The sequence below is a fragment of the Acartia tonsa genome, chromosome 6 (genome assembly GCF_053477335.1).
Source record: "Acartia tonsa isolate MP-2025a chromosome 6, ASM5347733v1, whole genome shotgun sequence".
Taxonomy (NCBI): domain Eukaryota; kingdom Metazoa; phylum Arthropoda; class Copepoda; order Calanoida; family Acartiidae; genus Acartia; species Acartia tonsa.
In genome coordinates, this window is record NC_137265.1 from 43,725,519 (window position 1) to 43,797,607 (window position 72,089).

Genomic DNA, 72,089 nt, shown 5'->3' on the forward strand with positions numbered 1-72,089 from the left:
CGACTAGAAAACATAAATTCCGTGTAAATCTGCCCCAAAAATCTTTATTATAGAGATCTTATATGTATTCATATTAATAATATAGATAAAAAAATGTAATTTCCTCTTAATGATAAAATTTGACCTATATTCTTAAAATTCCCTTTTTCTTTCAAATTGAATTCCCCCCATCCTTTCAGGATAAAGCTTGAAAAAACCCTGCGGGTGGTGACAATTTAGCACATATTCTTTACTTACCTCCCCCTCACAGTTCAATTCAGTCTACTTTAAAGTCAAAAGATTCAAAATGCAAAGACCTATTTTTTTCTTTTCTTCTTTTTTGACATCTTATTTGGAACTGATCATCTATTAATTAGTGAAACAATTGTATAACGGGAATAAAATTAGAAAAAATTAGTTGTATTTCTATCTATAAATATGATTATAGAAATGCTTTGCTCAAATACTACATTGATTGAGTATTTATGTTGCAAAAAAGTGGCAAAAATTATAAAAAGTTAAGAAGATAAAAGAATGTAAAAACTAAAGCACTTGGTGTGTAATCACTTCCGCAGATGAACCTGATTTTTTTTCAAAAACGCGAATTATTTTTTTTTGCACTAGATTCTTATAAATTAGTGCTTGTTGATGCTATGTATGGCGCGTGACATCAATAGGCAGAGTAAAGTGAAAGCCTTTGCGTAAATTATTGCCATAAAATGACTTACAAGCAAAGGTTTTGAAATGGAAGAGTTGGTTTTCTGTTTCGCTTCTTACCCAATGCCCTATACAGAAAATGGGAAATACCTTTATTACCCTCGGTGTTATTTATTGCATCGTATTATTGACAGTTTTTTTTAGCCGACTGTAAAGTAAAACAATTGAATTATGAATATCTTTCCAATATCCTAAAACATTCCTTTCATTATTCCCAAGCTTCCCTGACAATTGTGAAATAATCGGTTACCAACCATTTATGGGATATTTTGGAACATACAACTACACCTACACACACTTACACAACTTATAAATTATGATAGTTTTATTTATTAGCGGATGTGATATGACACCTACCGCACATAGCGGTTAAGCCAATCATAAAATTTTCAATGTCTTAATTTGCTTTAAATTCTCCTTTGTTTAAATATTTATCTGTCACACAATAACTTTAATAAAAAGTAATTTGTACAATAAATTTTTGAAAATTTTGAATTAAATGAATAATAGTTTTTGCTTATGAAGGTACTCAATTTTTTTGATAACTAAAGTTTATAATCACGCTATCTCAATCGCTAGCTTAAAAATCTTAAAAATAATTATGATTTCAACCTTTACACTAAGTTTTAGGATTAAAAAGAAAAGAATATTTTTTGTGTAAAAGAGGGGAGGGGTGAGTATTTTTCTAGGGGCGATTTCTTTAGGGAGTTTGTATGTACCCTCATCTAAAATAGTTATAAACCATCTGTGGACCTATAGGAAACATCATTGTGAAGGAAAACTATATCATTTAAGTGGTTAGCGAATCAATTATCTCTACAGAATACATACATCCAGTTTCTTTTATATAAGAATTTATGAGTAAAGTTGATGTATATTAATCAAAATTTCATGTGGATAATGCATATTATATAATTATGTATTTGTACGCCTACTTTTTCCAGTTGTGGGATTTAGGGATTGTACAATGGATAATAAATAATATTCCCGAAAAATTCAAATTTGTAAAAAGATATAATAATAATAATATATATTTGGTAGAAAAAGACATTATTGACAGTTTAAATAATATGTTAGATGTAAGTTTGCCATGAGTTTCAATATAATTGTCGTTCCTACGTTTAAAATTCAGTTTGTCATAAATACATCAATACTTTTTAAAGGGCTCTGGCAAAAATACAGCTACTGTACTTTTGCTGAATGTGTAAATGGCAGCCCCCCTTTTTATCATCAAACTGTAAAAATATTCTATAAACAACTTAGGACCAATACAAAGCTTGTTTCCTATGTGAAAAAAGACAACAGACAACAAATTTAAATATAGAGTGATTTTAATTTCCAAAACTATACACTTCTGAACATTTTTGTTCAAAATTATTAGTGACGTAGCAACTCTTAAAGTTACTTAATCTGTCTGTCTATCTTTTATTCTCTTGAAGCAAATTCGTCTTAAAAAATGGAAGTTCCATAGGTAAATTTGTTTTTGAACGATTGCAATTTCATACTGATATATGTATATAGGTAGTGAAAAGAAGATATAAAGTTTGTTTACTGACGGTCAGACATACCCTACATATATATAGAGTAGCTGCAATATACATATGATAATTTTCTTTCAAGTACGGCGACAATTTTCCATGAATAATAAGATAACAAGGATTGACAACATCCATAAAAGCGAAGCATTGAAACGGTAGGACAAACGGACATTAACACTTGTATAGTGTCTAAACTGAATAATCAGAATAGAAAAGTATAAGAGTCGAAGCAAAATTGTTAGTAAAATTGTTGAAAAACTGCTTGATACAGGATAATGTTTATGGACATACTTACATTTTTAGGACTTGATTATAGAGTTGCTTAGCTTATAATATTGTTCTTTGTTGTCCAAGGAATCAATATACCAAAAATTAGATCAATCGGATGATTAGATCACATAAAAATTTGTTCTTAAAAAAGTAGAAAAATCAACATGTTTAAAATGGACGTACGGACATTCTAGTAACGATTATAGAGTTGCTACGCTTTCTAAATCGTACCTAACTACTACAGGAATCATCATGCAAAGTTTGAAATCGATAGGACAATTATAACATGCCTAAATTAACAAATAAAAGCTATCTATCTCGGACGGACGGACGGACCGACCCTAATTACAGAAAAGCTTCGCTTTTAAAAATGATAATATTTACAACAGTTTTATTAGCGTGGGCATTCGGTCCCTCAGGGCAAACAAAAACTGAGTAATCTTATAATTTTTCAATTTACTATCCGCGAAAAAGTGTCTATAATACGTTGCGATGTACAGCTTTGCCTATAATGTAAATAATCATTCTTTTTTATTTCAGACAAAAATGACATAATTATTATAAATGTATTTGAGTATGTTATTTTCATCATTATAGGACCTCCCGCATTTTAGGTAAATTATTTACATTTTTGATTAAATTTATACAAGGAATTACCATTAGAAAGAAAAACAATTTGCCTCTAAATGTTTAACCTATTAAAAGGAACAGTTAGACGATCTTTTAAAGATTCGAGTTGAGCTAAAAAATACTATTTCTCGAGTTAAATATCCCCCCCAGAATCTACATATTATAACTTTTTTTCACCTGCTCTAATAGAATGGCCCTTAAAATCATTTTAACCTATCCTCTCCCCTCCTACTGAACTTACTTACCAATAAATGAGGACTATTGTAGCAACTTAATTTAACGACAAAATTTGCCCTGTCATAATATCCACGTACGTTTATTATATCCAACCATTCCTCCAGAGCTGGATCTTTAAATCATTCCACCAATGAGAGCACAGAATTTTATAAAATGCCGCGCTGTGATTGGCTGAAATTCGGCTCACTCCGATCTGACTCACCACTAAAATGATTTAAAGATCCAGCTCAGATCTACCGTTGTTCTTCCGATATCTTTTAGCCGTTGCAGCTGTGTCCTAGTGAACTGCAGTAAAACAATTCGCAGCCGCTGCCGATTACAACTATTTCAGTTTAATCAGCCTGACGCCACAATTTTTAGTCGCAACAAACTTAAATTTTGTCATACAAAAAAATGTAAGACATAAAATTGTTGCAAATTTGCTGTGTATTTTATTTATAATGTATAATTTTAGAATTTTGTGTTGAAGTTATCTGTGATTATAATGGATACTGGGGGCAGTTATAATCAGGTAAACTAATTCAAATAAATATTACAAATGATCTCTTGGGGCTTTGTACTGGGAGGGAGTTATTTTTGATTGGGTTAGGTAAGTATTTTTTTTAGGGACCGTGTCTTGTAATAGCCGAATATTGAATAGCCAAAGCCATAACCTACCCTAAAATGTTAAATTTTACTAAAATTTGTAGAACGCACGTTAAGTCGTTTACAAGGTCCTACGACAAACGCAGGAGTCCCAAACGTCGGAGTGGACACTTCACCTAACCTATTTTAGACCTTCTTATAGGTTTTTTAAATGCCTAACCCATGCGGGGGCTTATTTGTTCATTCATATCTTAACCTAACCTAATCTGTATAGAAATACTTGATAAAATTAATATTTTAACACTCCTGCGTTTGTCGACTCCGACGTTTGGGACTCCTGCGTTTGTCCTGGAGCCGTTTACAAGAGCTTGGCGGACACACACTCACATTCAACATAATATTTATGATTAAAATTTGATCAATCACGCAACCTCGAATCTTAAAAATTTATACTTTTTGTGCTCAGATGACTGACAGAAAAAACGTCATGTTTGCTGCTAGAACGGTAAAACATAAACATACATTTAAAATTGTAGAGTAGAATCAGTACTCAGAAATAAGGAAAATCTTATAGTACATTGATTTATATTTATTATAAATATCTTATATTGGCTTCCAAGAAGATAAGTCTTTAATCTATTCATAATACCAGGTTGAACGATGTCTGTCCGTCCATCTCTTAAGATCTCGCTAACCGCACAAAATTCCTAATGCAACCCCCCCCCAAAAAAAAAAAAAATTAATTAGTGAAGCCCAACCCCCTCTTTTTGCCTAGAAGCAAGGGGTATGTAAAAATACTAGTAATTTTACTACATATATCTATTTACCTCGTTTGGGCGGGATTCTCCCACGATTTCAAGTACAGGGACGTCCAAGCTTTTTATATTAAGGGGGATAAAGAAAGAGGTTTTCAATGTTTTAGAGGGTAATCTAATGTATTTTAAAAAATTTAGGGGTGTAAAAAGAGGGGTTTTAAAGTTTTACCCCCACATTTGGACGTCTATGTTTATGTTGTCATATAAAGCATCATCCGCTTAAAAAAAATTGGACGTCATCAAAGATTTGCCTTTTAAAGGGTCAACGATTTTCTTTACTTTTACAGCTGATTTCTCGTGTCTGAAGGAAATTTTTCATTACTAGTATAACTAGGTATTGTAAATCTAAAAAGATGTAAGTTATCATGTTTAACTGAGAATATTGCATGTATGGATCAATTTTCTTTTAATATGAATTTTCCTTAGATACAATTTTAGATGCGAAGCTGCTCTATAAGTCGTGATGTAGATCTTTTAGTCTGTAACATTTAATTTTATAATAATTATGAAAAACTATAAATTATATTTTGTCTTTAACTTTTTCCATTAGTTAAAAATAGTAATATTTACTGACAACGTTTAGAAATTAAAACATTAAAACTTACTTTTTTTACTGGGAAAATAATATTTTCTAAAAAAATGATCATGCAACTCTGTATAACAATCGTCTTTGCTGTGCCCTTCTTATACTCATAATTTTGGTCAAAGCATTGCCCCTTTTCTTATTATACATCGATGACAAGTTGATCTAACATTTAATGTCCATATTTGTACAACTATTAAAATTTTGATCTCACGAAATTCACAAATATTTGTTGTCTACACTTGAATTTACACAACGAAGAGTTTTTTTTTATACTTTAACAAGGATGACAACATCCATAAAAGCGAAGCTCTGAAACGATAGGACACACGAACATTAACACTTGTATAGTGTCAGAACTGAATAATCAGAATTTAAATGAATAAGAGTCAAAGCAAAATTGTGAGTAAATTTGTTGAAAAACTTCTTGATACAGGATAATGTTTATGAACATACTTACATTTTTAGGACTTGATTTTAGAGTTGCTTTGCTTATAATATTGTACTTTGTTGTCCCAAAAATCAGAACATTCGGATAATTAGATCACATAAAAAATTTTGGTTAAAAAAGTAAAAAATCAACATGTTTAAAATGGACGTACGGACATTCTGGTAATGATTATAGAGTTGCTACGCTTTCTAAGTCATACCTAACTACTTCAGGAATCACCATGCAAAGTTTGAAATCGATAGGACAATTCTAACATGCCTAAATTAACAAAAAAAAGCTATCTGTCTCAGACGCACGGACAGACGGACGTACGGACCGACCCTCATAATAAAAAAGCTTCGCTTTTAAAAACTTGATTACATCTTCGGTCTAATGTTTGTCTGTAATCCAATCATCTACGATTAATGCCTGTTAATCACTGATTAATTAACAAATCTATAGTATAGATGTATATACAGACAACTACCTCCCTTTCTTTTTCAATGACATTTTCTGTCTGCTTCTAAAATATTTTCTGCTACAATTGGCTGTGTTAATATAAGCAACACTATTGGTTGATTTTCAATGACCCAATAGATAGGTTGCACAAGGTTGATGCGATGGGGAGATACAGTGTTAACCTATAGTGTTTTACTCTAATAATTAATTTACCACCTAAGTTTTATTTAAATTAAAAAAGGTTCTTGCTCCTATGAACAAACCCTGAGAGGGTCCCTAACCCTACAGGTCTACCCAGGTCTCTCTTCCTTTGGACGCAATAATCCTTGTTGAGATAACGAATTTTTAAAAAGTATTTTTACGTCTTTAATATTATCCATTGATCAAGAAAGATTTATAAAATTAATTTTTATGAAAACTGAAAAGGTAGAAATATAATTAAATTACACTGTAATTGAATACAAAACGGGTTCTATTTAAGTAAAATTATTTTTAAAGATCTAATTTAAATGTGAATTAGATTTTATTTTAGGATATCGTTAGAATAAAATTTTATTTCTATGAAAAAATATTATTATCAATCTTTGGTTTATAAATAATTCAAGACATCTTTATAAAGGCCAATAAAAAACGATTCAGTGTAAGGGTACCATTTTTTTTACATTTTGAGCAGTTTCTTACAAAGTGCCTAGTCGAGCAAGAACCCCCCCCCCTTTAAACAAAATATTTAAACATATTTCTTTTATTTTAGAGCAGAGAGATAACAGACCTTATAAACTTTCTCAAAGATGTCCAAAAGGTATATTTTTAAAAGTAATGAAGCTACTTTATAATCCACCTTGTCTATCTGTTAGTCCATCCGTAATTTAATGAATGAAATATGTGGTTTTCGGCTGCTGTTTAAGTTAGACTGCCGATTCATTGTGTTAAAAATGTCTGTTTTATAACCACTGAACATATGTTGTATTATCGACTTTGTTTGTTTGTCCATACATGTTTTTTTGTTTTCCTTGTTCCATTCTAAAGCTAAGCTTTTCTATAATGTTAGATTTGTCTGCTTTTCACTGAAGGTTTGTTAGTGTCGTCTTTCTGTTAATAGCACAGATTCTCTGTAACTAGTCCTCGAACTTTGTGTGCAATTCGTAAGTAAATTGAGAAAGTTGCTCAAAAAAATGCATGTGACGTCATAAAAAATGAGTGATTATCCATCTCTATTTTAGGGGGGTTTCTTTCAAATTTCTTCTCTCATCTCCCTCATTTTTATGACGTCACATTGAGCAACTTTCTCAATTTACAATTCGTAATGTGATTAATGAGTAAAATTAAAGACCATTTCTATTTAAATATAAACCATTGTGCTTGCAATTTTTCTGCATGTGTGAAAAATAACAGATGTTTCTAAAACAGCATTCTTATCTAATACTGAAAAGCAAAAAACATTTATTTCAATTATGATTATTTGTAATAAAATTAGGTTGAAGAAAATATAGTTTTACAACCCTTATTGCGTATTGTAAATTTTAGCATAAAAAAGATTAATATAAAATGAATAAAGTAAAAAAATCAATTAGTGAATATTTTAAGTCTTCAGTTCTGAGAAATTACAATATTAAGTAAAGTATCAAAAGCTGTTGATAAATCATAAATTATGAAATAATATTTGATATTTTTAGATTTTTCTTTAGTATGTTCTTATAAGATTACATTAAGATAACCTATGCAATGCTTCTAAAATATGGGAAACTCAATCGTTCAATTAACGTACAAACATAGGTTAAAAATAACCTAAGACTTAAAAAATAACTATCCTAGGACCTATATAAAGCTTCCCTAGGATAGAGAACTAAGTCGGTTCAGGAGTTAGACAGACAAACAAACAAAAAAACCCTAATTCTTTATTTCATAGGACCATTTGCCCATTCCCTGGAAGGTAAGTTCATGAAAATGGCTTAAAACCACAACAAGACAATTCTAAAGTTTCAGACCAGCACTTTTCGAGATCTTTAGCTGTAGACATAAAAACGTACTAATTTATATAATAGGATTACAATTCGTGAAACACTCAGAAAACAAAACTTATTTCCTATAATTACTTAGTTGTTTAAAAAGCTTCGCTATTCGTTCTTGTTTTTAAATTTGCATTTTCTCTTAGTTTTTGTTGGCCCTGGACGGGTCACACATACCTGAACACCTGGCAGACCACAAGCTCTCCATCACCCATAGGATACATTTCTATATCAGGACCTATAAAAACAGGTAACTTCTACAATTATCTATATCTATATCTACTATAATCGTTAATATGTTATAATTGTCCTTTCTATTATAATTGAAGTAGGCACAATGATTCCTGTTAAAGTTAGGTACAACTCTATAACTCTTCCCCGAAAGTGTGGGCGTTTACATCTAACATGATAAAGTTTTTCCTAAAAGATAAAGCAAATTGTTGCTTTGTTATTTGTCAGGAAAAAGGTATAGCCAACAAGCGAAATAAATCTAAGATAATATTTGGGGGGCAGACAAAAGTCAAAAGGGCGTCAATTCTACAATGTGTTGCCTCCCAACGACAGCTGAAATTCGCGTGTATGTTTCGTGATTTATGATTTGAATTAATTTTGTTGTTGGTATAAGCTGTTTATTTGTACGTACAAGGCAAGGGTTTAATTTTTAAACTTAATCATAAGGTACGTTTATTATTAAGTACTAGCGGCTTTGCCATTAGCCACTAGGGGCTTTGCCCCAAGAGGTTTGATCAAACCAATTTTTCGTATTTTAGATTTAAAGGAAAATTTAAAAAAAAAATTTTGGGGGGGGGAGAAATTTTTTGGGGGGGGGCTGGGGGTAGTAGACTCCACTATTTTAATTTTAGTTTTAAAAAGAAAAAAAAAATTTTGGGGGGGTATTTTTCTTGGGGGGGTTGGGGGTGTCCCACCCCCCCCAAGAAAATAGTTATAAACCTTCCCAGGACCTATGAGAAGCTACCCTGTAAAGGAGAACCCGATCGGTTCAGCGGTTAGCGAGATCCTTCGCTACAAACAAACAGACAGACAGACAAACAAACATCGTTCTACTTTGTATTATAGATTTGTTTTACGACTAAAAAAACATAAATCTATTTTGATCAAACCATTTTTGTAAAACTCAAAAATATCATGTCGACTATTTTTTAATGAATGCTTATTTGCTTCTAGTATATCTCGTGTATTTTGAAACATTAAGTTTTATGGTTTCTATTTTTTTTTTGGGGGGGGGGGCTGGGTGGAGGAGAGGGGCGATGTAGCACATCTTTAACCAGAGACTTTTGTCCGCAAGGCAGCTAGCTTTGGTTTCAAAAATTGCAATCCTTATTTAAAGTTTCAATTAGTATTTTAGAAATGTGTTTTATCTGTATTGTGATATTGCTTTAATTGCTGCGCTACTTTTGGACATAGTTAATCATATTCTAAACTTTTGAGATCAAAAATTTTTAACCTAACATAACCTTAATCAGCATACACGGTTATCTAAAGTTCTTTCTTGGTCCAGATGCAACATGAAAGATATCACCAACAAATGTGTAGTTTTTTTTGTAGTTCAGGAAAAATAGTTTTTTTACTTAAAAGATCCCAATCTAATTTCAAACGCAATTTGATTTTTTTTCTCACTTAATTTCAAAATTAATTAACACTTCATAGAACAGTTTTGAATCATAGCGTTCATTAAGAAAAAATAACCAAATCCATGAAAGCGAAACTCAAGCAATTATAGACAGTAGGGCAAATGAAAAAGCTAACAAAAAGGCAATTATAAAAAATGCTTTAAAAATTATACTTAATTTTGCTTATTATTGCAGAATTATTTTCGATAGGACAATTCCAAAAAGACTTAATTAAGGACCATATGTTATATGTTACTGACGGAGGGACCTATATTAAATGTAGAAATGCTTCGCTTGAAATAAAATGAAATATCCTATTCCCTTTAAAACTAAAATTATCATATTTTTCCTCTCAAAGATGCATATATTGTAAATATTTATTTAAAAAAAATACGTAGATTTCCGCTGAAGTTTGGGATTAATACAAAAAATAGCCTAAAACATGATCAGAATAAATGAAGGTTTTAATCGTTTTAAGATCCTTATGGATACAAAACAAGCACAGCTTATTACATGTGGAGAAAAACAATTTTACAGTATGTCTCTGAAACCGATTAATATTCTCTGTATTAGAACCGGATTCTCAGCCATACTGAAAAATCATGTACAGCAACGTATTATAGACTCTTTTCCACGAATTTTAAAATAAAAATCATGATATTAATATCAGTTTTGTTGACCCGGGCCATCGGCCCCTTTGGGTTAACAAAACTAGTTTAAATTTAATAATTCTTATTTTAATATCCACGAAAAGCTGTTTATAATACGATGCGATAAAAAAAAAACTATTATTTGCTTTTAAATTTAGAGGGAGGGGACATTGGACTGTAAATTATACTGTTACCAAATGTTTTATAACTACGTTGTTGACTCAAAAACTTTGGACATCTTATTAAATTTTGATTGGTTGATTCTGATTTTTATTTTAATCGTTTGAATAGTTTTGAGTCCCCGTTTGGACAAATTAAATTTTGTTAATCAATCACAAAATGTCGGGTCCAGTTTTGAATGACTTAATGATACACCAAAGTATGCGCGGTCGCCAAGGCATCAATTCTAGTGATTAGTTTATAATGTACAGTACTTAAAATAATGAGTACAAAACATAATTTTTTGGTTATATGTCTTGAAGTATTTTTCGGAGAGTAATGTGATTTCTATAAGTAACATAAGATATCTAAAACAGCTTACATTTTGGGTCCAACTTTTTCAGGATTACCAGCCCCCCCCCCCCTCTCCAAATCCGGAAATCCCCCCCCCCTTTTTATCAAAATATTAGGGTTGGGGGATCTGACTAAATCTTTAGATAACAGTTATTTAACAGTTATTTAACAGCTTTCTGCGGATATTAAAATGAAAAATTATAAATTAAAACCAGTATTATGATTTTTATTATTATATTTGTGTAAAATTGTCTGTATTACGATGCTATGCATGATTTTTCAGTATGGCTGAGAACCGGTTTTAATCTAGCGTACATTAATCGGCCAAACTGGAAAAGATATTTCAAAGTACATATTTATATCAGTTGTACAAACGCTGTAACATAAACTTGTAGTTGACAAATATTCAGACAGAAAAAATGATTATATATCCTAAGGGCAAATAAAATCAAGGACGTAAAAATTACAGTTTTCTGCAATCTTAAAATAACGCATTCGTACTTAATAAGATTTAATACTTTAAATAATATGACTACAATAGTTGCACATCCCCAATGATGATATACAAAATTACTACCACCTCTCTAGATTAGTGGTTGAAAAGTCTGGACACACTACCTAACTAACCAACCAATCAAAATTCAATATAAGTCCCCAACAAACATTTATAAAACTTCGGGAACTAGTGTAATAAACAGCCCGTTGTCGAGGGCCTTGTTATTCTAGAGATTCAAATAAAACGCTATTGTGACATTAAATGGAAAAAATTATGATTAAATCCAAGTTATTTCATTCAATTATACATTGTTAATATTTTCTTTAATAACTTCGCTTTTTTTGGAAGTATTTATTCTTGTTTTAGTCTAAGTCGTAGACCAATAAAGTGATTCCTAAAATGCATCTTTTAGGTTTATAACAATATATTTGATTGCTAGCTTATTCTGATATTTTTTGTAAAATTTTTTTTGACAAATTTGTTTGAACACTTTATAGACTAAGTAAGGCGTTTGAATTCATACGATTCTGCGGATTTTTTGAATTACAAAATTAATTTAATTTTTCATTCAATGAGTAAAATTTATAATGTAATGCTGTTTTTATGATTAGAAATTACAATTGCAAAACATGGATGACTATTTGGAATTCATAATTTGCCGCTAAATCTAATTAATAACGTGTTGCCTTGGACAATAAACATCTAATAACAAGTTGTCATTGGTTCATTGTGGCGGCAAATTTAGGAATGCGCCAATTTATAGTTCGGTCATCCAAAAGTTAATAATATCATAGAAATGGGGGGGGGGGTGATATTCAGCTGTTTTTTAAACCAGTCCCCAAAGTTTTATCATAACATTTTGTTATTTTATGGCTTAACCACTTTTGAGACTAATTTGAATTTTGTTTGATTTCAGAATGGGTAATTTTGTGTATCATGTTTGGGGATGTACATCAATTTATCGGCCATTGTCTTATCCCTCTAGAATCCTGTAATAAGATTCATATAATATCAACAAAGTTATAAAGTATCTGTGCTAATAATAAAAAGGTTCTTTTGCATGCCTTTCTAATCACCAAGGGCGTTGGTATCCATAGCTCAAAGATAAATTAATATGTGCAATGTGTATTATCTCTATTTCATACTCTCATTTACTACATTTGTACAGCTGCATTTCTGTACTTTCAATGGAAGTTGTTCATATTATTGCAAGGTATCTTGATGTATAAGATAATACTATTATATAACACTAGCGGCTACGCCCCTAGAGGCCTCAAGGGACACATAAAATTGTTTCAATCTATTTTAAAATCAGATATTTACCAAAGTATTTTTTTCGCCGCTAGATAATGTTAGTTATGGTTTTAGCTAATTGCAAAAATGTCCGCAGAGCAGCGTTTTTTATATTTTATTTACTTTTGTCGATTTCTCTAGGGAGGGTGGTGGTACCCTCCCAAAAAAGTTATAACTTTCACAAAAGTCCCTGGATGGTTTGAGGCAATTTTATATTAAGATTAAAGTCTTGGGATGGCTCTAGGCTTTTTTCTTCCCCTTCCTACCCCTTGGAAAATAAATCCTTAGATGCTAGAGAAGTAGCGCTAGTGGATAATAAATTGATATTCATCCCCTATGATACCAACAAAATTACCCTGTCTGTAGATTAAAAGTATTGGTAGAAAAGATTGGACACTTCTAGCTTGAACCACCAAATTAAGATTTTATAAAAGTACCCAAAAGTTAGTAAGATCAAGATGTTCATAAGATTTTAGGTTACTGTTTAATTTTCAGTCCAATGTCCCCTCTTTCATTATTTATATTTCTAATGTGCCACAAAAAGCTGTACAAATTTCTAAGTTTACTCATGGCGATCATAAGATTATTGGGTAATTTATGATACTTCTAAGAAATTGACCTTTCAACAAACAAGTACGTTTCTTTGCGAAGCAATTTTTAAAGTTTTTGAAATCCACATTATATCATAATATATATGTTTTTCCAATATAGTATCGTCTTACAGACAACTTAATGTTAAGTAAAACTAATACCAGTTTTGTTAACTCGGGCTTTACTTCTTTCGGGTCTAACAAAACTGGTTTTAATCTTATAATTTCATTTTCATAGCTGCGGAAAGCGGATAAAAATGAAAATTTTACAGGATTAACTTTAATTTTGATGGCTATGATCTGAATCTAAATTATTTGTTTATTTTTCTTTTACATCTAAAAGGATACTTTTTGTTCAGTAAAAAATATTTAGTTCTATTTTTGGTTATGTTAAAAAAATAATAATGAAATTTTAATTTTGGACTTACGAACAGAAATAATTGAAGAGTAGCGGCTCTACAAAAGGTCCATTATGTCCAAATTTTGTGCTTATAATATGTATGTATTCCAAAAAGCTGTGAAAAAGTACATTTCTACAGTTAGATTAATGAATATATTATTAATCTTACACCAGGTTTTCATTTTCTCTTATAAAGTTAAACAAGAAGCGGGCATAAATAGCTATTTCCCCCTTCTACCCCATTACTCCATCCCCTTCCTTAATCTGCCAAAAAAATACTTAAAATCTTTAAGTTTAAAACTAATGCATTTCAGGGAACTATCACTAGAAAAAATTTTAGTAGTACGTCACTCTAATCTGCAGACCTCGAATGACATACGTTTGGACACATCATAAAAATATAGTAGATGCACCCTTAAAAACAGGCTTTCAAGCCATAATATTTTGTTGAAAAATTTTTCTAATACATTTTATTATCGAATCTACCCTGCAAGTAGGTTCTGTTGGTCTATACTATTGAACAAACAAAGATGCTAACTTTACTAATCCCCCCCCCCCCTCTTTTAAATATTCTGAAAAAAGTTCCTAACACTACCTAGTACCCTTTATAACCTAACCTAAACGAAACCACCCCCGTCATATTTTTCAATGTTTTAAAATGAGGTGAAATGGGTTCTGTGCTCGAAACGAATTTTCGAGTAAAATTACCAACTCTTTCATTTTTAGGTCAATAGAAAATGATGACTGCGAAGAAGAGAGATTATATGACAGGTTAGTACTTTTTCAGGCCAACGAATAAGACAGCGTGTTTATAAAAATTTTGATATAAGTATCCTTTATATAAAGTAGTAAGGTTTTTTGTCTGAAGCTTGAGATTTTAAAAAGTGTTGAACCGATTAAGTTCTCCATTATAGGGAATCTACATTTAGTTCCAGGAAAGGTTTTAAACTATCTTTTTTTTTATTTATATCTGAGGATGGTTTCAGGCCATTTATCTAGCACCTTCCTGTCCTATAGAGCCCCAAGATGCTAGGGGCAATTCCACTAAGAATATGATAAAGTACAATATAAATTGTAAATTATTCCAGTACCCAAAATATCATATACATGTTCTCTCATTAGTAGACGAAAAACTTTAGTTGGTTACTTTGATTGAATCTTGATAGGTTGGTACAAAGAATTGCAATATATAAACTTTTCAAACTAAAATTTAATACATAGAAGAATTAATTTTGCTTATTATGATTAGGTATGCACTTTGATTTATCGTCCATTTACCTATTCAGATTTTACCAACAATAAAATTCATTCGGGATAAAACCTATATGTGATTTTCAGCTGTTGCGTGTGATCATAACTTGACAACATTTTCATATGCCCCCCAAATATTATTTTAGATTTATTTTTCTTGTTGGCTATACCTTATTCCTGTTACCTATTAATGTTTCTAACCAATTATTTACATTTGTTATTTAAAGGCCACCTGATTGTGCTACTATCAACAGAAGAAGTAAACGAATTTCTCAGCCCTTCCAACCAGATAAGTAAGTTAATCTCTGCCTTCTATCTTAAAAGCAGCAAAAAAAAATCACATTTCCCCTAAGCGTATCGGTGCTATCCTATAGAAGTCACAGGTTTTCTGTGTGTGTGTGTCTGTATGTCTGTTTGTACCAAAGGACCTTGCTAACCACTGACCGATAGTTATCCTTGAAATGCGGCTTCCCAAAGGTCCTGGGAATGTTTAATACTATTTAGGGGGAGGGTACAAACACTCTCCTAATATAAATTAATTGAAAAAAATGACCTCCCCCAAAAATTATTTTACTTTTTATTTAAAAACTAAAATTTAAAATTAGGGGGTGGGGCGAATTTCTCTCCCTCTTAAGTGCTCCTAGAGGCATAGATGAAATTCAAAAATGAAAGTACATTACGTTGGCTCAAAAACTTTATACTACTTTTTTTATTAAATTTGTATTGTTTGGTGTTCAAACGTTTCAATCAATAGAGGTTTTCTACAGAAGTGGTAATTTTTTCTATAAGCATTAGGGTCATATAACAATTATCGTCCATTTTCTTATCCCTTAAGATTCCTGATGTAAACTAAAACAATGAAATTTTAATTATTCTAAGGACCTCAACTCCAGTGAAATGCTCACCCCAAATTTCTACCTGGAACCGGGGAGAGACCTGTGAATCTCCGGGAGGCAGGAAATCTGGAAAATCCGGGAACGACAAATTGGAAAAGGATTCATCAATTAGGACCTTAAACAGTAAAGATTCATTGAACAGGGATAACCAGCGTCCATTTTCATTATTTTTAACACTAGTCCCCAAAGTTATATAATAACGTTTTCTTATCGTTGGCTAAACAACTTTTAGGACTTTTATTGAATTTTGATTGGTTGGTTCATTAAGTTGATTCCAAACGTTACAATCACTAATTGCAATTTAAAGAAGGGGTAATTTTATGTAACATCATTTGGGATGTACATCAATTTATCGGCCAATGTCTTGTCCCTTTGGATCCCTTTATTTTCAGCAATACAAATGCTGTGGCTGCTGAGCCTTGCTAATTATGCTGTGGCTGCCGAGCCTTGCCTATGATAATCAAATAGATATATTTTTAAAACTCAATAAAGAATTTTTTTCAGAAGATTCGGGTGACAGACATATGAAAATATTCTGATTATAGAGTAACTGCCTTACGATAATCATGATATCAATTACTTGCGGAACTGGGAAACTAACACCCACCTTTAAATTGAAGTTAGAGGGCTGCTTGAATTTACCATTTTTACCTCCGGCAAATCCCTGTGCACTCCACTGTAAGAAAATAAGGCTGGTTAACAAAAAAAAGGAATGAACTCACAAATGGAGAAACTAAGTCTAGAAACAAAACTGAAGACATAGGCGATGATAACTTAGAAACCCATGATGATAAAGATATCGAATCTATGGATGATGAGGATGAGGGTCACTATGCCACTGTACATTCTTTACGACAAGGTAATTTGATGCTGATGTTATATCAACATAAAACTCGATACGTCGATACATAAATTTTATTTTTTTTATAAAAGAAAAAAACGGTTTTTTTTTAAAGATTTCTTTGAAGCGAGGAGGTAACCCGCCAAAATAATAGCCCATAGAAAGCTTTACTCTAAAGGAGAAACATATCGGTTCATCGGTTTAAGATCATTAACTACAGACGGACAAACATTACATTTAAATAATGATTTCTTTGGTTATTAAAAGTTTCTTTCTACTTGATTTAGATTTGAGAAATGGTGAAGATTCTTTAGATTCCAGCTTTGCTTCTCAGGTTATTATCAAGTTAAATCTAGTAACAAGGACAATAATGTCATAGTACAGCAAAGCTTTTTAAAACTAATTCTTAATCTGCACATAGACATCCCGACAACAACAAATAATCTTATTTTCACATTTTTCTACAAATTTGCTTTTATTTAACATTTCCTTAACTTCTTCTAATAAATATTTAAATAATGATAGTTTTAATCAAATGCTTTGGTAATATCAGAAGTAAAAATGTTGGAAAAATCACTCATAGAGTTATTTAATAACAATTTTCTATATAAGCATAATTGTTTTAAAATAAAAATATGGACTTTATTTGTTATATTAATAATAAAGTTGAAAAGAATCAAAATATCTCTTAGCCAACATTTAATTATCATTTTTTTTTTGTCTGAAAAGAAATAATACAGAAAAAGGCACAGCGTGAACTCAGATATACCTGTTTAATTCAGCATTTGTTTTACAGGATTATGAATCTGATTCTGACACATCACCTGATCTTCAATCTTCAGAAACTAGTAAGTGCATACTACATATAAATAATGACGTCTTACAATACAAATGACCGATGAACGGCAAATACACAGACTGAATTACCAATGGCAGGCCAGTATACAATTTAATTGACCAATTGCAGGCCAGTATACATTTTAATTGACCAATGGTAGGCAATATAAAAAGCTTCAAGTTTTTTTATCTTCGTTGTATTTGAATAATACCCTTATTAGAATAATGAGTTATTTGCCTTTTCCTTACTTAAACAATACAATTTCATTTTTAGTGCTGTCCAGAACATTTAAGTGTGAGTTATTACCCCAAGCCCAATGTAAATTATACCATCCGGTTTACTAACACTAACCGTTCACTGAAAAGTTTTAGACTTTTCCTTTTCATAGTACCCTTTTTACTAAACAGCTTCGCTACTCTTGGCCGTTATTATCCTTGTTTTAATAAGTTTTTGTATTTTGACATTTAAAATAGATATTTTCACAAGTTTAATATTGATAAATGTCACGTGTTTCAGAAAAATGCAATTTTAACATTAAAATTAAAAAAAAAACATTTACGTGATTTTTAAGAATTTATCAATATTTTAATAAGGAATTTTTTCCTTATGTAAAAAAGATCAATCTACTGTTATACATACCATATTTAAAGGTTAGCGAAAATTTCGCATGGTACTTCAAAGAGTTAGACAGTTAGGCACAGAACCCCACTCCCCCAACTCTTATTTAAAAAAGAGGAATGGGAGGGTTTGTTTATTCGGGTTGGGTTAGGTTGGGTAGCCCTGTAGGGTTATTGCATCGCAGTTATAGGTCCCTCAGAGAGAGCCCCCCCCCCCCCCCCACAAGGAATAGGATAGGAATTTATTAAGAGGGGAAAGGGGCATGGGGGTGGGTGCTCGACACTTTTGAGGAAAGTACAATAAAAATTTGCTTCTTCTACTAATTCATTTAATATTTTTATCACGCGTCTAAATTACTAAATTGAAAACAGTAAAAGTGTCGAACTATGACGTCAGAAAAAATTAACAATTAACTAATGAGAGGCCGCTATTTATTTTACCACAGTGAATACTGGCTTCTTATTGGTTAATTGTTAATTTTTTCTGACGTCATAGTTCGACACTTTTACGGTTTTTACTAAATTTTATTTTTAGAAATCTCTGGATGGATCTACAGAAAAGAAACATTCTTTAAGAAGCCTCGCTACTGGGCAGTAATCAAATCAGGTGAATTATCATTATTGGGACAAATGTATTGTGCTTCACATGCAATTCAAAATTAACATTACCCATTGCCTTTTTCCAAGGGATAAAACAATGAACGATGAAATATTAAATATTCCCATTGATGATAGACAAAGTTGCCCCATCTGAAATTGGTTTAAAATTACTATTACTTTGGACCAACCAATTAAAATTTATTAAAAGTACCCAAAGTTTTTAGCCATTAATTAAGATATCTTGGTTACAAAACATTGGGTACCAGTATAATTTACAGCACCGTTTCCCTTAATTTTTTTTATATGAAAACTTAATGTTTAATATAATGTCGATAAAAAAAACAGGCAAATATCTTATACAAGCTTATATGATCAGCTTTATTAAGTGATCGCAGCTACTCTGCCGTTGGCTTTAACCGTCCTTGTTAGTTATTTTATTTTTCAGGTTGTCTTTTCCTGTACAACGAACCGGAGGACAAGAATGAAAAAGGTAGACTATACTAATAGACCAAAAATCCTTTTTTATATTTTTGTGGGGGGGGGGGGGGGGAATGCCAACGCCTAAAATTTTCTTTCTAATTCTTTGTTAGTCCGTCCGTAACGTCATGGTAGGAAATGTGATTTTCTCAGCCGCTATTTAAGATTGTCTGCTGATTTTTTGGTGAAGTTACTCATTAAAAGATCATCGAGTATAAAACTTACTAGGTCCGTTGATCTGTCATTAAACAAATTACAAAAGTAACACATGTTTATGAACCTACTTATAAAGGTTTTGTGAATTTAAATTGTTTATCATACTCTTCTCTCTTTTTCAATTTAATGGCCACTAAACATCTATTTATAGAAGGTTTTTTTCTTTCACTCATTTTACCCATAGAAACTAAAAATATACTTTATGTTCAGTGTTCATTTATGAAAGTCAAATCATTAAAATTATCCATTCAAGTAAAATATAAAAGGGATTACTTAGAAGGCTCTTATTCTATTCATTCCTTTTATTCAAGGGTTGACAGTCGTTTCTGCGATTTTTTAACTTTGCGTCTTCAGATTGTATTATTACAATGGATTTATTATTATTTGGAATTGGATCTTACACTAGATTATAATGTACTTTAATAAAGTGAAACTTGTATCAGGCTAAAATACCGATTCCCCTCATCCAACACCTTTACCCCATCCCCTCCCCTCCTACTGGATGAACCAACTAAACAATAGTTGATGTCCATATTAGCAACCTAAATTGACGACAATATCCGGGTACATGGCAGCTTTACCACTAGCAAAAATACAGTAATAATACTGTCATAAACACAGTGATTTGACTGTCATAAACACAGTTTTACTGTCAAATTCACACCTGCATTTTTAAGGGGTATGACAAAAAAACAGTTATTGCACTGTCATTTTCACAGTTTTGCTGTCAATTATACAGGTCTACATATTGACAAAAATACATCTAATATTCTATACTTTTTCATCCATAATATTTAATACATCTATAACATAATCTTTATGGAAGTTGGGACATGAGCTCCCAACTTGTTGATGACTTTAGCAGTCTATTTGTAGAATGATTACACGAGCAATGTCAAGATCATAGAATAAGGAGGAATAGAAGTGAAAACCCTAAAAATTTCTGGGAAATTAGAAGAAATCTTTGACTTGCGCAGTAATGACAATAGTGCTAAAGTACAAATCACAATGACTAGTTGGACAAAATTAGAAAACTTCAATTTGTATCAAAATCTAATATATATTGTTAAAATTTTATTTGATCTTCATAATTTAAATTATATGTAGTGTAACAAGTTTGACTATAGAACAATTTACAAACATTCTCTATATTCAAAGGGTAATACTTTACCCAGAGACATAAGTATCTGACTAAGGCTACCACCTCTGATACACACCTCTTATTGGAGTGAAGATAGCAATAATTGCTTGATCGTTTTAGACAAAGATGGAAAATCACTGAACATCATGTTGTTTTAATTTTGGTAAGTATGATTGACCACATTTGTAATTTTCAAGGGTCAGCTAATTGGGTACAACCCCTTCCTCCCCCCTCCCCCTCTACCACAAGTATGTATGGATGTAGTTGCTATCATGTATAAATCAGCTGTTTAAAAACATACACAAGAGCGCAACCTAGTTTTTTATAATATAAATACCGAGACCAACATTTTTGTAAATTTCTTACATGATTAAATTTTTTAAGGCTTAAAATGCACATCAAATTCATTTTTAATCTATTGTGAATAAGGAAGAGAAAGGTGGAAGCTTGGCTACAAGGCTTTTAGTAAATTATTGCAAAAGGAATTTATTTTGAATATTTTTTCAGAATAATTACTGAAATCATGTTATTTACTAACAGCCTTATAGCCGTTTTGGTCTTTCAAATGGTCCAATTTTACTTCAGGCTAGCCAGACAGAATCTTCTACCTGGATTCTATTCTATACTTTATCTTCTTTGGTCAAGATCTTCCCAAAATTAAAATCGATTTTCCACGTACATTCTAAATCTATTATTATTACAGTGCACATGCCTTGCGACTGAAGTTTTATTTAAAATTTTGAGGCTACAGATTTTCTTAAACTTTAATAATCGGTTATTTTGCGGCTTTCACATAAAAAGCTGATTCCGGGTGCGGCAGTCGAGTCCTGTTTTTTTACCGATATATTTTGATTAACCATTATTATATATTATGTTCCTTTCTATGGTATTATATTTCAGATAATGATTAGTTTTTAGTTGAAAAACATTCTTTTTTAACAACAGAAAAAAAGACAAAAAAAATATTATTTTTGTAGTTAGCAACACGAATATTACTGTCCTATAAATAAAAAAATTAAAAACAAGAGTATTTTTTTATTTAACCTTTGTTATTTTTTTCTTTAATCAACATAGCACTATCCAAACTTTTAAACCAATAAACAATTTTATTCTATAGAAGTAGTAATTGTATTCATCGTAATTGGGGATGTACATCAATCTACCGTCAATTGTCTTATCCTGTATAGATACATCTTAACAAGGATGACAACATCCATAAAAGCGAAGCTCTAAAAAGGTAGGACAGACGAACATTAACTCTTGTAAAGTGTCAGAATATGCAAAATATAAATATTAAAGCTTTGACAAAATTATACGTAAATTTGTTTCTAAAAACTTGATTATAGAGATGCTTCGCTTATAATATTGTTTCTTGTTGTAATAGGAATCAGTACTCTAAAAATCAGACCAATCGGATAATTATATCACATAGAAAATTAGATGTTAAAAAAGTTAAAATCCACATGTTTAAAATGGACGTACGGACATTCTCGTAATAGAATTGCTACGCTTTCTAAATCGTACCTAACTACTACAGAAATCATCACGTTAAGTTTAAAAGACAATTCTAACATGTCTAAATTAACCCAAAAAGCTAAATTTTACGGACAGACCGACCCTAATTATTGGAAAGCTTCGCTTTTATTAATGTTGGTGTACTCAACCTTGATTAAATCAGTGTACTGACCACACATTAAAGAAGATTTCTTTTTTAATAACAACAAATTTACTCTACATACCATCCTTGTTGGTTGATTTGTCAGTCATTAACGTCAACGTAGCCCACTATTTACTTATAACATGTAAAAATTTATCAGACAGGATTTATTTTATGTCTGCAAATCTCTAAAGATCACATGACCCACAATTTGAATTAAAGGGGGGTTGCAATCTTTTCGAGTGCGCTACGTGAATATTCGATTTATAGGAGTCTCAGACTTTGGGTACTGGCTTAAAGGGAATGTGCAAGAAATAAGCAGTTTCTGAATGAGTTTGGGTACTAGCGCATGAAATGCCGCTACTCGCTGTGCTAGTTTTGAATATACCAGAATAAGAGTAGTTTAAATATAAAAGTTAGGAATACACGGCCCCCTTCCATAATCTATTTCACTCTCCTCTCCCCCCCCCCCTCCCTTTATTAAAACAGACGATAGGGAAAAGGAGAAGGGAGGTGGGGGCAAGGGAAATAAACAGGATATTCTTGCCCAGCCAACTAGCAGTTGGCCGGGTCCAATAATCTTGTAATATAAAAATCACACCATATAACCTCAAAATATTACATCAAAAACAAGTTGTGATTTCGTCTGCCTGTCCCTTTTTTCCCTGTTTATATCCCTTGCCCCTACCTCTCTTTTCCCTTTCCCTGTCATCTGTAGAGTTTCAGGGAGAATTTCTAGTAATTAACTACAGAATGGTTACTTCAGTCTGATATAATGGTAATCTAATTTTCAAATGATTGCTTTTTTTCTTGGAATTTTTCCTTAGTTATATAGTTTATTAAATTTAACTAAAAATCCCTTTACAATTTCCTCCAAATTTTCTGGATTAATCTGGATTTCATAGCCTTTCTTTGAAAACTCTTAAATTGAATTAATTGCCCATTGTCCCCTCCATTACTCCCTGGCTAAGTGCACTAATCCCCCCTATCCCTGGAGAAACCCTGTGCACGCAACTTTGTATAATGCAAATACTCGTCCTTGTTAGAATATAAAAATGCTATAGTCAACAAATAAGAACTAAATACATTTCTAATTGTTTGAAGGATAAGAAGTTCTTTTACTTGTATCAATAAATGAACTACTGAGCCTCCCCCAGTCCTCCCATCTCTCTCATTTTTAGTTTTTAAAGCAAAATATTTCTAGTCATTTCTGGCCCTATCCCTACGGGTCCTACCCCAGTGCGGTTAACCCTTACTAAACCTAACCTAAATTAAACTAAGCATTAAAAATAAGCTTTTTATAAAATAAAAAAATGTTTAATTGTAGTCCATATTCGTTATGAGGGAAACCGCCGTAAAAAGATAATTGATATTAGAAAAAGTACGATTTTTATAAGTTATGTCCTCCGTATGTTCATATAAAGAGGGTTGTATACCTATACTGAGAGATAGGGATATCTACATTATTTCTCATTTGATTTATTTTTTGCAAATATTATAATTATTTATCGCATCGTATTATAGACAGCTTGTATAATAAAATAAAAAAATGTAAAAATAAAATCAGTTTTGTTAGACCCCAGGGGCCGAAGGCCCAGGCTAACAAAACTGGTATTAAATCTATGATTTTTATTTTTATATTCGTGGGAAAATGTCTATATATTCGATCCTATACAGTTGAGAACCTGTTCTAATCCATCGGATATTAATCGGTTAGGAAGCCATACTGGAAGTAATGTTATCATTTGTATTTTTAGATTGCTTTGGATTGCGAAAATTTTCTGTTAGACGAGAAAAAGCAAGGTATTTATTTATCCACTTTTATTATATCCGTCTGTCTGTCATTGTAGAATGTCTGGTTAAATATGAAATTTTCAGGTTTTAGGCTATTTTAGTTTAGGTTGAGTTAATCCATCCCCTTGTTTTGTCAATACTAATGAAAATAAACTTTTTTGGTTTAATTTTAGATTTTTAATTAGAAAATAGTTCAAATTTAGATGTCTCATAATAATTCTAATGTTATTTAAAGATATTTTCTTTAGATAAATTTCAAAACGCAGATTTAATTTTCTTATTCTTTTTATATAAATTTCTCAAGAATGGTTTTCATTCTTAATTAGAATGGAGTTCGGATTGGGATTTAAATTATAAAATATTAATAACTGAATGCTACTCCCATGGAGGTCTCTAGAAGCACCTGAGGTGGGTGGAGGGTCGAAACTCGCAAATTATCAATTTTAGTTTTAAAAAGAAAAAGTAAAAATCATTTTTATTTGTGGTGGGGGGGGGGGGGGTGGGATTTTTCAAGGACAATTTCTCTTGGGAGGATGGAATTACTCTCCGCCAAAAAAAAAATTTCCTTGTACCTATGATAAGCTACATTGTAATAGAGAACCATATCGGTTCGGCGGTTATCGAAATCCTTTGGATCACACAGACAAGCATCATTTTACTTATAGATGGGGTGATTTTGTTTAACATAATTGGAGGTGTATCAATCTAACGTCCAAAGTCTTATCCCTTAAGATTCCTGCATGTTGTAATTCCAATTGTTTTGCAGTATCTCTATCTAAATCTCTTTAAAAATTGATTTCCTGTGTATTTCATTAATGAAAGAAGAAGAAATATAACCTTATAATAATAATCAGAGATAAAGGAATAGTAATTAATGTATACTTCAACCAATGATTTTAATGTACAGCAGAGGAAATTTAGTTTATCATCATAAGGGATGTACATTGTACAACCATTGCAATTGGCGTATCCCTGTTTAAAAAGGGGTGGGTGAGATTTTTCTAGGGGTGATTTAACTTGGGAGAGTAGAGGTAAACTCGCCCATAATATGTATTTTGTTTAACTATGGTGCATATAAGAAGTGGCCAGTAAAATCCTTACATTCACACAGACTGATATACATCTTGTTACTTTTATATAAGAATACTAAATGATTATTATTATTCTATTTTAAAGTAGTAAAGTGTTCTGTTTGAAGCAAAATATCTCTGAAACTACTGAGTGGAGTATGTTGTACTTTTCAGGGAAGCCTTATAAATATCTTGAGTATGGTTTTAAGCTATTTTCTGACCTCCTACTGCGAAGCAACTAGTATTTGTTACATTAAAATCTAGTTGCCAAAGTTAATATAAAGAATACTTTATTCCTGCCAGTTAAAAATACAACTCATCCTGTTTTTGGGTCCGGAAGCTAAAAATAAAAACATTTCTAAAGAAACAAAGATAAATCTTTCTCTGGATAAATCAGGTTCTTGGATTTTGCTCATTGTTATCTTGACTGCGTAAACCTTACCTAAAGGGCATCAGCGTAAAGGGTAATGAGTCATGCTTCTAACGTCAGTCCGTAACCAAATAGGAAATGTAATTTTTCTCGGCTACTATTCGAGGTAAATGTCTGATTTTTTTTGAAGATTTACTATACCTATGATCCTCTATTATATAATTTACTTGATTCGTCTGTGCAGCGTTTCAGAGCCGTTTGATTTTGGTGCGGCTCCGGCTCCGACCTAAAATCAAGAAAAACTCGACATATTTTTTTTCTTCATAAAAAGTATTTTTTATTTTTGACTTTTGAACATTTTAAAAGAGCAATTTTTGATAAAAATGGACTTGGAAAACTTAAAAAGGGCATTTGCACATGACAAAACAGAGTTACCAAATTATAATTTATAAAAAAAATCTCTTTATTTATCTAGTCCGGTGCCGGAGCCGTTTTTTTAACGAAAATTACGGCTCCGGCTCCAGCAAAATATGGCGGCTCCACGGCTCCCGGCTCCAGCTCCGAAACACTGCGTCTGTGTGTCAGTCATGCTACAAAAAAAATATTAAACATATAAGTGAAAGGTTTCGTTTTTTTTTAAATATTCTTAATTGATGACCACTAAAAAGATGCTCTTTAAATTACTTTTCCGTATTTCCATCAATGATTTTTTGTGCTTCGTGAGTAATTGTTGTTGGCATCCTTGTTTCTTTTGTGAAAAACAATTATGGAATAATTCAAAGGCTCAAAAGTGGGCCATACGAATTTTGAATAAAAAAAGGTCAACTGAATTTGAGTTGCCGAATGTGTACACAGTTTCCTCGGTGTTCCCACATCCTATCTCAATATTTACTACTAGCTAAAAACGCTTTAAACTTCCAAAAAAAACTCTGAAAAATGTAAATTTTGAATGTTTAATGTATAAATCGTTTATACATTCAAATTTTCATTTTTTGTGTATCACAGATTTCTTTCATTTCAGTGTTGTTTTATGTGGAAAGAATGAAAATTCTCCTGGAAAATCTCTTAAACACAAGGTAAGCTTAGTATATGTCAGGCGAATGAAGCGTGACCGGTGGCGTTCACAGCGTTTTGCCAGGAGGGTGATAATATTTTTTATACCCCCCTTAAACCAAAATTTAGGGTGGTGTAGGGGGTGTAAGTTTTATTTGGGTGTACTGCAGACAGGGAGAGGGGATGTTATTTTCTATCGTTAGGGAGGTGTATCCACCCCCCTTAATTTTGCCAGTGTGGTGTAAACACCCTTCTTCACTACACCTCCATTCTTCACTCCTCAGAACGAGAGTATTTATTATATATGCCTGATTTCAGAATTAAATTATATTTACGCCTAGAAAGAGTTCTTTAATTCGTTGGCTTAAAAAATTTTGGCATTCTTTTAAATCTTGAAGGAATAATACTAATTTGCAGTGTCCAAACTTTTCCAGGTCCGATAAGGGGTAAATTTGTTTATTATAATAGGACGGTGTATTGATTGATCACCATGGGTCTATTCCTATTTATAACTCAAATTTTCCGTTTGTCTGATTTAATAAAATTTCTAAGCCGTTTTTGTCAATAAAAACTACGTATTATCTACGTATTTCTTAAATTGAAACATATTGATTTATTGGATTTTTAAATCTATTGTTTTTTTACGTATGAAATATCGTAAACGGAATTTAGTCTGATGTAAGACGTAGATACGGAATAGTTTTATAATTGTTTCTGTATACTTTATTTATATTTTGGTATTTTCTTATATTCTAAAATTGATTTACATATATTTCTATCCCTCTCACTCACATTTAAATTCATTTGAATGGACTTCGACAATAATGGATTCATGTAACCACCCCCCCCCCCCTAGTTTTAAAGATACTAGATTTTTAAGGGGCTGAAAATTTTAAGGTAGATTATTTTAATTTTAATGAAATATCAGCTGTCTTAAGTGGTTATCACTTGTAAAATTGGCAAATTCACCTATTTATTAGTTCATCTACTCTATAACTATGATCAGTCCGCCCGTCTGTATGACAGAGTTACTAAACCAAATAAAATTTTCTCTGTGGCTATTAAAGATAGAGGTCTAACTTTGTAGAGTCTATCAACTATTAAGCATTCTTGTTTCTCTTCTTAGTAGCGAAGCTAATCTATAATTCACAATGTCCGTCCGTCTGTCCGTCCGTCCGTCCGTCCGTCTGTCCGTAATTAATGAATTGGGGGAAACGTGATTTTCTCGGCTCCTATAAAAGAAAGAGAGCTGAAATTTTTTGACAACATTCCTATCATTAAGAAGCACAATTAACTATAAAACATCAATGGCGGTCGGACTGCTTTTTAGCAGGTTTTAGGCTATTTTTATATTTTTTCAAATTTTCCTCATAACTTGGGTGTTTGTGGTCCAATTTTCAAAATTTTTTCAGTTAAAGATATCAAAATTAAATTTCCCGTCATTTGAAGAAAACATCAATGGCGGTCAGACTTCCTTTTTGCAGGTTTTTGGCTATTTTTATATTTTTTACATTTTTCCCCATATCTTTGGTATTTATGGTCCAATTTTCGAATTTTTTTCACTTATAGATATCAAAATTAAATTTCCTGTCATTTGAAGAAAACAACAATGACAGTCAGACTTCCTTTTTGCAGGTTTTTGGCTATTTTTATATTTTTCACATTTTCCCCCATATCTTTGGTGTTTATGGTCTAATTTTCAAAATTTTTCAGTTAAAGATATTAAAATTAAATTTCTGGCGTTTTAAGTAAAGAAACATTGGCGGCCAAACTGCCTCGGTTTTTGGCTATTTTTATATGTTTGACACATTTCCCCATATCTTTGGTATTTTTGGTTCAATTTTAAAACTTTTTTGCATTAACAGTTTCAAAGTATTTTTTCCCATTGTTATGTGCATCTAGTATGTAATTTACCTTAACCGTTTTCATCATGCAAAATAAAACAAGGTTTCGTGTTTATTTTCTCCAATAAATCTATTCTTGATTTTAATAAATACACTTTAAATCTACTTCTACGTATTCCCATCCACAATTTTTTGTGCTTCGCTACTTATGGATGTTGTCATCCTTGTTTTAATATTTTTTTGCGCTTACGTTTTTTATGACCATTATTGTTCTTTTTTTCTTCATAAAGAAATTTCCTTTTCTTTGAACGTGTAGGTGTCAAGTTCAAATAGTAATAGAAAGTCACATTTCTGTTGAGGTAGCGAAGCTACTCTATAACATAAAATGTCAGTCAGCCTTTCATCCCATCTGTGAGAAACTTTCTATATATAAATTTTTTATGACACAGAACACATGCTCTATAACTGACTTTGTTCATTTGTCTAGCCATGATTTGTATATGCTTTTCTACTTATGAATGTTGTTATCCTGAGGTGGATTCTTAAAAAAATTTGCCCCACTAATCGCTTAGTGGGGCAAAATTGTTTTCGTGAAAAATCCACTAAAATCCCATTAAAAATCTACAAAAATTAAACAAAATCATAGAAGGGTTATTAACATATGATTTTGTTTAATTTTTGTAGATTTTTAATGTGATTTTGGTGGATTTTTCTAAGGCTAAGCGATTAGTGGGGCAAAATTTTTTAAGAATCCACCTCTGGTTTTAAACAATCAATAAGTGCCAGGAATTTTACAACAAATATAAGTTGCTCAGCTACAGCTTTACAAATTAAATGAAAAATAGTAAATTTTAGAAATATAGGTAAAGTTTTGCATGATTTACATTATATCAAGCCTACATGTATGTAAAAATAAAATAAGAAGTTGTTCTATACAAAATGGCACTTAATAAATTCATATTTTCGTAACATTATGTCATGAAGAATAAAACAAAAAGATGGATAGATTACTTTTATGTTTTGTGGATTTGTGGATGTAATTGTGGGACGGATAGATAGACGGAATATCCTTACCTTATGATATAGTATCTTCGCTACTAAAAATACGTATTTTTTATATAAAAAATTATCTCCTTAGACGTAAAAAATTTGAGAATAATCGATTTTTTTTTATTTTGTACAGAGTATCTAAAAATCATATTTATTCATAGGTAAGAACTTCTATAAAGAGCAAACCTATTTTTACAATAATAACATTAGTGTAAAACACTAGAGGGAGAAAGGGGTTAAATAACTGTGTTTCCCCATCGCAACCACCTTGTGCAACCTTTCTATTGAGTCATTGAAAATCAACCAATGGTGTCGCTTATATTAACACAGCCAAGTAGCAGAAAATAAGAAGTAGGCGAAAGAGGTCTTTGAAAAAGGAAGGGAGGTAGTTGTCTGTATATACATCTATACTTTAGATCTGTTATAATAACAAGAGAAGGCATAAGACGGATAGGCAAAGTGATTTAAAAGTTTAACGGACAGACAGACAAAGAGATTCATATAGTAGGCTTTTGGATCTTTAAAATCTTCATAACTCATTTACTCCCTCTATATATATATACAGTGGCTGAAAAATTTACGCTCACCCTTTAACGAAACTAATAAACAGACGGATAAACATTGGTCAAGCCGGTTGAGAGATCTTACGTTAAGCCCAGGCAAACAAACATCCAAACAATATAGTATGCATTAGTGGATGCGCTCGTTGAGGCAATTTAAAGAGGAGGGAGGTTGGGGTTGACCTACCCCCTTTAGAAAAGAGAGGGTATTTTTTCTAGGGCAATTTGTTCTGGGAGGGTGAACGTACCCTAGACTCAAATAGATACAATGCTAGTTTAGCGGTTAGTGAGATCTTTAAGAACAAACAAGCAATGACAAGATCTTAACATATAATATAAAAATTAATAAAAATAATGTTACTTTGAATTTAACAAAGCATTTAATTGCTAAACAATTTATGAATAAATGCCTTGTATGAAATTTTACCAATGAATGTTTTTATTGTATATATTTCTTTCAAAAACAAGAATGACAACATCCATAAAGGAAAGTTTAACAAGTTAGCATGACAAACGAACATTAAGTTAAAAGAGTGACATAGTAATTTAATATTTTTTTAGATGTTGTTATTTTAGTATTTTTTATATTTAATAACAAAATTTTCTTTTTAATTTTAATTTAAATATTATATTCTAATTATTAAAACTTTACATATTAATTTTGTAATCCTCCCATTTGAAAAGTGGTGGAATAGCAATAGAATTTAGCGCGGCAACAGCGCTAATTAGGCCCCTGGGCCCACTGCCTGTTTTCGTCTTCTAGTTGCTTCGATTCCTCTCTTTTATTTTTTTCTCTATGGATCCAAGTAAACTAAACATATCGCAAAAGTTGTAAAATACAGCATATATATTAAGGAGTTACTTTTAAGGCTTAATCAAATTGAGTAGCATGCCAACATTAACGATTAAAGCTATAAATTTTGGTCGAATTGACCCTAATTGTAAAAAAGCTTCGTTTTACAAATGAATTTAAAGTGAAAGGCAAAAAATATACAGAAATATGTATATTATTCAGCACATAAAGAAAAAAAACTTTTGAAAAAACTTCAAACGTTTTTTGCTTAAAAAATGATATTCAATATTTTTCGCTCTATTGAGTTTTACTTTAGGTTGTGTAAGAAGTACAAAATATAATAAATTGTGCAAAATTTTTAAAAATACATAAAAAATATAAACATTTAAAATTTAAAAATGTATTAAAAATAATTTTCTATCTGTTTTTGAAGTAAGGTTTTGTAATAACCAATAAAAATTTTCAACTTGTTTTTGCTTCCTGAAATCCTAAGGGATAAGACAATGGACGATAAATTGATGTACATCCTCAATGATGATAAAAAATAACCCCTTTAGTAGATTAAATTAATGTTTGAAAAGTTTGGAACCAACCTATTAAAGTTTAATAAAAAGTACCCAAAGTTTTAAGGCAACGTAGTTATAAAACTTTGGGTACCAGGATAATTCCTCTGATAGCAGCCAAGTTACTTGGTTGTATCAATGATTCTGTTTTTTATGCTTAGATATGTCTTTATATTTAATTTTTATTTTTTTCTAGTTTGAGATGGAGAATGAAGAAAAAGCGTTGTTGTGGTTTCAGCATATCCAGGAAAAAATATTATAGATACAATATATATACATATTTGTTGACTAAATACTGATAGAAAAGTAACAAAGTGGTGGTCTGAATTAAAGAATTAAAATATTTGAACCCAGTAATAGTGTCTGAATCTGATTATGACGTAAAAAAATTAGCCAATGAGAGGCCACTATAAATTTTATCATTGGTAATTTACATTGTATATTGGCCTCTTATTGGCTAATTATTTTACGTCATAATCAGAGTCTGACACTTTTACTAGGTTTTAATAATTGTAATTTATCTTTAAGATAAGGGATTATGTTTCTATGCTAAACAGGAACTTTGATAGAAAGCATCAAAATAAACTTACATACAGATAGAGTGCAGGAACCTAATCTTTATAAAACACAATTTTGGTGTTAAAAATTGAAACTAAACAATAATTAATTGGATTGTCTATAATATTTTGTATTAAGGCGGTCATCTTTGCTAATCATCATCTAACAGACAAACCAAGTTCTTCTTCTTTAGATAAAGGTAAAAATGACAAAAGTAAAAAACAGCATATAGAGTCCAATCAAAAATCACGTCATACAATACAAATGACCAATGCTAGGCCAGTATACAATTTACTATTGGTCAATTACAATGTATACTGGACTATCATTGGTTATTTGTAATGTATGACGGAACACAGTAATAGTGTCTGACTGATTATGACGTAACAAAAAAAATTAGCCAATGAGAGGCCACTATAAATTTTACCATTAATCAATAACGGCCTCTCATTGGCTAATTTTTTTTTGTTACGTCATAATCAGTCAGACACTATTACTGTGTTCTGTATGACGTCATTTTTATTGGACAGTATATGCTGTTTCCCAAAATTAAGAATAGTTATTTGATCGTATTTTTTAAATATTGATCATGCTGTAATGAGTTTTCCAAATATTTAGTCAGTTTTAAATCACAAGGCAAGACTTTAAATTTCTTTCTGTACCCCTTCGAAGAAGAAGAAAATTAGAAATTACAATTTACTCAAATTTATAAAATCTTTTTCATATAAATTTGCCTTTTTTTCCAATGCTAAATCGAAAACCAATAATCCTTACAAAAATCAAATTGTCTTTTACATTAAATCATTTAAGATGAACGTACTACCATTTCATGATTTAATTATATCGTGGTTATCCTTAAATATAAGTAATAGGGTGTATTTTTGTCTGTGTATCTGTCTATTGAACAACCATTGAACCCATATGAATAAGCTACTTATATATCCAGGGAAGGTTTATTATAAATCCTCTTAGGAGAAGTTATTTTGGGAGTGCCTATCAAGTACTACCCCCCCCCCCACACCTTTTTCTTATTTAAATGATTGAATATAATTGGGAGAGTATTTTTCCCTATAAGTAACTCCCATGGGGCTACAATATAACATAACATATCCTAACTTGATCTAAATTAAAAAGCAAACAAACAAAAAAACTACCCCTCCACCACCTTATATTCAGCTAATATCAAAATAATGTGGAAAGAAGGGGTGTTTCTATGCTCGAGTAGGCACTTTGATGGAAACCACTAACTGTTGATATTATCATATAAAAGTAACAGAACTATTTGGAGGAGGGTACCACCAACCTACCAAGAGAAATAACCCCCAGAAATAAATAGCCTCATCCAAAAAATGATTATTCTTTTTAACTTTCTTAACTTAAATCTTAAAAAAATTACACCAAAATTAATTATCACTATATCAGAGAGTGTAGAGATGCAGCAAGGTAGTAGCCAAGATGAAGCTTCCCTTACAATTGAAAATCAGGGAAAAGATAAACTTACTGACAAGATGAATGATGGAGGACTGAAGAATGAAAAATTTACATCCAACAGGAATTATGATCAAACATTTAAATTATGTTGGTTAAGGGCAAAGCTTGTCTACATTTAGGGAAATCTGTACGTTTGTCCGTTGTTTCCATAACTAATAGCTTGAACATCCCCCCCGCCCCCCCCCCCCCACACAAAAAAACCAGGTAGATAGATAATTTTTTTACAAAGTAAAAGAGATTTCAAGAAATAATGAAAAGAATTGAAGATTATTTAATTAATCTTTCACTCATAAATCTATAGATTAAATTTTTAATTTTGCAAAGCTACTCCATAAGTGATTTTGCCTTTCTGTCTGTTTCTCTTCTCTTATTTGTTTCCTTTATCCCTCTTTCTTTCTCTCTGTCTGACTCTCACTCTCTCTGTCTCTGTCTGACTCTCTCTCTCTCTCTCTCTCTCTCTCTCTCTCTCTCTCTCTCTCTCTCTCTCTCTCTCTCTCATCTCTCTCTCTCTCTCTCTCTCTCTCTCTCTCTCTCTCTCTCTCTCTCTCTGTCTGTCTGTCTCTCTCTGTCTCTCTCTCTCTCTCTCTCTCTCTCTCTCTCTCTGTCTCTCTCTCTCTCTCTCTCTCTCTCTCTCTCTCTCTCTGTCTCTCTCTCTCTCTCTCTAACTCTCTCTCTCTAACTCTCTCTCTCTAACTCTCTCTCTGTCTCTCTCTGTCTCTGTCTCTTCCTCTCTCTCTCTCTCTCTCTCTCTCTCTCTCTCTCTCTCTCTCTCTGTCTCTCTCTGTCTCTCTCTCTTTCTTTCTCTCTATCTCTATTTCATTCTCTCATTTTTTCACTCTCTTTATCTTTTTCTTTCACTTTAATGCTGCTTTCTATTAGGTTCTCACATCCTTTAACTTGTGCACTCTCTTTTTATCTTCCCCTTTTCTCCCCCTTCTTCTCTCTCATAATAATGCTGTAATTATGCTCTCTGTTCGGTTCTCCCAAGTCTTCAAGTTCAGCACTCTTCCCCCCTTTTTTTTCTCCATGACTTCATATTTAGCATAAGATTTTAAAACAGCAGTGGTACTCTTGGACGTAAACGTCCTTGTTAATTCTTCATAAATTTAATTAAAATGTTGATATTAATTAAGAGAAACTGAGGATGCTTGTTTCTATGGTGAGTTATATAACAAGGATGATAACATCCATAAAAGCAAAGCCTTAAAATGGTAGGACAAACGAACATTAACACTTGTAGAGTGTCAGAACTAAGAGCAGAATATTTATGCATAAGTCCAAACAAAATTTTAAGTAAATTTGTTGCAAAATTGCTTTAATAAAGGGTACTGTTTAAGGACATATTTGCATTTTTAGGACTTGATTATAGAGATGTTTATGATTACTTAATTTTTAACAAAAATTTTTATTATTTAGATCCAGGCGATCATTACCAAACAATTGAGGCAGTAAACAACTATTCTGTTGCCAGCGTAAGTAGAAGCTTGTAGAGAAGCAACGCCTTTCTTCGATTCGAATTGCTTAGTAGAACGTCGAGTCTTCAAAGAAAAAAAATTGAAAATAATAAAATCACGCAACTTCGTTTTCATTGAAAAAAAATTTGTTACTTAATTAAACTGTAAAGTTATTTAAATGCTAGAAGCAACTTTTTACAAATCCTATTATTTTGAGTAAATAAATTGTTTTTAGGTTAATATTTCGCTAATTTTTCATTGAAGGAAAGCCTTTTATAGGTCCCAGGTTACTTTTTTATAAATGTAAGTCTATATGAATAACATTTTTTATAAATGTAAGTCTATATGAATAACTATAACATATGGATTTTTTCTACCCAATTGTTCCCACCACTAGCTTGTGCTTCATCAAGTATGTGATAGATCTAAAACCTTAAGTACTATGATGTTTGTCAGTCAGTCTTTTTTTTTTTTTTTTGTAGCAAAATTCAAATTTAATGTGTCCCACACTATTTTGTGAATTCATAAGCTTTGTGCTAATAATAAAAGCATTTGGATCAAGGTGAGAAAATTAAATAGTGGGTTTATTTCCAGCCCCTGCGGAGGGCTATAACCCTGCGGGACAATCATTAACATAGAACCCAACCTATCAAAAGCTACTCTGAAAATACGACCACACCGGCTACTTTTTTTCCTTCCCTGATCCAAACATTTTCATTGCTTACTTTAGGAGGTTGGCTACCGACCAGCCCGACCTACAGACCTCAAGTTGACCAACTTACTGCGGCCGGAGTTTGGGAGCAGCAGCGTGACCGGCAGCCAGCTGTCAAGCCCGCGGACAGAGACAATTTACGATATGCCGCAGACACCTAGTAAGGTAAGTTATGGCGTACACATTATTTTGCGGAAGAGGGGGGGGGGAGAATAAAGAGTATTATTTTCAATATCATTCCCTGCGCCCCTGAAATTTCATCCACCTTCCTCCTAGGGTAACTTCTTTGTGACAGATACAATTAAGAAGCGTAGCTACTTTATACAATACGTCTGTCAGTCTCTCCATTTGTATATTAATCTTTGCGGTTTAATTCAGAGAGGGAGGGGAGTCCCCAAAGTTTTATAATAACGTTTTCTTATTCGTTGGCTTTACAATTTTGTAGACTTTTATTGAATTTTAATTGGTTGGTTTAAAAAGTTGGGTGTCCAAACGTTTCAACCACTAATTGTAATCTACAGAAGGGTAATTTTGCGTATTAACATTGGGGATGTACATCAATACATCGGCCATTGTCTTATCTTATTTTTTAATCAAGTAAAACAAATATCATATTTCTATTTTTTCTTTTAAAATGAATGTTCTTTCTATTTTATTTAAAATATGATTATAATGTAACAATTCTGGGTGGTTTTCTGATAGTGCCTACTTGAGCACAAAACCCCCTCCCTTATTTTGAAATATATCAAAAATAAAGGAAGGAATAGTTTATCATGTTTTTATTTTTTACTTCAGGTTAGATAAGATTAGGTTATATTGGGTACAGGGTAGATCTGCAGGGTTAGGGTAATCTGCAGGTGTTAAGAATAGAAAACTATCCTTTCTGGTATTCAATTTCTTGAAAAAATAGGGTTAAAGGGGGCGTTCTATGCTCGCTAGACACTTTGACTGAAAACACCCAATCCAATGACAACAATGGTTGAAAAAATAATGTTTAGACTGTTTTTTACATATCTTTAATAAATTGACAATATTTGGGGGGGAGGAAAGAGTGGAAGATTAGTTTATCTTTATAGTCCTCCACCTACCTGCATTATATGTCTTCACTTCCTCACAATTTAAATCACTGAACAGCGCAAAAAATTGCTTTATACTTTCACAATTAAATAGCCTCTCAGCCGTGTATCTTTTGTAGGAGCCGAGAAAATCTGTTATAAAAAATAAAAGCGTCTAAAGCGAATTAAAAGCAGTCCATAATCTTAATCATGCTCCATATTGATGGGAATGTTGACAAGAAGTTTCAGCCTTCTATCTTTTATAGGAGCTGAGAAAATCACGTTTCCCCCGATACGTTTCAAACGGACATACGGACTTACGGAAAGACGGACAGACGGATATTTTAAATTATAGAGTAGCTTCGCTACTAAAAAAAACAGTCTCTCACATTTTACATTATTAACCTGCGCATGTGATATTACGCGGAATTGAAGGTACATCTAATTTTTAATATCTCAGGTTACAGATGGTGAATTCCAGTTTGATGGAACTGGTTTTACCGGGTATGGCGGTCAGGTTTCAGCTTCCAGGGACACGCTAAGGCATTCATTTATTTTGTTTCAGTAAAAGAGAGGTTTTCAATCCCCCTCCCCCCCTCTTAAAAAACACACACATTTATTTTTGTTTTTAAAAGGGGAAACATTTTCAAAACAATACTATTTCATGACAAGATATCACTAAATGAATGACCTATAAACCTAGAGCAAGCAAGTATAATCTCAGAAATTCAGAATATGGCGGTTCTAGCGGTCAGATTCTAAGTTCTGGTGGTCAGATACCAGGTGGGGGAGAAATCTATGCCCTACCTACACCTCCCCCTACTCCTGTCAAGAAAGGTAAAATAAAGATTTACCAACCGCTAGAAACAAGTTTGGATGAAATAATTTTTTCTTAGTAATATCTTAAAAATTGAGTCTTTAACTGGCACTTCAAAAACAGCTAAAAAACAAAGAAGATAAATAACTGATATTAGAACAAAGCCTTTATTAACTTTAATGAAAAAATATAGTGTGATTACTGATTACTTGCTCAGTGTTTGATGTATTTAAATACTTAATCAATTTATTATTATTTACAGGAAGCAAATCTAAGATGGCCGCCAACCTTCCACATTCTCCTTGTACACCTCCCAGATCATTTGGCGGAGAAGTTTACAACGTGCCTGTTGTTCCTGTGCGCCGCCGCAGTACATCTTCTTCAAGGAAGACGACATCTGAAAGGAAAGAAGATTATCGCACGCGCGAACAAATACCTAAAAGTAGCAGTAGACGGCAAAGATCACCAGAACGACGGCTTGGTGGTGGTAGAAACAAATCTGGGGGTCGGAGTCAATCAGCTGGGAGAAGTCAGTCAGGTAACAGGAGCCAAACTAGGAACAGAAACCAGTCACCACAAAGAGACAACAGCTTACCTATTTACAAGAAGAACTCTGCCCCTTCCAAATCTAGCACAATTAAAACAGTCCACCAGGAGTTGAAGCTGTCTGTCAAGAATTTACCCCACCTCCCGCCAAAACCCAATCAAAATCAAAATGGTGGAAAATCCTATGGCCTTATGAGTCAGAGCTTACACGAAAGGTTTAGCAGTCTAGATGAAACTGTTAGCTCGCATGTTGAAGATTTAGACCAAGAACTAACTAAACCGTCAACATACAAAAAGCTGAGCAGCGGATTGAGCCAAAGCAAACTAATTAGAGAACTGAAAGAGCGCCATTCTCAGTCTTCTAGGTCACGTGACAAAAATGGTGGGAAACGACTGTCAGCTGACGCGCCTCCGCCAGAGCCTGCTCCAAGAAATACCAGCTCTGTCAGAAGAAATTTGGAGAAAGAGTTTGTCCAGGTAAATAACTCTATCCTGTACATTTTTAGAATTTTTTTAGAATTATTTTTATATTCATTAAACTCTTTTATTTTTATTTTTTAAACATTTTTTTGCTTCTCTCCTTCTTGGGGCTTTGCCCCTACAGATGAAAGAAGGTTTCCTTATCTTTGTGAATTAAACAAAAGTAAAAAAGAATTTAAAAAATTTTAAATGTAATTATTTGAAATGTAAAAATGATAAAAAATATTTTTTTTTTTTTTGGGGGGGGGGGTTAAGAAGTGAAAATTTACAATTTTTGGGGGTGTGGAGGTTTCTTACACCCCCCCCCCTCCCCCAAAATAAAATATCTTAAAACCACCAGCATCTATATTCCCTGAAGAATAGAGCCCAATCGGTTTAGTAGTTACTGAGATGTTCAGCTTCAGACGGACAAACATCATTCTCCTTTGTATTAACAATATAAAGACAAAAATGGAATACCATTCAAAATTGAAAAAATCTTTTATTGATATTTTTCATGTAAACGCTTAAAATAAATAACAAAGAAATATTTCAATAAAATGATTTTATGTTTTCAATATTTCCCTTGAATTTGAAATATTTCCAATTTTCCATACTTGTAAAACAATTAAAATGAAAAATAATGGTAACGTCATAACTTAAATAGCTTTTCAATTCAAATTTTCCACATCTTTTGTGATCTATAATTGTTTTTCTCGTATTCATTTGAATCCGGTGGATAGAAACCGGTTCTCATGAATACGAAAAAACTATGTCTAGCATCGTATTATATCCAGTTTTCTACGAATATAGAAATGTACAATCATAAGATTAAAACTAGTTTTTTTAGCCGGTGCCTTCGGCACCACGGGGCTAAAAAAAACTAGTTTTAATCTTATAATTGTACATTCTATATCCGCGGAAAGCCGTTTATAATACGATACGAGAAATAACTATTCTTTCATTGTAACATTTATGGAATTTTTTGACAATCAAATACTTTTTGGATATCTATCTATTTAAGTAATTCTATGTAATTGAAATTAAAATTCTACTAAAAAAATGATTAAATTTGTCTCAATAAGGGCAATAATGAGAACAGCAACTTGAAAAGAAGCATAGCTATAGCTACACATTGCCTATTTATAATGTATTTCCATGCAAATAACTTATAACTTCCTTGTTAATTGGTAGATTTTAAAAATCTAAGAATACAGTTTTTGTCCAAAAAAAATTTACTCTATTGCTATCTTTTTATCAAAGCTTCATGCTTGTTTTTGCCAGGGCCCAGCAGCCGCCTGTAAGCCTTAGGAAAATCAACCTTTTACAATTAAAAAATTAGTTGGAAATCTTAACCTAACCCAAATATGACAACCTTTTTCACAAATATTTTCAAAGCATGCAAACAGGTTTAAATTTGAGGCTTAGTCGCGGCTGATGCATAGCGGCCGAGCCTTGTTTATTACTGCTCTTTTTATTTAAATAATAGTTCATAATTTACAATATTATTTAATCTGTTTAAAACTATTCAGGAAAATGGCTGCAACAAATTTCCTAATGAGCAGATACAAGAGAATATTGAAGAATTTGCGAATTCCAGAAGGTAAGAATATTTATTTTATTTTAATATTCATAGACAATTGTTTGTAATACGATACTATACATGATTTTCCAATATAGCTGAGAACCAGTTCTAAACAGCAGATATTAATCGGTATCAAAACCATACTGGAAAAGATTTTCTATTCATTATTATGTTTTAAGTAAAATTCAGAGAAGGAGGGGACATTGGACTGTAAATTACACTGGTGCCCAGAGTTTCATAACCACGTTATCTCATTCGTGGATTTAAAAACTCCGGTTACTTTTTTTTCATTCTAGTATTGTCCAAACTTTTAAATTAATAATTTTAATCAACAGGAGAGGTAATTTTGTTTATTATCATTGGGGATTTATATCAATGCATCGTCCACTGTCTTATCCATTAAGATCTCTGGTGAAATTTATGTCTTATGTAACTTAATATTGCTGAATAATGGAAAAAAGTTACTCTTTGCTAATAAATGCTTTTTTGCTTGAATAATCTTATTTTTGTAAGTTTAAATGAAGCAAAGATCTCTAAAGCGGCAGTTATTTTGTTATTGGATGGCAAAGGTATTAGACAATATAAGATAAATGATGATCAAATTTTTCACCTTTTGTAAATTAGATAATTGGTTGCAAATTTCGAATATTTAAACCATGTTATCAAAATTAAATAAATGTACTTAATGTTCTTTTTCCAAGATAATGTGGTTATAAAACTTTGGGTACCGGTGTGATGTACAGTTCAATGTCCCTTCCCTGTCTGGTCAAGGATTCTATGCTTGCAGTTCAATTAAATATTGAATGTATCAAATGCCATCCTTAAGTCAACCTGCTAATAAATAGACAAATTTAAGTAAGTCCTTTTTCTTTCAAAATTTTTAACTAAACATATCACAATGATTTAGACATTATGTAGTTAATTTTCACAGTGGCTTTTTGCTAGGCAAAGAGTCATATCTTTGAAATATTTTATTCAATCAATTATACAATACGTCTCCGCTGATCAGTCCAAGCTTCTTATTTTGAGGGGGGTAAAATGAGGGGTTTCAAAGTTTGAGGGAGGTTAACAACCCTTAACCCTCACCCTTGGACGTTTATGCCCCTGATTGTTTATGTTATACGCTTTTATATCACCCAGAAAGATTAATAGAAAGAGCAATTCAAGATTTAAGCCTTAAATACATAAAACTTCTATTTATATTGTTGCAGTTGTATAATCATATTATAGTTTAAAGTTTTATTTTGTTGAGGAAAAGGTTATTGAGTGTTTTATTTGCTCAATAAAATCAATTTACCAAAATTACAAAACTAAATTACATATACAACGCTGTACTTTACATAAATAGGCGTATAACTAAGGACGGGAGGGGACATTTAGATGTTTTTTTTTTTTACACTAGTCCCCAAAATTTTTTTATAACGTTTTCTTATTTGTTGAATTTTAATTGGTTGGTTCATTAAGTTGAGTTTCCAAACGTTTTAATCACTAAGTATGTTGTATAGAAGAAGCAATATTGTATATTATCCTGTCTGATTGTTAGTCTTTCAACTATTATTGCAAAAACTGTCTTTCATTATATTATATACCTTTTTTGAGTTTTAAATTAAAAAAAACATCATTAATCATTAAATTTACTTAATATACTACAACTTCAATATAAGTCCCTATTTTCTACATGCATATATATTTAAGATTACTAAATTATTTATTGACCCCTTATAATTCTTCGTTTATTGCCCTTGCTTCTTTTTAAGAATTAATTATTTTTTTCTTTGTATACATTTCTGGCAGTTTTACTTTAACTGAAAGTGGAATGTGGATCACGGGGTAGCCATTTTTTATAAGCTCTTTATAGTGCCTATAAAAAATGAGGTCTTACAATAAAAATTACCAATGAAAGGCCAATACAAAGACTAAATTAACAATGGAAGGTCAGTTTGCCTTTTAATTGACCAAGTATGACGTCATTTTTTATAGGCACTATAAAAAGCTTCATTCTTAAAAACAAATTTTGTTTAGGTTAGTTTAAGTAATTGTTAGACGAGCCCCACATGGACTAAAACACGCATTTAATTCAATGAAATAAAGAAATCAGAGGGGGGGGGGGGTATAATCCATTAGTCTGGATTATACCACATATTTTGAACAATGAAGAAATTTTATAATTAGAAAATCTTTCACATAAGCTTCTTTGTGATATGATAATGAGAGTCTAGTTATTTCTATCAGAGCTAAGCGTCCGCAGCCGTTTTCAGCCGCAATTATCAAACAAAGCCGCATCATCAGCCGCTAAATTATGATTGCTTTCCCTCAAAGTTCCTTGCAAGCACAGAACCAACCTTAAAAAAAAAAATTAGAATAATGGAGTGAAGAGAAGGGATCTTGGACAAAGTAGCTTCGGACAAAGTAGCTTCAGGACAAAGTAGCTTCAGGACAAAGTAGCTTCAGGACAAAGTAGCTTCCGGACAAAGTAGCTTCCTAAGGAAAGTAGCTTCCTAAGGAAAGTAGCCTCAACTGTTAATAAAGGTCATGGCCGCAGCGCTCGGCCCCCTGGCCTGCCTAGCCGCGGGCGCTCGGCCCTCTAGCCTATAACCTAACCTAACCTAACCAAAAAATTGTAAAAACATTATTAAAACTTGTAAAAACAATATTAAAAATTGTAAAAATCTATCAACCACTTTTTGCAAAAACCTCGAAATTCTAAACCAACTATGTATTATCAGTTGATGATATTTTTCTTAAACAAATGTTCTGAGGCTAACATAGGTTAGGTTAGGTAAGGTTTCAGGCTAGGGAGCCGAGCGCCCGCGGCTAGGCAGGCCAGGGGGCCGAGCGCTGCGACCATATTGGAGACTATTTTTCTTAGGAAGCTACTTTTCTTGAGTAAATGTCCTGAAGCTACTTTGTCCTGAAGCTACTTTGTCCGAAGCTACTTTGTCCAAGATCCAAGAGAAGTATTTTCCCTATGACTAATACCCGCCCCTGTACAAAATCCTATAATATAAAGTAATAATCTTTTTTTTTGTCTGTAGAGAAGGATCTAGCTAACCGCTAAACCGATATGGTTCTTCTTTACAGTGAAGCTTCTTATAGGATCGTAGATGGTTTTATATAACATAACCTAATCTATTTCTTTATGTCTAACCTCTCTTCGGATCGATTACTGCAGTGCCCTAACCTTTTGGGGCTGATATAACCTAAATTAAACTGGCCTAAAGTAAAAAAAATAAACAGACGTAAATCTATCCTGACTCCTATCATTTAAGTTCAAAATAAGGAGGGGGGATGATGTGCTTGACTAGATACCACCATTATTAAATACTCTTTATTACCTGCCAATCTAAGGACGAAGCCCAATCTGTACCACTTTTGATTCCTGTGACGTCATAAAATTAGGGAGATGAGAGGAGAAGTGGGAAAGGAAACCCATAAAAAAGAGATAGAGAATATGACGTCAAAAGTGGTACAGATTTGGATTCGTCAATCTAAGTCCAAGATTACTGTACATTTTAATCAGCCTAAGACGTTTTTTATTAGCCGCCACAAAAACCAACAACCTGCGGCTGGTGAACCCTGCCGATCAATATGGGTCTAGTTATTTCTAGTCATGATAATAATATTCTAGGTATATTATTAAGATGGAAGAGATTATCATGATATTTTTATATATTCTAAGATTTCCTTTCTTTAAAACCTGCAGGTGGCCCTAATTCTGCAAGGCCTAACCTAACCAACCTTACTGTAATAAACGTGCAAACGTAATACTTCCCCTGTCACTTATTTACGGGGATAGCACTAAAAAGTCATTATAGTGAAAAATAATGGAAATTTTAACCTTAAAAAAACTATAAATGCTGATTATTCAGGACTGAAGATTTGTCTGAAAACGAAACAATATCCCCAAAAGAGGCCAAAAACCGGTTCCTGCACAGATGCTACACGTACACCAGTACATCCCTGCATAATATGAGGAATAAAGACGACATTGATGACTTCTCTGAAAATAAAGAGGATGAAATTGTTAACAATGCTCCCTATTCTGAAGAACCTCTGTACAGCACGGTTAAGAAAAAGAAGAAAAAGTCAGGTATAAAAAGTTTTATTTTAACAATTTGGGTTGTTTCATTAGATCTTGGAAACTGAAAAAAGATAATATCATTCATACATACAGAGAAAGACAGACTGAAGGACATAAGCAGATACAGTAACTTCGCTTTTAAAAACCTTTTATTTATTCAGATGGAACCAAGAACGAATCTAGTCAAGGTGACAAACTGAGCCCAGGAACCAAATACAACACTTTAACCAGCACCAAACCAACCCTCCTGAAAAAGCCCGCCATTTCTATTGTTCCCAAAACGAGTTCTGGGTCATCCAGTAGTAACAGCAGCAGTAGTAATAAGGAGAAACCGGTTATAACTCGTTCCAAGCCTGTGGTCTTGGGCAGAAGAAGTTTTACTGAATCGGTTCAGGATTCCAGGTATGATCCAGGGAGTGAGGGGACATTGGGCTGTTTGTTACACTAGTTCCTAAATCTTGATAATAACGTTTCTTGTTCGTTGGCTTAACAACTTTTGGGACTTTTATCGAATTTTGATTGGTTGATTCATTAAGTTGAGTGCCAAAACGTTTCAACCACTTATTGTAATCTAAAACGGGGTATTTTTGTTTATCATCAAATTATCGGCTATTGTCTTATCTTTTTAGATTACAGGTATGATAGGTAACTAATGAAGCTTTAATTACAAAGTGTCTAAAAAAATCAGCTATGTGAATAAATGAGGAATTATCCATCTCTTTTTTTAATATTTTTTTCTTTTTTACTTCTCCTTTTATCCCTAATTTTTTTTGACGTCACATGGCTGATTTTTATAACACTTTGTAAAGCTTCTTACAGATAAATTTGGTAACTATACACATGAAAGTTTTTTAGAATGATGGGTAGATTTTTTTTAAAAAGTAGCTTGGACCATTATTGGACCAGTATATAGATATCCTGAAAATCAGAATTCAAAAGCTTCAGTCAAAAATCATGCAAAACAAGTGATAGGTTGTCTCAACCTGTAAATGTATTTTAGATTTTTCATAAAAAATTATTTTTTGTACGTAATCGTCCGTCTCTAATTAATTGATTAATAACATTTTGTAAAATAATTCTTATTCAACAAAAGCTGATTAAAATCTTTTGTAAAGACTAAACAACAACAACAACAAAAAATAAAATTAGGACACGTAATTTAAATTTGAACAACTATGATCCTAAGAAGTACAGATTCAACAAGCGGTGCTTTCACTCATACCTATAAATTGACATTCGACCCCCCCCCCCCCCCCGATATTTTCAATATTTGAGAAAAATATGTCTATCCTCTGTGGTATTTTGGGGAGGGGATCTATCCTTATGGGGCTCTAAAATATCACACATACCCTTTTTTCTTCATATTTCTAGCTTCTGTGTGAATTAAACCCCATGGGTAGCTATTTCTATGTGGAACTATCCCTGCGGGGATCTATTCGGTTCTTCTAAAGTATAAAAGCCTCTCAGCTCTTTATTCTCACTTCTTCTATTTTTATCCTCTCTCTCTCTCTCTCTCTCTCTCTCTCTCTTTCTTTCTCTCATTCTCTCTCTCTCTCTCTCTCTCTCTCTCTCTCTCTCTCTCTCTCTCTCTCTCTCTCTCTCTCTCTCTCTCTCTCTCTCTCTCTCTCTCATTCTCTCTCTCTCTCTCTCTCTCTCTCTCTCTCTCTCTCTCTCTCTCTCTCTCATTTTCTCTCTCTCTCTCTCTCTCTCTCTCTCTCTCTCTCTCTCTCTCTCTCTCTCACTCTCTCTCTATCTCTCTCTCTTTTAATTTATGCTACTATTGTGCCTCATACTCTGCTACGATATCGATGGCGAACTCGCATGCTACCTTTTGCTTGAAAGGCCGATTTTTCAACGTTTATCGCCAAAAAATTAGGTGTTAATTCATGGCGAATGGGATTCGAGGTAGCATAGGAATCGGTTCATATATTGCACGAGCTCGAAGGCGACTCTATGGCGAAATATCTTGCTGGGATATGGGGAACTATCCCTGCGGGGATATAAAATAAGCATTATGATATGCATGTTTGTGGTCTAAATTTGATATTGGAAACCGCCCAACAAACGAACAAAATATGAAGTAATATAAATCATGGTATTTTTAAAATTTTAATTATAAAATTAAGAAATAGCAGAGCTGCTGAAAGTGTATGTTACATAAATCTTTTGAGTTAAACGTACTGTATAACAAGACGGCCGGACAAAATGACTATCTCTAGTTATAGAGTAGCTGGTCTACTATAATTCTTTTCATAATCATCAAATATGCTTCTTTCTTTGTTCTTTATTATTCTTTTTGTAAAAAGAGAGATTTGCTTTATATTTTTTAATTATTAGATAATTTCCCCAATATATGATTTAGTCTACAGTTTAGACCCCTTTTTATTTTTACATTCGGTATTTGTATGGCCAATAATATCTAGAAAACGGGTAAACCTTAAGGCTACAAACAATTTACTGTTTAAATACAGTTTTAGTCCCCCTAAGAAATATATCTAAAAAATACCCACTCAAAATCAACACCCCCCCCCCCCTCCTACCATTACATATTTTTTCAAAAAATTTTAATTTAACGGGTCAATGATAAATTAAATAGAAATTATCAAAAACAGGTATACACTCATTTTAGTTAAAGGCTGGGCTCAATTGAAGTGAATTTTGGGGAGAGGGGTTTAATTTTAAACCTCCCTTTTTCAAACTGAATGTGGAGGCTTGAGGCGAATCAACTATTATGTAGTCACTGCACCTTTAAATTCTAATACGTTGCTTTAAAAGAAATAGTTTATGGGGGGAGGGGGGGGGAGCCTAGCCCCTTCTGGGAGCCAGATTTCTGAGTGGACTATACCTACCTATACCTTTACCTTAAAATCAACACAAATACACAAAAAATACCTTCATCCCTCCTACTATTCCCTTTATCATCAATTTATTTCAAAATAAGGGTGGTGGGGTTTTCTGTTCTTGTCTTAGTCTATGCTCTAAAGGACAACCTCCAAATATACCAGATCGCTAACACATTTAAAATCATTTTATATGCTAAACTGTAAAATGCTTTTAAAAACTATGTATTTGGCCAGAGTTTAATCGTAGACTATAGAAAGTTATAGAATAGCTGCGCTTTTTCTGTTAGATTATTTTATTTTATTGACGTAAATACTACGCGTATCGCCATACTAGTAATTTTTGTACTTTTTTAGTAGTAATATAAAAGAATTTTTTTAATTCTTAATTTAATATAATAGAATAAAACAATGATAAAATGACGATGAATAATCAATCAATCTAGCCTTTAATTCTTATGATTGGAATTCTGTCCTTGGAAGCTAGTTAATATTTGGAGGTTAAGATTAATTATATTGAATTTTTTTATATAAGAATAAGTAGAAAAGAAATATGAACATCTTCGTCTTTATGATATTCCCCCAATAAAGGGGGGATTGGAGTTATCCCACTCTTCCCGTCCCCTTCCCACTTTTGTTTGATGCAAAAAAAAATCAAAGGAAATCACGAAACCTTTCAAAGAAAGGTTTATGTCTTTAAAAGCTTTACCGAGAGACAGATAAAAAAACAATGTATAAACTAGATGAATAAGTGTCATATGAATCAATCTATCTATAACAGCAATCGAGAAAATTACATTCCCCCCATAGCGTTACGGGCTGACTGATGGACAGACTAAATGAATTATAAAGTATCTTCGCTTCTAAAAAGATTTTAAAAAGAATTACACTTTTTAAGGTTGAGCAAAAAGCACTTAAAGTTTTGAATATTTTATGTTCTGTTATTTAAATGTAATGCAAAGTTTCTAAAGTCGAGGCTTTTTTACGATCAGCCGTCCGTCCGATACATTTTGGTGTTTAATCTATATTACACTAATTTTCCATCGAGCAAGCAATAAAAACCATCCCCCCCCCCCTTTTTTTATTTTTTAAATAGATTGGAAATATATTGGAGATTAAGTAGTTTTTTTCTTTATGCCTAATCTATGCGGGTCCTATACCAAAGCTGGATCTTTAAATGTGTAGCCATTGCCGCTGCCGTGGCCGTAGTCGTAGCCGTAGCCGTCGCCACTGCCAGTGCTGCCAATAAAACATGGGTTTTTATAAGATTTTACAGCAGTGCAATTTATTTTTAAATTTTATTTTTATTTGGCCACGGCCACGCGTAGCCAATTTGATTTAAAGATCGCTATTAGGTTAGTAGCTGTACCTCTGGCAGCGGCAACGGCAACGGCTACACATTTAAAGATCCAGCTCTGAGGTTCTCTGATCCCCATACCAAATATAACCTACAGACCCACGGAAAACTTCCCACCTCCTGCTTAATTCTAAAGTACGTGTTCCTAGGGTGATTAGTCACACTTAAATTTTAGTAAGACTTGAGTAATTTTAAACAGATTTTGTTCAAGGGCCTCCTACATATGTTAAAGTTATAGTCACTGTTATGGATTTATGTCATCCTTGTTTCATGAAAAATTCAAATACGCAATGAAAATTGAATGTACTTCACCTACATAAAAGAAAAGAAAATTGATATCTTCTATAATACAAAGTAGAACAATGTCTGTCTATCTGTCTGTTTTAGCTAGATTCAAGTCTTTGGATTGTTTTTAGACATATTGATGCGAGGGGCGCAGCCGCTATTATTTCTCTCCTCAGGGTGCCTTGTCGAGCACAATAACCCCCCCCTCTCCAATCCTTTTTATTTCAAATATTTAATATTCCAGGTATGGATCTGGTAAACCTGGAACATGATGTAGGTCAGGGTGTCCAGTGTACTAATATATTTGATATTCCAGGTATGGATCTGGTAAACCTGGAACATGATCCAGGTCAGGGTGTCTAGTGTACTAATATATTTAATATTCCAGGTATGGATCTGGTAAACCTGGAACATGATCCAGGTCAGGGTATCCAGTGTAATAATATATTTAATATTCCAGGTATGGATCTAGTAAAGCTGGAACAGGCTGGGAGGTCAGGGTGTCCAGTGTACTAATATATTTAATATTCCAGGTATGGATCTGGTAAAGCTGGAACAGGGTGGGAGGCCAGGATGTCCAGTGTGCTGCAGTCAGTCAAATCTATAGAGTCAAGATCAAAAGAAGAGCGTTCAAGATAGTTTCATATTTTATTACAAATTTTCTTAATTCGCAGATGAACTATCTGTTAACAAAGAAAGCAGAGGATTATGTAAATTTTGGAGGAAATGCAGTTAAAATGATAATAAAAATCTTTAAGTAGGGTTACTTAATGAGTGGAAAGAAACAACAAGAAGATTACTGAAATAAAGCATTTGAATATTACTTTTCAAGCATGTGTGTAGAAGGAAATAAAATTCTTCTTTAAAAAATCGAGTTTTATTAGGTCTTAGGTGACTGTCAAATTCCTTGTCCGATTTTGTACAGTACGTATTTTTGTGCATTAAGGTATTGTTTTATATTTACTTACTAAAATGTACAAGACAAAAAAATTATTAAACCAAGCATCAATTTACTTTTTGAATCTGTTTTTATGATTATTTGCCCTTGTACTCTTTAACAACTTTGGGGACTTTAATTCAATTTTGCTTGGTTAGTTCATCATATTGAATATCAAAACGTTTCAATCAATAATTGTAATCTACAGAAGGGGTAATTTAGTTTATTAAAATTTGGAAAGTACATTAATTTATCGGCCATTATTTTATCCCTTTAGATTCCTGCTAGTATTGCTCTTATCCATATATTTTAGTTATTTATTTTTTTTTTTTATAAATTCTTATTTTTTAAATTAATCAAAATAAAATTGTACCAAAAATATTAATTTTTCATTGTTTAACGATATGTTTCATAAATATAATTTATAAAATCTAAAAAGCAATTAATTCAATTGTAATTCTAAATAATTTTTAAATAAATAAATGAGAGCTTTTATTTCATTTTTTTCTACTTTATTTAAAAACAAAGCTATAATATAGAACATCAAATTTAAAGTAGTTTTTACTGTAAAAAAGCCTTGTGTCAACGAGGAAGTGGACATCTGGTATCTAGTCAATAATCATCTTATTCCTTGGCATAAAAACTTTAAGTAATTTTTAAATCTTAATTCGTTGATTTCAAACTTAACTAGTAGTGTCCAAGCTTTTCAACTAATAATTTGAATCTACAGAAAGGATTTTGTTTATCATCATTGAGGATGTGCCTCAATTTAAAGTTCATTGCCGTTAACCATAAGATCCCTATGTATTTTCAGATGTCAGTTTTGGGCCTTTTTCAAATTCGAAATTGCTGTGACACAATATTATGAATGTTGTCATCCTTGTTTAATTTCAGTTTTTCCTATACTTACTCCTATTATAACAAGGATGACAACATCCATAAGTAGCGAAGCACAAAAAAAACATAGATGGTAATACCTACAAGTAGATTTAAAGTGTATTTATAAATTGATTTATTGGAGAAAATAAACACGAAACCCTGTTTTATTTCGTATAATGATGATGGTCAAAGTAAATTACATAAAAGATGCTCATAACAATGGGAAAAATTATTTTGATACTGATATCCCAAAAAAAGTTTTAAAATTGGACCAAAAACACCAAAGATATGGGGAAATATGTAAAACATATAAAAATAGCAAAAACCTGCTAAAAGGCAGTCTGACCGCCATGCTTGTTTTCTTAAAACGACAGGAAATTTAATTTTAAATTTTAACTTTAAAAAAATTGGAAAATTGGACTATATACATCAAAAATATGTAAAAATTTAAAAATAGCCAAAAACCTGCAAAAAGGAAATTTGACCGCCATAGTTGTTTTCTTTAAACAACAGGAAATTTAATTTTGATATGTATAACTGAAAACTTTTTGGAAATCGTACCATAAACACCAAAGATATGGAGAAAAATGTGAAAAATACAAAAATAGCCTAAAACCTGCTGAAAGGCAGTCTGAACGTCATAGTTGTTTTCTTTAAAGGACAGGAAATTTAATTTTGATATCCATAACTAAATAAATTTTGGAAATCGGACCATAAACACCAAAGATATAGAGAAAAATGTGAAAAATACAAAAATAGCCTAAAACCTGCTTAAAGCAGTGGCGTGCGAACCGAAGGGGGCGTTTGGGGCAATCGCCCCCCCCTAGCGACCAAAACGCCCCCCCCTGCCCCCCCCTAGCGACCGCCCCCCCTGCCCCCCCCTAAATGTTGAAAAATGCCCCGTTTTGCCCCCCCCTGGTAAACAAAAATGCCCCTTTTTGCCCCCAACCCTACAAAAAGCAAAACTCTCCCAATTTCCAAAAAAAAAGATCAAGAAATACTCAACAAAAAAAATTTTTGGCGCTTCGCGCCAAACAGACAGTTACTATTCATTTAACCTTAATAGGAAGTATCTTTTTTTGTATAATATAAACTTTATACCAAAGAAATTTTGTACATCCCCAATGATGATACACAAAATTACCCCTTATATAGATTACAATTAGTGGATGAAACGTATGGAAACTCAACTTAATTAACCAACCAATCAATATTCCATTTAAGTCCCAAAAGATGTTGAGCTAACGAATAAGAAAATGTTTATATGAAATATTGGGGACTAGTGTAATAAATAGCCCAAAACACCTTCCCTCCTCCCTGCATATTTGAAGAAAAAAATTTGCGCTTCGCGCCCTTCCAATTGGTTTCTGCTTTTTATCACATTGTATAAAAACATTTGTAAAAATCAAATATTTAATCAAAAAGTTATTTAAATAAAAATGAAACAGTGTTGATATTTATCTAAGCCTTTTTTTCAACATTGTATGTCTGTCTAAATTAATAACTATATATGATGTCATATTATTTTCAGGATAAGTTTATCATTTTTTTGTGTACATACCCTTACAAAAAGACATGTTTTTTTAAGGCAATTTTCATTAAAGAGCCTTAAAACTAACTACACTCTATATTCCTAACTTGTTAAAATACGTCACTCTTGTTGTAGTTAATTGATTTTAGTTCAAAGAGGAAATAAATATTTTTCAGTGCGCTTTGCACACTGGCCTAATAAATCCTTGAAAACACCACTTCATGAAAAATTGACATATTGTTAAATTGCCATTTGAAGAGGGTAGGATATGTTGATATAACTTTTTATCTTCTCTATAATAACTATGGCTGTCAGTTTGTAATGCTAATGGGAAAATATAATTTTCTTAACTGCAATTAAAGATAGAAGGCTAAAACTTAATGTTAACACTCCCAACATTATGGAGTATAATTAAATATTAGAAATTTCTGGAGGTCGGACTGCTTTTTAGGACGTTTTTGGCAATTTTGTATCTTTCACAATTCCCCCATTGTTTGGTCCAATTCACAAAATTTTTGTAGCTAAGGGTATCAAAATCAAATTTCGGGTATAGTCCCTTTCGTGACATTGCCTCTTAATTTCTTCATATTTTCACAGTAGCTTTTCCCCTATTTATAGCTCCTGTGGGGCCAATTGACTAACCCTGCGGGAAAATCACCTAACCTAACTTAACCTATAATAAACTATTAAAAGCTACTATGAAAATACGACGAAATGCCCCTTAAGAGGCGTTGCCACAAAAGAGACTATACCCCAAAGTTTTCCATATTTCTAAGAGATTTTCATATCTGTAGATGAAAGGTCAAGTATTTTTATTTATTTTTTACAAAGTTCTTTATATCTTTGGATTTTATAGCACAATAAATTTTTTTGTGGATTCTAATATCAAAAAAATAAAATCTCTCGTTGTTCCGAGCATCTAGTATGTAATTTATTTTGACTGTCATCACACAACATACAAGAAAAAGGATTTGTGACTTTTTCTACCTAAAATATATATTTATTTAAACTAATGCTCTTTAAATCTTCTTGTCTATATTCTTATTAATGATTTTTTGTGCTTTGCTACTTATATAGATGTTGTCATCCTTGTTGTCATACAATAAAGAAATATTTAAAATCAGTTCTACATATTAGGTTTATTTTTGGTAAATTATTTCCAAAATGAGTGTTTTTATCTCCCCCCCAAAAATTTTTTTTAATGGGGTTATTCATCCTTCCTGCTGAGATTTTATAACATCCCCTTCCTCCCATAAAAAATGTTTTGTGGTGGTGGGGGGGGGGGGGGGGGGGGGGGGGTGGAAGGTTAAATTATCTTCTGTACTTTTTTTTCAAAGATGCTTTCTAGCTCCCTTCCCTTCGGTCATTGCAGGGTGGGGAGAAGGGATGAGGGAGAAGAGAGGGGGGGAAGAGATGGGGGATATAAATGGGAAATAGGGATGGGGAAGAAGGGATAAGGACTAGAAGGCCCATATTCAAATAATCCCACCCCTTAAAACGCCCTTATTTAAAATTAGTATATATAATCAAAATGCCCCCCCCTAAAGCAAAGTGCCCCCCCGGGGCACTTTGATTTAGGGGGGGGCAAAATTTTACAAAATCTTCAAAATGCCCCCCCCTAGACAAAGTGCTTCGCACGCCACTGGGCCTTAAAGGCAGTCTGACCGTCATAGTTGTTTTCTTTAAACGACTGGAAATTTGATTTGATATCTATTACTGAAAAAATTTTGAAAATCGCACCATAAATACTGAATATATGGAGAAAAATATGAAAAAAAATACAAAATAGCCTAAAACCTGCTAAAAAGCGGTCCTAGCGCCATCAATGTTTTATACTTAATTGTGCTACTTAATAATGTGAATGTTGTCATAGCGTTACGGACTGACGGACAGACGGACGGACGGACAAAGCGAATTATAGAGTAGCTTCGCTACTAAAAAGCAGTAAGGGGTTTTGTCTGTAGCTTAAGATTTTTTTAACTACTAAACCGATTGTGTTCTCCATTATATGGAAACTTCTTATAGGTCCTGGGATGGTTTTAGGTTATTTAATTTTTATATTTAAGTTTGGTTTTGGGCTATATTTCTACTTTCCTTACTTTTGAATAGAGAGCTCCTAGAAGCTAGGTCTCAGCTGCTAGTATTTCATAAAGTAATAAGTTTTTTTTGTGTTTTTGCTAACCTCTAAAACGATACGGTTCTCTTTTACAGTGAAGTTTCTTCTAGTTCAAGTGAAGGTTTATGACTATTTTTGGGTAGGGTATGTCCACTTTCTCAATGTAAATCACCCCAAGACCAAAATCACCCCCCAATTTTTTTTACTTTTTCTTTATAAAACTTAAATTGAACACTAAACCTCATGTGCCCCTAGAGGCTTCTAAGGGGCGGTGCCGCTAGTACAGTATATTTACCTGTTATTTTTGCTTAATGTGATTCCAATGAGATGTCTGACTGTGAAACTGAAACGTTTAATTGTTTCTCAGCCGTATCCATTGCATGTATTTGTTTAGACAACATAGTGAAATATGTTTTCTATCCAAGCACAACAAAAGTATGCATTTAAATGCAGGGTTGTCAAGTTGTAATTTTAGCAGCGAATCTACTCTGTAATTCACTACTCTATAAGCTACTCTACCATCCGTCAGTCTGTAATACTTAAGGGGAAATGTGATGTTCACGGCTACTATTTAAGACAAGTTGCTGATTTTTTTGGTCAAGACAACACTATTCTATTCTAAAGAGTATATAACTTTTTTGTCTGTCGGTTCATTGGCTTTGCAACAAAAGACTTACATTTTTATGAAGGTTTACCATATTCTATTATTCTACCATCCTCTAATGTCTTACTGTCCTGTCTTTTTTTTAAGACCACTGAACATTTACTCTATGATTCATTTAGACCGTTTGTTAATCCACTAATTGTTGTGCTTCGGTACATAAAGATGTTGGTATCCTTCTCTTTTTAACTGAGCATTAATGTAGGATTGTCTAGTTTTATTGTCTGTTGAAACAAAGGTTTAGTTGAGTATTAATTTATGGTTGCCATGTTGTATTTTATAACTTGGCATAACAAGTTCATTTTAAAGAATTACCATGTTGTATTTTCTATGTTATGAACAGCTGTATTGAAAGAAATACAAACCAAATTAATTAGAAAGAGATATAAGGTAACCTGAATTAGCAGCTATATGTAAAATAATCATTGGAAAACTGCTTAAAACTTTACCAAAAAAACACCACTCAATCCTGATTCTGGTAATGCATATAAAAATGTATTTGGCATATCTGATTAATTAACAACTGTTATAAAAGAAACATATGGCCACCCTGATCATGCAATAATATATAAAAAAATATTTGGCACATCTGATTTAGCAACTGCATTTTAATTGTTTCAAGTATGAGAATCTTGTTAAAAGTTGACATTAAAAATTACATGGCAACTCTGAATCAGTAATTCTTTGTGAAATAGATAGGGTACATATGCTTTAAGACACAATAATGTCTTTAAAATTTTTTTTAAAATCATTAATCCTATTATATAAAGTAGTAAACTTTGTTGTTTGTTGCAAAGGATTTCCCAAACACTGCACTGAACCGATATGGTTCTCCTTTACTGTGAACTGTATCAGAAAGAAATACATGGCATCCGTGATTTCTCAACTGTATCTTAAGAAATATTTGAATACAAAATTGAAACTGTATAGTTCCACTATCTTAAAATAATAACAACAAATGTTGAAGGTTGAGTTTAAGTTAAAGAAATACACATTACACATTATTGAAAAGGAATAATACAATTATAGAAGGTTAAGATGTAATATAAAATTTTATTGCTGCGACAAAATGTATTGTTTTTCAAGTCTTAATTTACAATATCATACTGTAATTATAAATACAGAACATTCTAAGATTATCAAAGAACTTTAATTTGACTTTAAAAAGTTGTAGAATCCATACAGGTTTTTCTAATCACCAAAATAGGCAAGTCCTACTGTTTAAAAACCAAAAAAGAACATTCAATCATTTCTTTTTATAGACGATTCAAAAGATCTAGATTGCTCGCAATGCAAAAAACTGAAAATATTTTTTTAAAAATTAACATTACTATTAAGTCTTAAAAGTGTGACGATGTCCTTAAAAAAGTATCCTGTATGTACACAATTTTGCAACAAACATATGTCTGCTTCAGAAAATCTACAAATGTTAATGTTTTTCGTCCTTACGCTTGATTTTAGAGCTCCGTTTTTATGAAAACTGTCATTCTTGGTACATCTATTAAATTGGCTAAACAAAACCTTATAATCTGAATAATAATTATCATAATGCGCAAGGAGCGCTTTGGACGTGCTAAGAAAAAAGTAGCATTTTCACGCGCATTTACTCTTGTCTATCAAATAGAGACAAGACATATTTTTTTAAGTGAATAGTTAAAGTAATGGCCTTTTTTAATCTATGAAACTCCATTAAAAAAATTGTCATATAGTAATTTTATCCCAGAGGTGAGAAATATGTTTTAATTGGAGGAAGGGGAGGAGGGGGGAGGTCATACTAGGAGCAAAGTTGTCAGAGAAGGTGTTTATACATTTTGGCGGGTAACACTAAATAGCAAACTTTTTCTATAATAGATTTTTCTAAAAATCATTTATTAGATTCAAAACCTGATTTGGTTTTAAAGACTTATAACAATGAGAAGTGCGTAATAAAGTAGTGAAGCTGAATGAATTGAAAAAAGAAAAATAAGTGCTTAAATTAAGAGAAAAAGAGAGAGAAAGAAAGAAAGAGGAAGAAATAGAGCAGTTTTACAGAAAAACATACAGACATTTTCATATAATTGCTACGCTATATAATATTGAGAAATTAGAACATACTCTTTGGCGGGATTATTTGAACGTCAATTTGGAAAGGGTTGAAAGTAATTTAATAAGAATAGAATGTTAAAAACTTGTTATCACTCATCAAATTTCATAAATACTAATTTTCAAGAATAAAGATACATTTAAATAGAGTCTAAAAAATCAGATTCTTTTAATAAAAGTTGACCTTAAAGGGAGAAACAATCGACTAGTCGTATGCCAACTAGTTATCCAACATAAACTTGCGATGTAACGCTCTTCTGATAATTCAAAATTATAGGAACTATTGTAACTCTCCTAGGAACGTTAATCTGTACCCTCAAAAATAGCCTTAAACTTGCACATTTGTCATATGAATCTTCCTGAAAAGCTCAGGACTAAGAGTCTGACTCAAGCTGTTTTAGAAAGTTTAACAAAAAAGTTGGTGAAAGATTAAACATTCAAAATCTTTATAGATAAAACAACTTACCGTTCCCTTTATTAATGATGATATTGCTTATAAAAATAAAGATTTAATGCCATGTCAAACAAGTGTCTCTTTTTACTTTTAATTGCGTAGTTACTTAAGAACTAATCTTGTTCATCATCAAAACACGCTTGCAGCAGAATTGCTATTAACCAATGCTAACATCAAAATATAACAAATAATTTTAAAATCTTTGTTACTTTGATACATTACGATTGCTTAATGGGGTGAATAAGGAATTTCTCTCCAATGCCTTCCCCCCCCCCCCCCACCTTATATTCGCACCCCCTTGCTATTTCTACTATATTTTAGTTTACTATTCTTTTTCTAACATTTTTTGCTTTTCTTACTATGCTACTCATGGACATATTTGTTCTCGTTGTTTTCTTTATTTATCTCCAATCTAAATGTACATATATTTGTAAATAACTTGATATTTTCAAAACAAGGATGTCTAGAATAATAAGTATAGCTAAAATTATCTTTTTAAAAGCGAAGCTTTTCTATAATTAGGGTCGGTCCGTCCGTACGTCCGTTCGAGATAGATAGCTTTTATTCGTTAATTTAGGCATGTTAGAATTGTCCTATCGATTTCAAACTTTTCATGATGATTCCTGTAGTAGTTAGGTATGATTTAGAGAGCGTAGCAACTCTATAATCATTACCAGAATGTCCGTACGTCCATTTTAAACATGTTGATTTTTCTACTTTTTTAACAACACATTTTTATGTGATCTAATTATCTGTTTGATCTGATTTTTGGTATATTGATTCCTGGGACAACAAAGAACAATATTAGTGGAGCAACTCTATAATCAACTCCTAAAAATGTAAGTATGTCCATAAACATTATCCTGTATCAAGCAGTTTTTCAACAAATTTACTTACAATTTTGCTTCGACTCTTATACTTTTATATTCTGATTAATCAGTTCAGACACTATACAAGTGTTATTGTCCGTTTGTCCTACCGTTTCAGTGCTTCGCTTTTATTCTTTTTTTATTTTTAAACTAGCGACTACGCACCTATAGTCCTCAAAGTAAAAGTTAGGTGAAGGAGACGGGGGGGGGGGGAGTCGACCAACCTAGACCAACACACTAATGCCATATCTCCACTTCATACGCCGTCATGCCTCAAGTTGGAAGGATGACGCAAATTTCAGATCCCTAATTTCGCGCTTTAAGAAAAATTTATCTTTATATTATCGTGAATTAAATAATCTTGCAAGCACCGCTTTTATCTTACTGAGAAAAATAGTAAATCAAATAGCGAAAACTGATATCTGAAATTACCCTTCCAATATGACGCATGACCGCTACGACCGCGAGATATGTCCACTATCCAACCCATTCCCAATTTTGATTTTAATTTAAAAAGTAAAACTAGTGGGGTATTCCTTTCCAGGGAAATTTCTCTTGGAAGGGTGAAGGTAACCTCCCCCAAAATAGTTAGAGAACTTCCCAGGACCTTTGAAATGCTTCACTGTAAATGTGATCCATATCGGTCCAGCGGGTAGCGAGTTTCTTCGGTACAGGCAGACATTCAGTTACTTTTATATAATGACTAGCGGCTACACCCCTAGAGGCCTCTAGGGGCACTTGAGGAGGGGAGAGTCGAATTTTATAACCCAATATCTTATTTTAGATTTTAAAAGAAAAAATAAAAAAAGGGGGGGGGGATTTTTCATTTTTTTTTGGAGGGGGGTGTCCCACCCCCCAAGTAAATAGTTATAAACCTTCCCGAGACCTATGAGAATCTACCCTGTTAAGGAGAACCCGATCGGTTCAGCGGTTAGCAAGATCCTTCGGTACAAACAAACACTCAAACACACAGATACACAAACATTCTGTAACTTTAGTATAAGGATAAAATGTTAGCAGAGCAACTACCCCTAAACTTGGTAAGTAACTCTGTAACGATACCTTTTCTACTTGTCTACCTTATCTATGGCTTGTTATGTTTTTTGCCGATTTTTAAAAATTTTCCTATATTTTTATTCTTTAATTTTTGCATATTAAAACCAGAATATCTAGTTATTTATTAATTTACGAAATAAACTTAATATTATCAAATATTAATTAATAAGTTTTGAAATTATTCAAATAAAGATTTTCCTGATTCATTCATTTTTCTATGTAATAAAAGATTTAAAAGTTCTTAATGAATTTTCTTGTATATTATTGAATTTATCGTATGACAAAATTTCAATGGAAATTTCTAACTTTTTAAAAATTAAATGTTCTCACAACAACAATTTAATCTAACATTGAAGGAAGTGTAATTTTTAATAATTTTATATTTTGCTTAAAATTTAGATCTATTGAAGAGTATTATCCGTATAAAAGAAATACAAAAAAAATATGGGATTAATTCCTGTGAGGAATGGTCAAGAACCAAGCCATGATGAAGTAATTACTAACACAATAACGAATGAAAAAGAAGATCTAAGTTCCCATGTTTTTTTTTAAAACTGTAATTAGAACATACAATAAGGATGACAACATCCATAACTTGCAAAGCACACAAAAATTAATAAGGGTTAAATGTACCAAGGGATTCATTTAGGGAGTCATGGTCTTAAAAGAGAACGGGGAGGGAAATGGAAAATATCAAAACCTTTACATATGAATATGTAAGTGTGATTTGTAGCATGGCCAACAGACTGACATTCAAAGTAAGTTATATACTGGATGATCTTTGCTCAGAAGTATATTTACAAAAAAAGCAGCATGTTATATGAAATAGCAGCAAAGAAAATCACATTCTCACATAAACAACCCCTTAAATAGTGGATGTAAATATTCTTTTTTCTTCCAGAGGTAGTCATTTATTTCCTTGAGGTAGTCATTTTTTCCCTGAGGTATCATTTTTTTCCCCTAGCATGGCAACTGGTGAACAGAATCTCAGTTCTGCACCCCAAGCCTTGCATAACTGAAGTTCCCATGTCTATACAGTCATATTTATATGAAAATCTGAGAAAATATTTTCAGAAGATTTTTGAATTTTTTTTTGAAGATTTAAAATTTTTTTCGGAAGATTTTAAATCGTGAATAAATGATGAGCTATAGCTCCATCATTAATTCCCTCGGGCAAAAAATATTCATTCCTAAACAAAAAACTGGATAGGAATACTCCATTTGCCTCATAACAAGGACTAATGGACACACAGATAAGGTGAAAAATAAAGTTTGTTAAGTTCAAAATCGACTCTGCAAATTATAAACCAAATTACAAAATTACGACCATACGATAAAAGAATTCAAAATCCAATGAATGTATTTTCAAATAAATTATATTTTCTAAAATACTTCATTTTTTTCTTCCAGATTAATTAATATTATTCAAAACTAATCAGGAAAAAGTGTTGAATGTTTGAAATGTTAGATGAATAAATACGACGCAAATATTGAAGTTATTCAACTAACATGGTTTAAAGAAAATAAGGCGAACAGTTTTTTGCAATAAAATCCTTTCTCGTATTCATTCAAATCCGGTGGATAGGAACCGGTTCTCATCAATACGAAAAAACTATGTCTAGCATCGTATTATATCCAGCTTTCTACGAATATAGAAATGGGGTATTCCTGTCCAGTTTTTTGTTTAGGAATGAATATTTCTTACCCGAGGGAATAAATGATGGATTTATTCACGATATAAATGAGATACCAGGGAAATAAATGAATATTTACATCCACTATTTAAGGGGTTGTTTATATGGGAATGTACAATCATAATATTAAAACAAGTTTTTTAGCCGGTGCCGAAAAAACTAGTTTTAATCCTATAATTGTACATTCTATATCCGCGGAAAGCGGTTTATAATACGATGAAAGAAATAACTATTCCTGGTTTTCATTAAATTTTCTTATATCACTATTTAATATCAATAGCTACATGCTTTGTAGATTTTTAATATACTTAAATAATGCTAGAAATAGGTATGTATTTTGAATTAGCACCAAAAGGTTTTTTTACATCAGGATTTTCATTTAGGATAATCTACCTTTTCTATTAAATTAAAAACAAAACAATGATGACAACATCCATATGGCAAAGCTCACTGTATCAAACAGCCAAATTAAGTGATAAATTATCTAAAAGTCGGGAGAAAAGTTTTTTTCAATCTTTTGCAAAATTACTTATTTTCAGGATGCTTAATATGGATATTTGTTTTTTTTTATACAGACTTTTAAAGCTTCATTATGTTTTTTCTACAAGTCCTAAAGAATCCCCATTAATGATAAACAAAAATACCAATTTGGTAGGATAAAATTATTGATTGAAAAGTATGGACATTTTTAGTTTGAAACAACAAATCAAGATTTAATAAAAGCCCACAAAAGTTTATAAGCAACAAATGGTAAAACTTTTGGCTCCAGCAAATATTACAACCTAATCTTTTCTCCTTCCCTGTAATTTAAAAAACTTATTGCTACATCTAAACCTTAATTAACATCCAGCTAAACTGCAACACTAAAATGAGTGCCATGTTCATCGAAATATGTTTCATTAATAAATAAAAAGTAACAAAGACATTTTCACTCAGTGAATTTATCTTAATTTTTAAGTTTGTATATTCAAATCTTTAACTAAGAAAATCCATTATAGCATGTAAAACAGAATATATTTTTATTCACAAAATTGATTTAAAACATAACAAATAACTTTTAACAGATAGAGCAAAAAAATATGAGAATTTAGCTGAGATTCAGGTAACTTTATTCATTCGATTCTGGTAGATAAGAACCGGTTCTCAAACATACGAAAAAACTATGTCTAGCATCGTATTATATCCAGCTTTCTACAAATATAAAAATGTACAATCATAAGACTAAAACCAGTTTTTCTTAAAGCCAGTGCCTTCGGCACCTCGGGGCTAAAAAACTGGTTTTAATCTTATAATTGTACATTCTATATCCGCGGAAATCTGTCTATAATACGATGCGAGAAATAACTGTTATATTTCTTCACTATTAACCTATGCTCTTAAATCTCCTTTTCCGTATTTCGTTTTTGTTTCTTCTCTACTTATGGATTTTGACATCCTTGGTTTTAAATAAGAGCTATTTTTCTTTTTTTATTGCGCTTACTTAAACGTAAAACGCACCCCAATACTAGTTAATTTCAATTTTTAATTCTTATGAAATTTATAGTGGGAGTTTTTCCATAAAAACATTTTTCTATTTTCTAGAGAAAAACAAATTCGAATAAATACTCAATAGCGAAAGTTATCAATTATATGAATAAATTTTGGCCATTTGATTGGATTAATTACCTTCACTTAACAATCATTTTTAATGGTTAAGACTTTTTTACTTTTTTGGGCGTCGACACCCAACTTTCCGCCCCCCCCCCCCCCCATTAACATCAAGTGATCCTAGAGTGATCGTAGCCGCTAGTGCTCATATCTATAATACAAAGTAGCTTGATGTCTGTCCGTCTGACCGTCTGACCGTCTGTCCGTCTGTCTGTCCGTCTGAAGCTTAAGATCTCAGTAACCGCTGAACCGATTGGGCTCTACTCTTCAGGGATTATACCTACTGGTCCTGTGATGGTTTTAAGCTATTTTCCTGGGGGGTGGGACACCCCCAACCCCCCAAAAAACTAAAAAACCCACCCCCCCCAAAATTTTTTTTTACATTTTTTGTAAAATCTCAGTAACTGCTAAACAAATTGGGCTCTACTGGTCCTCTGGTGGTTTTAGGCTATTTTCTAAGAGGGTGGGACACCCCAACCCCCCTAAAAATAAAAAAAATCCCTATTTCCAAATTTTTTATTTTTTTTTATTTTTGTAAACAAAAACCAGTAATTTGGTTGGGGGAACCCCACTGCACCATGGGGCGAAGCCCCCATGAACCCCCCCCCCCAAAAAAAAAAAAAAAAAAAAATTGTAACTTTTAAAAATTGACATCTTTAAAAAGTTGCTGCAATTATAGGTATTAAATAAAATTTACAGAGGAGAGTTTTCAATTTTTGTGTATATGTGGTCCAATCAGTGGGACTATCAGAGCTTGCGCCGCATACAGGGTACTCGCTTATGCTCACCCCGTACAAGATATACGGTGAACAACCTGGGTTTAATTTTTACGAATTGAAATTTTTGTGCATACGGCGCACAACCAGGGTTTAAGTTTACCAAAGAGTAATTCGACAAAGAATAACTTTTTTGAAAATATAACTATAAAATTATTCTGAAGGGTTGACTTTCCATTACCTCATGGGGCGAAGCCCCTAGAGGCTAGGGGCGAAGCCACTAGTATGTATATAAAATATTTAAATAATTTATGTGTGTTTATTGTATATTTATTTAGTATATGTATAACATGAATCTTATAACAACATCTAGGCTAATACAATGCATTGATTTTCTTAGCAAAAACGCCAGAGTACAGAGACCGATAAATTGATGTACATCCCCAATGATGGGGCACAAAATTACCCCTTTTATTTAACAAAAAAAAATTGCTGAACATTTTCTTGATTTTTGTATTTGATCTTATAAGTTAAAGTTCACATCACATCGATCAATTAAAAAGGTCTTATTACTGTTTCATAATTGTAGTAATCAGGCGTTATTATTCAGAGGCATTGACGAAAGGGGAAAAACAAAAAAGGAGGGGGTGTTAAATAAAAGAGAACGGAAGCCGCAATTGAGGGGGTCCAATTGTACGGATGTAAAGGTATTAGGCAAAAGAGTAAAAATGCGCTGATCAATTAAGTCAATCGCACCAGGAAAAAATAACATAAGTAAGTATAAGATAAAACATTCTCTAAAGGTAACACATTTAATCTTACTTTGGTAATAAAAAATTATGATAAAAATAATTAAATAAGTACGTTAAATTCACGAAGCAAAAATATATGCATATTTTTACTTTAAGATGGTTGTACCAAAAATGAATTTTTATGGGGTGTCTATAGGTGCACAGCTGCTCTGTTACTAGATATTTTTTAGATTAAAACTGATTGAATGAGTCAGTCTGGAAGTGCCTTTGGATTGGAATGACTGATCAAGAGAGAGAGAGAGTATTAAGTGAGGGAAAAGGGCGCTAAACATGTATTTATCATTCAAATGCCTAACATTCGTGTTATTTACAGCTTAGCTACTAAAATACTTAAATGGCTAGAACTTTTAAAGCATTTTAAGCATCTAGATTAAAATTAAGTGCATGAGTCAGTTATTAAGTGAAGGAAAGGGAAGTAAAAATATTTTACTCATTCCAAATGCCTCATATTCATGTTATTAAATGTTGGTATACATATTACCCTATAAAATACATTAGATTTAGAGAGCTTCGTAAGCATTTTATGCTTCTAAATTATAACTGAGTGAATGAGTGAGTCATTAAGTGAGGGAAAGGGGAAGTAAAAATATTTTTCTCATTCTAAATGCCTCATAGTCGTGTTATTAAATGTTTGTATACATCTTACCCAACAAAATACACAAGATGTCTAGAACCCATTTAAAAGTGACATATTATTTGTTATTATGTATACTCTGCAAATTTGTCCACATTATCCAGGTGTCCTAGCCCTCCCACTGAAAACAAATTCACTATGATAATACAAATTATGAATATTTCTTATTAAAAAGTAATAGTAAACTCTAATACTGTAATTATCGTCAATTTAGATTGCTAACATGGAATTGGTTAGTTAGTTTATCCAGTAGGAGGGGAGGGGGTAAAGAGGGTTGATGGGGAGTATCTCTATTCTAGCCCGCTAAAGGTTTCACTTTATTTGAGATTATGAAAAGTATTAATATATCCAATTTGAGTATATGCTCATTTTTCTACAAGGATTGTGTTCGAAAAGAGAAACTGCATAGACTATATTGTGTAATAATAACATTTAATTTGCGGGTTTTTTTTTCTAAAAATTATATTATATATTATGATATTTACGGAAGCATCTGCTTTCTTGAAGGTACAAGATTTTTGTGGAAATATGTGCACACCCAATATTTCTCTTGTTTTCTTTAGCTCAAATATGCCACCAGCAAGAAGGCATGTTCAACTCTGGATTTAATATATATTTTTTATAAAGGGAGGAGTAGGTTGCGCTAAAAATCCGTAAAAGTGTGAGCTTTAAGGCTTAAAAATAGTAGTAAAACTATAATATTCACTAAATATGTGTATTTCTTATTGAAAAGAACTATAGACAATTTTTTTTTAAAGTTAACATAAAATTTTTATCGTTCTACTACTGTTTTTAACTTAAAACTCACAACCTTTACAGATATTTAGTGCAACCTACTCCTCCCTTTCTAAAGACATGTCTGCAGACATTAATTTTTTCAACATAAAACATTAATATCAAGTCAGATACATATATGAAGGTACTTTTATGCATCTCAGAAATCAGCTTAGTGTAGTTGAATGCCTTAATGGCAGCTTCATAGCCTAGGTTTGAATCATTAGAACTGGCAAAACCTAGTTTAAACGTTTTAAGCTAGGTACGAAGTATAATAAAACAAGCTGTATTCTAGAATGCAGAAACATAACAGATTCAGAACCAATAAAATTATTCTTACTCTTTCCGACAATTTCTCCGGATAGAGGCTACATTACTAAGAATATTGGCTCTACTAGAGAATTGCCCCTAAGTTGGTGAACTGGGTAATGATTATTGTCGGGGTTACACTACATTTGTTGGGGATTGTTGGGGGGCGAAATAAATATATTTTTTTTGCTTAATTTTCACAAGATTAGTGTACAATGCTTGATTTATTGAGGGGGTGTTAAAACAGTTGATCATATTCTATGGGGGATATTATAAATATACAGTGTGGGGTGATTCTCAAGTAAATTTAAAAATTTAATGGAATCTTTTTATCTGCTCATCCCTGCTGTAACATTTACATACAATCATCTTTTTGTATATTAGTATATTTATGTAATATATATTATTATAAATAAACATACATGCATTCATGGATTGCAGGAATAAGACAATCAATTATTATTTGATGTACCCTCTCAATTATGATAAACAAAATTGCCCCTTTTGAAAATTGAATTATTAGTTGAAAAGTTTGGAGACTGTGACTTTGTCATTCTACACTATTAGAAAAGGTATTTAAAATTCTTATTTTTGTTAGGTTAGGTTTAGTAAGAGAGCCCCGAATAGCTAGAGGTTAACAATCAAAAATTTGTTATATAAAAGGAAGAGAGGGGACATTAGACTGTAAATTATACTGGTACCAAAAGTTTTTAGTCACTTCTATAATTTGTTGGCTAAAAAAACTTTAATACTTTGATATTCGTGATTGGTTGGTTCATTAACTAACAAACATCCTAGAAACTTTCCAATCAATAATTACAATCTACATGAGAGGTAATTATTCAGGCAGCGTTTATTAACAATTGACTTATCCCTTAAGATCCCTTAATGTGTAGTGTGTGAGGTCCCTAAACAAGCAATTAAGAATCATAAGAGGAAGGAAATGAGACAAGAAAACATAATGTCACTCACAGGAATCTAATGGGATAAGACAATGGCCGATAAATTGATGTATATACACAGTAAAATTACCCCTTCTATAGATTACACTTGGTAGTTAAATCGTTTGGACACTCAAACCAACCAATCAAAATTCAACAAAAGTCCCTAAAGTTGTTGAGCCATTATTTAGTTATTATAAAACTGTTATAGCTGACTGACAGACATTTCGTATTATATAGTAGCTTCGCTACTACAAAATAGACGTATGAAATGGTTACTACATTTGTAATTGGAATGATATTTTTGGAATTAAATAAGCGTGTTCGTGTGGTATTCGGCAACCGTGAGCCATGCCTATGGCACCCCTGACCGGGGTTCGGGGAAGGGCCACAGGCCCTCCCCCGAGTCCTGGGGAAGGGGTCTGCCGACCCCCTCCCTATGCTTTAAATTAATGATTGAATCTGACAAGCTTTATTATGGTTAAGCTGCATTGTTAATTCCCCCCACCCTTTCCAGGGATGGGGGATCATTATTGCCCAAACTGACTATTGTATATGTATTATAATGCTTTTATGTTATGATTATTTATTCCTATCTGTGTAACTATTGTTTGTTGTATATAGCTTTAGTACTCTTTAGACCTTCAATAAAGTGACAACTGAAATAGATGTTGATTATTATTTGGTGAATGCTAGAGAAGCGTAGCTTCTCTATAGTAAGGTGTCCACGTCTGTCACACTGCCGTAATCTAATTGAACTCCGGTGTCTGCCATTTATCCTCGGCGGATACCACAACTTTTGGTGACAGCTGTGTGAGATTACGGCAAACCACAAGTGTAGAGCAGACGCGCAGCTGAGGCTAAGGTACTCCCAGCAGTGAAACTGGCAAAACTGACACAAGCAACCCGAATTACCCACCCTGGATAGCAAGGTCTAACTCTGCATCCGGCAGTTGTGGAAGTGAAACAGCGAAACTTGACGGAGAACCGCGAGAAGCGCCGACATCTAACGGAGAATTGGGCGCTCAAAAGGCTGAAACAGGCCTGCGGACTGGCTGAAACACGCCAAATAAGTGCAAACGGCTGAAACTAGGCCAACCTTACTGCAAGAGATAGCAGGATCCAAACCAGCGGCAGGCGCTAGCAGGACGGGACATTCCCTGCCGCCATCAGCCGGATTTGGATCAGCGGCGCTAGCAGGACGGGACATTCCCTGCCGCCGATAGGCTGAAACACGCCACATAGCTGCGAGCTGCGAGCCAACATACGAGTGTAGTGCAACAAAGCAGAGAAAACTACGTCAACTCCAAGTATCCTGAGAGGCTACAACGCAGCCACCCATCTAGAAAAACAGATATTATATCACATTGTAGGGATTACCACCCTGGTGTGATGGTTAAACAATAGATTTATGAGCAAAGATTGGCAAACAATTTGTTGTGTATTGTGATAAAACTAAAAATAGAACAGGCTTGGATTTGTTGTGTATTGTGATAACAACTAAAAATAGAACGGGTTTGGTAAACAAATCTGTTATGTATTGTGATAAGGACAAAAATAGAAGCTAGATGTAACATAACAATGCCCTGATAAACAATCTAACCACCCCAAGCCTACAGCACAACAAAAATACACCCCTTATTCCAGAGGAAAGGGAGGGGCCCACTCTCCATTTAAGGAAAATACAATCAAGGTGACATAACAGATAAGCCTAGGATTAAGGAGAAAGGGCACCATTACCTCATCACACAGTTACCTCAAACCCACAGCACTCCCCCCTTCCTCACAGGGGGAACGGACGGATTTACCCCGTCCCCTCACGCGCTTCCCCCCTCCTACCCACACTTGACTAAGTCCGCCCACGGTGTGGAGCTAGTGACCGGGAACACAGAGCGCCATTTACGGGTCGCGCAACGGAGTGCGGAAATATCATAAAATTCAACGGACAAAGCGGACCAATGAGAGAGCGAGTTGAGGGATAAGTGCGCGTTTTACCTGTGTGCGCGGATTTGACGGTGCGTAAGCGCGTTGCAAGGACAGGAGATTTCACGCACACACACACACGCACACACCGGAGCGGAGCTACTCCATAGCATCTAACAGAGGTATTTTTAGAAAGATAAAGAACTACAAGCTTCTCCCTCCTATCTATAGTGTGATAAAGGAAAACCAAATCAGTTCCTGACAGCAGTTCAGACCCTCAACACCTATCTACCCCTACCAGCCTACTCTACAACCTCAGAATCCAACTAGTGATAAGTACAGCTAAGTTATATCTTTGTAACTAAACTACCAACCTAGTGATAAAACAGTGTTGGCTGTTAGGCTAGGAAGCCTCAAGTGACAAACCATTTATAACATTGCCTTATATCCTTGTGTCCCGCCGTTGAACCGTTGACCCGATGGAACAGCCGCAAGCGCCAGGAGGCGACCAAGCCCCAGGATGGCTCCAGGATGACCCTCAGCCGGCTCCAGCCGAGTACCGCAAGCTGATGCTGAGTAACCTGCCGGAGTATAGAGGACCGCCCAAGCAATCTTGGAGCTCCCACATCCGCAGACTCGAGATGTCATGGGCGGCTTACCGCGTGCCGCCCCATGACTCCCTCAACCGCCGCAATGCCCTTTTACTGTCACTGGTAGGGCAAGCGGCGGAAATGGCTTCTCATCTGTTTGGCGAGGCAGGCCAAGCCTTGACCTACGAACAGGTCAAGGCCGAGTGTGAAATGTTATTTCGTCCCGCCTTTGAATCCCAGACGCTTAAACAAGCGTTTAGGGATTACAGGCAACACTCGACAGAACCTATACAAGCATACATATCAACAAAGTGTGCCTTGTATAGGGACGCCTACAGCCATGAGGATCTCGAGTTGTTAGTGGACAAATTAAATCGTGGCATTCGTAACGCTAATGTGAAACGTGAAATGATGAGTCATGAGATCACCAGTGTACCTGAGTACACACGGAGAGCCATGTTCACCGTCACCATGATTACCAAGCAGCTGAAGGAGGGTGTGTGCCTAGTGGACGCTACCGACGGGCTCACAGGATCAGCCAGCATCCAGTTGCCCCAATATGACGAGTCGGAGCCAATGGAGATTGGCGCCTTGGCTCCGGGTCTCCACCAGATGGGGAAGGTCGCTCCAGATGACAAGGTTCCAGGCCGCTGTTTCCGCTGCCAAGGGAAAGGCCACCGAGCTCGAGACTGCCCGACGCCTATGGAAGTCAGCCTAGAAGAGAGACGCACCCAGCCACGCCGTGACCGTTCTGCCAAGTGCGAGCGTTGCCACTATGCCGGCCACACGGCGGCCGAGTGCAGAGCTGACTGGGACCAGGTAGCCGGCCGCAGGCGCACCGCCGACAAGGGTGCTCCCCCAGGAAAGCCCAGCAGAGTGGCCCATATGGAAGGGAGCGCGCCCCCAGCACCACCGCAGCAAGCAGCCGCCCCTAACGCAGCGGGCCGAGCCGACGGGATGCCGCAGTTTGGGACCGTCCCAGCTAGGATCAACGTACTGGGCAGTGCGGCTGAACCCAACCGGGTTGGCCTGGGCTTCAGTCTCAACCACCTGGGGCCGGAGTTTGTGCAACCCAACAACATCGCCGAGCCAGAAGTCCTGAGGCCCCAGCCTTTCAGCCTCAACATGATGGAGCCTGCTCGACCGAGCCTACCCAGCAAGAGTGGAGGGGCGCTACCCAGCGTCACTGAGACGGTGTACGGGGAGGCCCTGGCGGCCGCTGAACGAGAGAGGCAGGAGGCGCTAGTAAGCGCATCAGCGTCGATGTATGGGGCGCCACCCGGCGCCGCCACCTGCGATGACTGGGGGGTGCTATCCAGCACCTCCAACCTGGTGCCTGGGGCGACAACCGTCGCCGCCACCGAGATACCTGGATCCTGGAACGAGCCAGCAGTCCCAGAGGAAGGGGTGACACCCGTCACCCCCAGCCAGCCAGCGCCACCAGCCTGTAGGGAGAGCCCAACTACACGCCATCCAGCGCCCCCTGCCAGCCGAAGGAACCCAGCTGCCCAGCACTTCCAGTCGAGCCAGGATAAGTTAAATTTAACAAATGTGTTGTATCCAAGCCATTGTAAAACCCCAGCCTTGCCTGTGCCCCCTGCACCAGAGGCTGGGGAGATTGAAATTTGGGGATATAAGGACTTGCCTGTGCCACATGCACCTGAGTTCCTAGGGCAGGGGAGGGACGTGAGTCAGGGCGAGCCTGTGCCACACGCACTTCAGCCCCATGCCACTGGGCATGCCATGGACAAGGGAAGGGACCCCTTGGGGCTAGGGGAGCCGACACCCAGGCAAGCGCCAGTCGCCTGCCAGTCTGTCATTGGGGAGGGTATCGGGGTGCCCCGGTCACACCAAGATAACGCTCAATGGAAACTTGTATCTAGCCAGGAGCAGCCCAGCCGTGTCCAGCCCCGAGAAGCAGCCGTGACCCGAGCCGAAGATCCCCAGCCGCGTGCGCGAGGCAGATGGCTGTCTGGTAGCTTCTCACACTGGTGGATGGTCCTGTGGGGACTACTGCTGGCAGCCGTGTGGCCTACAACCAGCTACGTCCTGGTGGGATGGGACTGTGCCAACCCCACCCACGTCACAGCCTACAATAAAGAAAAGATGTGTAACACGGAACCGCTACACCAGGAGGTGCCCCTGGGCCATGAAGTACACGTCCTGCAGCAAGTCAAGATTAGGGAAACAACAGGATACAGTTGCCAACTCACTGTGTCCCAGTGGACATTCAGGTGTGGGGTATGGGGTCACCTCAAGGTGACCTCAGTCCCCACCCTCATGAGGCCAACCAAGATAGATCCAGAAACGTGCCGAGACCTGGCCAGGAACCGAGTCTACACGCTGCCAGGCAAGACCCAGCCACTGACGTTCCAGCTGAACCATCCCCTGTTCTTCACCCTCGATATGGTGGGCGCCCTCGTCAACAGCCCCGAGGGGGTGGGTTGTGAAGGGGAGGACGTCCACTTCGAGGGCCAGCTGTACCGCAATGAATTAGTGCTCCAGGAGCGACGGCTGCTGGTCAAGGAAGAGGCCTACGTAGTAGAGGATGGACGGGTGGAGTCCCAATCTGACCACCTGGCCTTAGAGTGTCCCCATTCTGAGCTGTCTTGCATCACTGGGGAAGCAACCTACGTGTGGGACCACCTGGGGAGAGATTGCCCCTTGAGGCTGATCCGCAGCCTCCAGCCTAGCCTAGTGATGAATGCGTTCCTGGTTGACCATCAAGCCCAGTTTTTCATCAACATGACCAACCCCACCTCAATAGTGAA

General features: G+C 33.6%; 1 protein-coding gene across 2 annotated transcripts; it reads left to right on the forward strand.

Annotated features, from left to right (window-relative positions):
* The first annotated feature begins 3,027 nt into the window (after window positions 1-3,027).
* On the forward strand, window positions 3,028-49,996 carry LOC145322752 (uncharacterized). 2 transcript variants are annotated; one of them, XM_080165002.1, is made up of 28 exons: window positions 3,028-3,118; window positions 3,826-3,882; window positions 6,995-7,042; window positions 8,396-8,499; window positions 14,549-14,593; window positions 15,301-15,366; window positions 15,953-16,109; window positions 16,678-16,828; window positions 17,098-17,144; window positions 17,607-17,658; window positions 18,801-18,872; window positions 19,311-19,355; window positions 24,114-24,159; window positions 26,612-26,666; window positions 31,650-31,698; window positions 32,148-32,210; window positions 33,434-33,561; window positions 34,634-34,661; window positions 34,919-34,974; window positions 35,687-35,833; window positions 37,184-37,252; window positions 37,425-37,560; window positions 37,803-38,563; window positions 40,078-40,148; window positions 44,000-44,220; window positions 44,373-44,613; window positions 49,154-49,187; window positions 49,261-49,996. In XM_080165002.1, the coding sequence occupies exons 2-28, from the start codon at window positions 3,856-3,858 to the stop codon at window positions 49,330-49,332; spliced, it is 2,991 nt and encodes a 996-aa protein (XP_080021128.1). In that variant the 5' UTR covers window positions 3,028-3,118; window positions 3,826-3,855; the 3' UTR covers window positions 49,333-49,996. The 2 variants fall into 2 exon arrangements, with proteins under 2 accessions (XP_080021128.1, XP_080021126.1); XM_080165000.1 differs by lacking the exon at window positions 49,154-49,187 and having other exon boundaries at window positions 49,227-49,996.
* The last annotated feature ends 22,093 nt before the right edge of the window (window positions 49,997-72,089 follow it).

Excerpts from the sequence above, each read along its gene's own strand:
- LOC145322752 (XM_080165002.1), top strand. The coding sequence starts at position 3,856 with ATGGATACTGGGGGCAGTTATAATCAG. Across the intron at positions 14,594-15,300 it reads GAAGAGAGATTATATGACAG|GCCACCTGATTGTGCTACTA; the intron begins GTTAGTACTTTT and ends TGTTATTTAAAG. Across the intron at positions 32,211-33,433 it reads TTCTTCTTCTTTAGATAAAG|AGAGTGTAGAGATGCAGCAA; the intron begins GTAAAAATGACA and ends TCACTATATCAG.